General features: G+C 44.5%; 1 protein-coding gene across 1 annotated transcript; it reads right to left on the bottom strand.

Annotated features, from left to right (window-relative positions):
• Positions 1-19,087: 19,087 nt before the first annotated feature.
• Positions 19,088-68,991, bottom strand: KCNJ12 (potassium inwardly rectifying channel subfamily J member 12). Its single transcript, XM_033962757.1, has 2 exons — positions 68,860-68,991; positions 19,088-20,766 (listed from the first exon to the last, which is right to left on the bottom strand). The coding sequence occupies exon 2, from the start codon at positions 20,635-20,637 to the stop codon at positions 19,342-19,344; it is 1,296 nt and encodes a 431-aa protein (XP_033818648.1). The 5' UTR covers positions 20,638-20,766; positions 68,860-68,991; the 3' UTR covers positions 19,088-19,341.
• Between the last annotated feature and the right edge of the window lie 3,098 nt (positions 68,992-72,089).

Genomic DNA, 72,089 nt, shown 5'->3' with positions numbered 1-72,089 from the left:
GATGTTAATTGAAGTTACGATACCTTAATGTGGTTTAATAAACTGAGCTGCGGCTAATTTTTACCATCATAAAGACTGTAGTGTGTTTGAAGATTGTTTTTATGTTTATTTTATGTTATTATTTAACTATGCATTTGTTTTTATTATGTGTTCATTTTAAATACTGTGGGGCTCATAATCGAAAGAGAAAAACGTCCAAAAACCGGCCTAAGTCAGTACTTGGACGATCGTAAACGACAGACGTCCAAGTGCCGAGATTAAAAACGGGTTTTGGACGTATTTCTAAACGACCTAGGCCTTCATAGTGCTGCTGAACGACCATCGCTAAACGGGGCGTTTCGGGAGGAGTGTCGAGGGCGGGAGTTGGGCGGGACATGGGCCGGCTTAGACTTAATCGTACTGCGTGTATAACCGAAAGTTATACAGCATAGGTTATGAAATAATGATACTTGGACATGTGACTTAGACCATTTAAAACATGGTCTAAGTCACAAAAATCCACCTAAAGTCACCAAATAAGCACTGCAAACACATAATACAGACCCCCACCCACTACCCTAGTGATCACCGACCCTTCCCCACCACCCTATAAAGATATTAATCACAACTTGAAAATTGTGCCTCCAGACCATCATCACCTGGCAGCCTGGCATAGGAAAGCCTAGTCGTCCAGCACAGAGGCGGCTTAAGCCATCTTGGGGGTGGGTTAGGGACCCATGGAGAGGAGGACCCATGCCCATAAGCCCCTGTAATCACTGTAATGATACTTAAACATGTGCACTCCCCTATATACCTCCAAAACCCTTTTTTACTGGCATATAAGTGGCTCCTGCAGCCATAATAATAACTTATAATAATAACTTTATTTTGTATACCGCCATACCCAGAGAGTTCTAGGCGGTTCACAGCAGTTAATAAGATTACACACGAAAATAGGGCTTTTAGGGTGGTAGATAAGTGGGTTTAGGGGTTTATTGAGGTGGTTTGGGGGGCTCACCATGACCTATAAGGGAGCTGTAGTGAGATGAAGACATGGCACCCTTTTTGTGAAGTTCACAGCAGTGCCCTGTAAAGTACCCCACTATTTAGGTGCCATGTCTGGGTGTTCAGTCCATGACTTTGCGAACTCCTCCCACGTCCAACAGGGCTTGTTCTAGGCGTTTTTGACTTGGACGAAAATTTGGACAAAAATGTGGTATAAAGATGGACGATTTAGCGGCTTGGACGATCAGATCAGCTGGACGTATAGTTAGACGATTTTCGAAACAAAAAAATTTTGGACGTATTTTTCAAAAATGTGTCCTAGGCTGTTTTTTTTACTTTGGACGACTTGTGGCTTAGACGAAAACGGACTTAGATGTTCCTTTCGATTATGCCCCTCCACATATGTAAATTTTGTAAACCGTGTAGTTTTAAACGGTATATAAATTTTTAAAATAAATAAATATTTGGGGTTCCGGAATCTCGCTTACTCTGAGATTCTGGAATGTTGCTACTCCTTGGGTTTTGGCCAGGTACTAGGGACCTGGATTGGCCACCGTGAGAACGGACTACTGATCTTGATGGGCCATCGGTCTGACCCAGTAAGGCTATTCTTATGTCCTTAACTTGCTGCTCGTGCCAGCGTTGGCTCTCCCTCTGACATCGCTTCTGGGTCCAGTGCAGCGAATCGGTGGTGCTGTTTGCGCTGGGGAAGTTAAAAGAGGTACAGGGTAAGGAAGGGGTGGTGTGCACGCCGTGGGGGAGGTGAGGAAGGAGCGGAGGCAGAGAAGAGGGCGGGGAGGGGGCGCCCTGCGCCGAGCGCCTCCACTGCTACCCACGGTTGCATTCACACACTCTCTCACATTCAAATCTACATAAGTGCACGTGCTCTTCCATGGACGTTACACTTTAATAACTTTAAGCAATAATTTATTTAAAGATTTTATTTTACAGTTATATACTCTGATAGGTTAAGAAATAAGGGTACACTCCAGCAGCAACTGTGTATGATGCAGTAAAACCCTGAAAACATCTAAAGCATTTTAATATTTTAAAATAAACATTAAAAAAAAAAAATATATATATATAAATGTATGTCTTTACTTTTCCCCATGTGCGTGCATTCAAGTTTTCCTTGACTCAACAAAAGAGGGCCCTGAAGAGAATTTGATTCCCGTTGATCCGTGCGCAGCTTATGTGAAATGCAATTACTCTTCCGCTTCCAAAACAATGACAAAGTTGACTATCTTAATATCCATCTCACGAGTATCTTCAAACTGTTCTAGTACTTATACTCTGTTAAGGGCTACCAAGTGACTCCCAGGGGTGTTGGAATAAGTGATCCAGGCCACATTTTGTCTCTTGGTATTCATACACTGGTAACCCTGATGTACGGTCACCAAATTTAACGCCTGGAAAATCCGGACCCCCCTAGACCCGCCCCCAGGTACACCCCATCCCAGCCCCGTCACGCTCTGGTTCCACCCTGTCACGCCCCCAAGCCCGCCCCAGCCCTGCCCCCCCACCACTGCCTTCTCTCGTCGGGCAGGACATCCATGCATGCGACACAATGATGTGTATGCGTGTGACATCATCGTGTCATATACGCGGATGCCCTCCTTCACGAAGGAAAGCTTTTCAAAACCCGGACAAAGTGCTGGGTTTTGAAAAGTCGTCCGGACATGTTCGGGGAAATCCGGACAGCTGGTAACCCTACCCTGATGCCCCTGAGGACTGCAAGATGGGTGGAGCCAAGATGGGATCAACCTGAGCAGCTGATCTTCAGCCAATTGGGTAACCCCACACCAGGGTTTCACGTTGTAACCTCCCACCTATTCTCAAATCACCAAAGGGACAAATCTATTCAGGGGTGTCTAAATGTAGGTACGGCAAAGAAGAATTCCTAGACGAGGAAGTCAAAATATTGGGCAGCGTCGCTTGTAGATCAGGATTGCAGCCTGGAAGGGTCCTGAGGGAGAAGTTATCAACATGGGCGACCATTAAGATGGGCTATTTTACCACTAATTCATGTTTTCTTTTGTTTTTTACCTTTGTTCATTTCATAGACGGTACAGGTTCTAGTTTATGCATTGACTACCACCTATGCCCAAGATTTGCACCTAGCCAGGTGCGTCTATTCACACCTGCTAAAACCTGGTGCAAAACCTCAGCCTTAAGGTTAAATATGGCTCCCACCCCCCTTATTCTATAATTATATATGTAACTCACAGAACACCCCTGATCTACTCATGACCCTCCCATTTCTGCACCCCCTTTTCTGAGTCACATGTAAAATTTAGGCACTGATCCCATGCCTAAATTTACATGCATCTCAAGAACATAAGAATAGCCTTACTGGGTCAGACCAATGGGCCATCAAGCCCAGTAGCCAATCCAAGTCCCTAGTACCTGGCCAAAACCCAAGGAGTAGCAACATCCCATTATCTCAGAGTAAGCAAGATTCCGGAACCCCAAATAGGAGCAACATTCCGTGCAGAATTCCCAAAGAGTAGCAACATTCCAGCATCTCAAAGAATAGCAAGATTCCAGAACCCCAAATAGGAGCAACATTCCATGTGCAGAATCCCCAAAGAGTAGCAAGATTCTAGAATTCCAGAGAGTAGCAACATTCCATTATCTCAGAGTAAGCAAGATTCCGGAACCCCAAATAGGAGCAACATTCCATGCGGAATCCCCAAAGAGTAGCAAGATTCTAGAATCCCAGAGAGTAGCAAGATTCCAGAACCCCAAATAGGAGCAACATTCCATGCGGAATCCCCAAAGAGTAGCAAGATTCTAGAATTCCAGAGAGTAGCAACATTCCATTATCTCAGAGTAAGCAAGATTCCGGAACCCCAAATAGGAGCAACATTCCGTGCAGAATTCCCAAAGAGTAGCAACATTCCAGCATCTCAAAGAATAGCAAGATTCCAGAACCCCAAATAGGAGCAACATTCCGTGCAGAATTCCCAAAGAGTAGCAACATTCCAGCATCTCAAAGAATAGCAAGATTCCAGAACCCCAAATAGGAGCAACATTCCATGTGCAGAATCCCCAAAGAGTAGCAAGATTCCGGAAGCCCCAGAGTAGCAACATTTTTTTACTGTTAACAGTAAAATAAACCTGTCTTAAGAGTAGTCCAGGTTGATAACGTCCCTCCTAAAAGTGCAGCCAACAAAGGGGGACGGGCAGTCCACAGATTTTTGTTTTGTGTCACTTCCTGGGTCATTTGCAGCATTGTTCGTTTTGTTTCGCTTTGGTTGGTCTCCATTTTCATTTTGTTAACCAGGTGTATTCTTTAAAAAAGGAGTCCCCCCCCCCTTTCCGACAGTGTGCACTCTTTGCAAATACCCCCAAATTCTATAAAAAGCACTAAAAATTGCATGTTCCCAACCTGCACGCGCAATTTTGTTGAATAACATGCCAATTAGAACAAATAATTGGACTCTTAATGAGCAATTACCAGTACTAATTAGTTTTCATTAAGCTCTGGAACGCGTTGCCAGAGGTTTTGTTAAAAGCAGATAATGTAGCTGATTTTAAGACAGCTTTGGACAAATTCCAGGAGGAAAAGCCCATAGTCTGTTTTTAAGACATGGGGAAGCCTCTGCTTGCCCTGGATCAGTAGCATGGAATGTTGCTACTCTGGGGATTCTGGAATCTTGCTACTCTTTGGGGATTTTGCACGGAATGTTGCTCCTATTTGGGGTTCCGGAATCTTGCTTACTCTGAGATAATGGGATGTTGCTACTCCTTGGGTTTTGGCCAGGTACTAGGGACTTGGATTGGCTACTGGGCTTGATGGCCCATTGGTCTGACCCAGTAAGGCTATTCTTATGTTCTTGAGATGCATGTAAATTTAGGCATGGGATCAGTGCCTAAATTTAACATGTGACTCAGAAAAGGGGGTGCAGAAATGGGAGGGTCATGAGTAGATCAGGGGTGTTCTGTGAGTTACATATATAATTATAGAATAAGGGAGGTGGGAGCCATATTTAACTGAGGTTTTGCACCAGGTTTTAGCAGGTGTGAATGGAAGCGCCTGGCTAGGTGCAAATCCTGGGCATAGGTGCTAATCTATAAACTGCACCCAGCAGCATAGTGAGGGAAGGAGGTGCCTGGGGTGGTGGCACCCAGCATCATTGAACCGTGCACCCCCTGTGCACCTCCCCCCTGCATTCTTCTCCACCATCTCTTCAAATCTTCACCAGCATCTCCTACTTTCAGCTCGCACCAGCTTCAGCTCTTCCTCTGACATCACTTCCTGGTCCTGTGACCAGGAAGTGACATTAGAAGGCGAGCTGAGGCCAGAGTGGGCAGCAGGTAGGAGACGCTGCTGGTGACAATTTGAAGAGGCAGGTGGTCAGAGAGGCAGAGAGGTGCCGGCGCCCCTGCCAGGATGGCACCTGGGGCAGTCCGACCCCGCCCCCTCGCTACGCCACTGACCACGCCTAACTTTAAGAACAATTTATAGAAGAGAGCTCAGCATTTCTTTTTCTTTTTTCAGTGTCAGTCCATAATGTGCACTCTTACCTGAATAATTTATACTTGTGCAACGGTTTATGCATGTGTGCCAGTTCACACATGCATGCATTCTTTGCAAAGAGTGCATACTAATATCATCAGACACACGCACACCCCCCCCCCCCATAAAATTCTGGCTTTGGTTGTTAATGATGTGGATACATTTCCCATGTTGTTGCAAATGGCAGCCCATCCCTATTCCCTACTTCCAAGTCCACCCTGACTGGGAAACATTTCCAGCAAGCAGTCACGGCCTCTCCACCTTCCTGCTACTTTCTTGCATTCAGGATTGGTTTCCCACCACTTTTTAATGCAATGCGCAAACACCAAAGAAAGTCTTAAGGCAAACGTAGATCTCATTGGGTGAAGAAAAAATAAAGAGGCCTGTATGTGATTGCATACCTATCTGTACATATATGGACCAGCAGAAAAAATATACCTAGGAGGAGAGTGCAATAACTGCCATAGTTATGCGTTGCCTGAGACTGAATTATTCAATGTGGTATTCCCTTGATAATGATCTATTTCCTTTCAGGGAGCCAAGATAGATTTACGATCAACCAGAATTAAGGAATGGGTTTTACTTTGGTATGTGAAATAACTGGGACAGAGTTAGACTTATCATATGGTCAAATCAACTATGAATTAGAGAGTTGTGCAGGGACATAAATCCCACCCATCCCTGCCCGTCCCCACCAGGATCCTCTCTGTCCCCACCCATCACCGCAAGGAATTACCTCCATCCCCGCCCGTCCCCATAAAAAGCAGCAATTACTTCTGACAGGATCATCAATTCTACATTTTCTTTTGCTGTTTTCCTTGTGGAATCTCTTTGGTGGAACCCTTTTTTTGTTTTCTGTTCAGGTAATTAACTTATAAACCCCCTCTTTTACTAAGGCTGACGTGTCCATTATAATATATGGACGAACCCTGCTTCCAAAGCCTTCCATCCCCGTGGGAGTCCCGTTGGCTAGAGGGGGGTCCCCGTGGGAGTCCCGTGGGCCAGAGGGGGGTCCCCATGGGAGTCCCGTGGGTTAGGGGGGATTCCCGCGGGACCCCCGTGGGACCCGTGGGATTTCCGCGATCCCCGTTCCCGTGCAGACCTCTACTATGAACTATTGCTTTGGAGAATAACATTTCTTTTTATGCTGGACTATGTGAATCCGTCCAGACCCACCAGCAGACATTATTCTGCAGGAAGTAACATCCAAGAAATCAAATTTTCATAGGCTTTGATTGAGGAGGACCAGTGGTTGGGTAGAAACCTTAATAAAACCATCAATGGTTCATTTTATCCTGCTGTTAGAAGGAGAGTATGGTGGACTGGTGCACAAGTTTCAAATAAAACGAGACCCACCTCCACCCGAATGCATTCTGTAAATTGGTAGCTATCAAAATGATATTTTTCAAACGTGTAATACCGTTACTGCAATAGAACGTCTCCAATTCACGTCCTGAGAAGGTGATTCAGAACGGATCTGAAACAAGAGCTAAACAAATCACTTCTTTTTTTATTTTTTTTTTTTTCCCCAGTGCAAAAATCTACAGATACATATTTTAGGAGTGTGAAAGAATATTTTGATTGTTAAAAATAAAAAAATCTATTTCTTAGCAAGGGTCTGTGTTTTGGAACAGGAATGTCTGGCTCGAGGGAATCTTGAAAGTAGGAATAGACATTCGCTGGCAAATTCAGTTTATTAGGGACGTAATTATCAATGGGGGCTTCCATTAGGACATGCCATTACACCACTAAAGGGCTATTTTAATACAGGCCCCATCTTCGCGGTGAAAATTCCATAAACAAATTTAAAACTAACCTCAAAACATTTCTATTCAAAGATGCATAACAAAACTTCCGTTAAGAAGCGACCCCCCCCTTTTCCTCCTGTTTTATCCTCCCCCTCTTCCCTTCCTTTTATTTTTATTTTTTAATGTAATTAAGATTGCCCTCCCAACCTGTCTAAATTTTGTCCTTGTCTTGGCTCAAACCTGCCCTATTTTATTAATATTGTAAACCGGCCACATACCTGTGATGATCGGTATACCAAACGTGAAATAAACTTGAACAAATACTGTAATTGAGGTTAGCAATAAAATAACCCATCTTGACGGTAAGATAGAATGATAATTCCCCCTTAAAGCATACAAAATTGATATTTTATGGGCTGCTATTATTTCACTGTTAACTCCAAGTATTAGTAACTAGATTTCACTTCTTACAATGGACTCGTGCTAAAATTACAGGTAGCCAGAGCTGGTATTGTGACATCATAATGCCTCATTCCACCAATAAGAGCCAGCCTCATCAGTGATGTCACAATGGCTTGATTGTCCTAGGCTTGGCTCACTTTTATTACGTACCAGGGGGGGTGCGGAAAATTTCTCAGCCCAACCAACCGATTAACTTCCTAAGTTCTGAGCATTCTTTTGCCACTGGAGCTGGAAAGAGTGTTATCTTGTTTCGTTAAGTGGTAATTTGCAGAAACGGAATTCTCTGTTTTGACATTGTTTCAGAACATTCATTGAACCATATCTACCTCATTCTCTTCTTGGTTGGGCTGGTAGTGTAAAGAGCTGATACTGTGATGTCATAATGCCTCCTTCCACCAATAAGAGCCAACCTCGTCAGTGATGTCACAATAGCTTGATTGTCCTATACTTGACTCTCTTATATTACCCATAGCAGTGATTTTGGTTTCTAGAGACATTTCTTAGTTCTTTAAGGAGGGGGATGTTATAAACATGAGCTTCCATTAGGACATGTTATTTTACTGTGGAAGAGTGGTGAAGAATGGAGTGTTTTTAATATTCACAATGAAGGCGATGACCAAAACAACAGAAATCAAAACTCTTCTATTCAAAAAACACCTCCCATCATTCTAACCTCCATCCTACTCGCACATGCATACTCCATCATAAATACCACCCCTTTAGTATTTCCTAGCCAACTCTTCAAACCTTACCCCCAAAATCATGATCAGAAACATAACCAATCTACCTCCAAATGTAACCAGACTATTTCTCCCTTCAACGCTATGTAAACAACCTCCATCTGTAACCAGAATGCTTCTTCCCTCAACATTATGTAATAATCTTCCTAACCTGAATGTATTGCTATTCTTACCAAATATGGTAAACTTGATATGTAAACTTGTTATGTACCTGATATGTCAACTTCCTGGAAATGTCCAGTTTTCTTCTAATTTGTAATCCGCTAAGAACCGCAAGGCACAGGCGGAATAGAAATCTAGATAGCACAAGGACATTGCGGGAACTGGTATGCTCAAGATAAGGAAATTGCCCACATGAGGACTTTATGGATACATTGTATTGGTGGTGGTGATTTAATAAGAGAAAAACGATGTAGCTTTCATGTAGCTCTTTTACGCAGGTGTAAGGGATAATGAGCACATCACATCATTTTCAGTCATATGTGTGATGTAATATAGCAAGGGACCTGTGGCTAATTGGAAGACATTTTCTCATTTTAGGGCTCCTTTTACTAAGCTGCGATAGCGGTTTTAGCACGCGCTTAGCCCGCGTTGCATTGCCGTGCGCGCTAGACGCTAACGCCACCACTGAGCTGGCGTTAGTTCTTGGCGCATAGCGTGGGGGGGCAGCACACGCTGCTAAAAACGCTACCGCAGCTTAGTAAAAGAGGGGGTTAGTGTTGATTGGTTAAAAATTTATAACACGTATTTAAAAATTGTTATGCAAATGAGTGTGTGAGGCTGGAGAGTTAAGATGGACTAAAACGCAATTGTTTGCCAATGCCTTCCTATGCGAATGTTTATTCCATCTGATAATATCCGCTTTAGAGGAGACATGATAGAAACCTTCAAGATCCTGAAGGGCATAGAAAAAGCAGATAGGGACAGATTTTTCAAATTATGGGGAACCACAAGTACAAGGGGGCACTCGGAGAAATTGAAAGGGGACAGGTTTAGAACAAACGCCAGGAAGTTCTTTTTCACCCAGAGGGTGGTGGATACATGGAACGCGCTTCCGGAGGCTGTGGTAGGCAGGAGCTTCAAAGAAGGTTTGGATAGGTTCCTAGAGGACAAAGGGATTGAGGGGTACAGATAGGAGTAGAGGTAGGTTATAGGGATAGGAGTAGAGGTAGGTTATAGGGATAGGAGTAGAGGTAGGTTATAGGGATAGGAGTAGAGGTAGGTTATAGGGATAGGAGTAGAGGTAGGTTATTTCAAGGAGTAGAGGTAGGTTATAGGGATAGGAGTAGAGGTAGGTTATAGGGATAGGAGTAGAGGTAGGTTATAGGGATAGGAGTAGAGGTAGGTTATAGGGATAGGAGTAGAGGTAGGTTATAGGGATAGGAGTAGAGGTAGGTTATTTCAAGGAGTAGAGGTAGGTTATAGGGATAGGAGTAGAGGTAGGTTATAGGGATAGGAGTAGAGGTAGGTTATAGGGATAGGAGTAGAGGTAGGTTATTTCATAATGGAAAAAAATACGACCATGTAACTCCTTTTCTTATAGATTCGCACTGGCTTCCCATTAATTAACGCATAACATACAAAATATTGCTTCTAGTATTTAAAACATTATCCACCAACGAACCTCAATTTATCGACCGACTACTAATTCCATACAACACGACTCGTTCTCTTCGTTCCACAACTCAAGGGTTGCTTATGGTTCCTTCTTTAAAAGTTATTGGAACCAGACGTCATGATATATTCTCAGTTATGGCCCCTCTTACCTGGAATTCCCTACCTTTATATGTAAGAGAAACAAAAGACCTTAAAATATTCAAAACCCATTGAAAAACTTTTCTTTTTAAAGCTTCTTTTAATCTCTAAACAAAATTTTTCCTAATAATTTTACCCCAAACCTCATGTTTTTCCCTTACTTGGTTTTTCCTTTCTTCTCGTCTGAAGAACAGCAATTTTGTAACTTTTTCCCTCCTTTTTTCCTTTCCACGTGTGTCTGAGTATGTTTGTTTTGTCAGTTTGTTTTTTTCCCCTTTTTTAAAAACTGTACAATTTATATTTTATTGTTAATCGCTTAGTATGTAATAAGCGATTCATCAAGCTTGATTAAACTTGAAACTTGTTATAGAAATAGTCAGGGACCACTGCTCAGGCAATAGGGCTGATGGGCCGCCACGGGAGCGGACCGCTGGGCGAGATGGACCTCTGGTCTGCCTCAGCGGAGGCAACTTCTTATGTTCTTTAGATTTCCCTGCCAGTAATGTATGATTTAAAGCCTGTTCGTGTTTCTGAATTGTTGGAATCTGACTCGCTTTGCATGCAAATGTGAATTGGTTTGGCTATCTCCTTTGGAATTGATCATTTGATCGCCTACCCTTCACTAAAGCTGTGTCATCTCAAAAGATTTCTAGACAAAACCTTCGCCTTCCAAGCAGCCAAGCTGAACCCATGGCTAGCCCAAATGATACTCGAGGCCCCCACTTACCTCGGCTTCAGAAAACTACTCAAAACTCACCTATTCAGCAAACAAGACCCTTAACCGTCCCCTTCCGGCAATCGCCTGGCCTTCTCTCGGCTCATCTCCCCCTTCACGATCGCTTCTTTCTCCCCACTCTTCTACCCTCTTCCTTCTTCATCTGCCAAGCTCGGCTAATTTTGTTGTTAATCTAATAAATTGTTGTAAATCTGCATGTCAATGCGGATCCTAATCTAATTGATGTGAACCGCCTAGAACTCATTGGGTATGGCGGTATATAAGAATAAAATTATTATTATTATTATTTGAGCTGACGTCTCTTGTTTTTTTTAATTGGTGAATTTTGTTTCGACTCGATATACTGAGGCTTTATATTGGGGGATGTTTATGATGTCGTCCAGACATGTCTACGTTATATGTGGAAATTGCAGGGAAAACAAGATTTTATGTGTGTGGTATGGAAACCGCATAGTCGTATGCGGAATATAAATTTTAAAATAAATAAATAAGAACATAAGAATTTCCGCTGCTGGGTCAGACCAGTGGTCCATCGTGCCTGGCAGTCCGCTCACGCGGCAGCCCTTAGGTCAAGGACCAGGGCCCTAATTGAGTCCAGCCTTACCTGCGTACATTCTGGTTCAGCAGAAACTTGTCTAACTTTGTCTTGAATCCCTCTTAATTGCTGGTTTCCTTTTTAAACTTCATTTCCTATTATTCTTTTTACGGGATGTGCTGGCCCTCCTTTTACAAAGCCGTGCCAGAGTGTTTAGCACCGGCCATGGCTTTAAGACCTCCGACGCTCATAGGAATTTTATGAGCGTTGGAGTTCTTACCGCCACGGCCGGCGCTAAACAAAACTAGCGCAGCTTTGTAAAGGAGGGAGGAAGAAAGCTACGCAGAATTCCTCGGAGGACAGCCTGTTGGACAGCTTTGTGAGGCCAGGTGTTGGCGTGACTCTGCGAAGCTCACTTAGGGCTGCAGGAACGGAGGGACACCCCTTGCTGACATTAGAGCCCGATGTCGCCATGAGCCCAGAGGCCTGGGAATTCCAGCATTGTCCAGACGGAGGAGATGTGGAGACACGTCAAGCGGGGTGCCGGTAACTTATACTGAAGTTCTTGAGCTTGATTCCACCCTTTATACTGAAGTTCTTGAGCTTGATTCCACCCTGAAGAGAAGCAAAGTGTTCTGGGTGTTTCTCCCACAATGAGGTTCGTTTCCCGCATGGGCAGAGCGACAGTCTGAAGTCAGCTTCTGCTCTACGTTTGGTGGAAGATTCGAGGTGTGGGAAGAATTTGGAGGATTCTTTTCTGGAATTGAAATCAGGTTTTCTAAGACCCAGTTGCGTACCAAGGGGCGGGGGGCAGACCGCCCCAGGTGCCAGCTATTTAACATAGAAACATAGAAATAGACGGCAGATAAGGGCCCACGGCCCATCCAGTCTGCCCACCTTAATGTCCCTCCCCTACCTTTGCCCTGTGAATAGATCCCATGTGCCGATCCCATTTGGCCTTAAAATCAGGCACGCTGCTGGCCTCAATCACCGGTAGTGGAAGACTATTCCAGCGATCAACCACTCTTTCAGTGAAAAAGAATTTCCTGGTGTCACCTCGTAGTTTCCCGCCCCTGATTTTCAACGGATGCCCTCTTGTTGTCGTGGGACCCTTGAAAAAGAAGATATCTTCCTCCGCCTCGATGCGGCCCGTAAGATACTTGAACGTCTCGATCATGTCCCCCCTCTCTCTGCGCTCCTCGAGCGAGTATAGCTGTAATTTGTCAAGCCGTTTTTCGTATGGTAGATCCTTGAGTCCCGAGACCATCCGGGTGGCCATTCTTTGCACCGACTCCAGTCTCAGCACATCCTTGCGATAATGCGGCCTCCAGAATTGCACACAGTATTCCAGGTGGGGCCTCACCATGGATCTATACAATGGCATAATGACTTCCGCCTTACGACTGACGAAACCCCTTCGTATGCAGCCCATGATTTGTCTTGCCTTGGACGAAGCCTGCTCCACTTGATTGGCAGACTTCATGTCCTCACTGACGATTACCCTCAAGTCTCGTTCTGCTACCGTTTTTGCTAGGATCTCGCCATTAAGGGTATAAGACTTGCATGGATTCTGGCTGCCCAGGTGCATAACTTTGCATTTTTTGGCATTGAAGTTGAGTTGCCATGTCCTAGACCATCGCTCCAGTAGGAGTAGGTCGTGCATCATGTTGTCGGGCACTGAATCTTCGTCTGTTGTGCATTTGCCCACTACATTACTCAGTTTGGCGTCATCGGCGAATAATGTTATTTTACCTCGAAGCCCTTCTGCCAAGTCTCTTATAAAGATGTTGAATAGGATTGGGCCCAAGACTGAGCCCTGTGGTACTCCACTAATCACCTCCGTCATTTCGGAGGGGGTGCCGTTCACCACCACCCTTTGGAGCCTACCTCCAAGCCAGATCCCAACCCATTTCGTCAATGTGTTACCTAATCTTATAGAACTCATCTTGCTCAGTAACCTGCGGTGTGGTACGCTATCGAATGCTTTGCTAAAGTCCAGGTACACGATGTCCAGGGACTCCCCAATATCCAGCTTCCCCATTACCCAGTCAAAGAAGCTGATCAGGTTGGATTGGCAGGATCTCCCCTTAGTAAATCCATGTTGTCGGGGATCCCGTAGATTCTCTTCATCCAGGATCTTATCTAATTGGTGTTTGATTAGAGTTTCCATTAGTTTGCTTACTATCGATGTTAGACTCACTGGTCTGTAGTTTGCTGTCTCCATCTTTGAGCCTTTCTTGTGGAGTGGAATGACGTTAGCCGTCCTCCAGTCCAACAGGACGCTACCTGTACTAAGGGAGAGGTTGAAGAGCGCGGACAGTGGCTCCGCCAAGACATCACTCAGCTCCCTAAGCACCCTGGGGTGCAGGTTGTCCGGCCCCATTGCTTTGTTACCCTTGAGCTTTGACAGCTCACCGTAGACACTGCTGGGCGTAAACTCAAAGTTACTAAACGGGTCAACTGAGCCAACCCTTGTCTGTAGCTGAGGGCCGTCCAGGGGCGGAGACAGCATGTAATGGTTAAATGCCAATATGAATTACATAAGTTGACCACGTAGGGAATGGGACTTGGACTCCACCTTTTTCTGGCTACACATTCAAAGCTGTTTACATATATACAGGTCCTTATTTTGCACCTGGGGCAACGGAGGTGTACGTGACTTGCCCGGGGCGACAAGGAGTAGCACTAAGATTTGATCCCACAACCTCTGCTGCAAAAATAGCATTTCTAGCTTTGGCTAATTTAACATCCAGTTAAGGCTGAATGCTGGCACTTAACCGGGTAAATAACAGCCGGCTGCACATATCCGGATATTCAGCGCTGGTGACTGGACATAACCCAGCATTGAATACTTAAGCATATAGGCAGCAGTGGCAAAAAAAAAAATTAAAAAAAATACAGACCTCCACCAGATCCGTATTTACACCATTGACCCTGATATTAAGCCTGCGGGCTGCAGCAATCCCGGAAATTTAATGCCGGGTCTGCGTTCTGCCACCGGCACTGAAATTCCAGTTTAAAGTTCACCAGCGTGGACCTACCTGGCCAAAGATAGATCTGATTTTTAGATCTGGTTGCGTGACTTAGCCGGCCAGCTACTGAATATCGGTGAGGATCAGCTCTGTGGCACAGCATAGCTGGCCACCGAGCTAACTGGCAATCTGGATTTTCAGCAGGTGAGAGCCAGCGGATGATGATGGTTGGGAGCCGTTCCCGGCCATTTAAGTACTGCTGCATATTGGGGGGGGGGGGGGGGGAGGGGATAGTCATTATGAAAAAATATAGAAACAAAGAAATAGATGGCAGATAAGGGCCAAGGCCCATCTAGTCTGCCCACCCCAATGACCCTCCCCTACCTTTCTCTGTGAATAGATCCCACGTGTCGATCCCATTTGGCCTTAAAATCAGGCACGCTGCTGGCCCCAATAACCTGAGGTGGAAGACTATTCCAGCGATCAACCACCCTTTCAGTGAAAAAGAATTTCCTGGTGTCCCCGTGCAGTTTTCCGCCCCTGATTTTCCACGGATGACGGCAGATAAAGACCTGAACGGTCCATCCAGTCTGCCCATTAGTTATACCCATTACAAATACATGATTAAATTAACTTGTCTCTTCTTTGCTATTTCTGGGTCATAGGCTGTAAAGTCCACCTGGTATCGTCTTAGGTTCCAACTGCTGAAGTTGCCATCTAATCAAGCCATTGTGACATCACTGATGAGGTTGACTCTTAGGCATTGCTGGAATGAGGCATTATGACATCACAATCTCAGCTCTGGAATGTTGCTACTCTTTGGGTTTCTTCCAGGTAACATAGTAAATAGAAATATAGAAATAGACGGCAGATAAGGGCCACGGCCCATCCAGTCTGCCCACCCCAATGACCCTCCCCTACCTTTCTCTGTGAATAGATCCCACGTGTCTATCCCATTTGGCCTTAAAATCAGGCACGCTGCTGGCCTCAATCACCTGAAGTGGAAGACTATTCCAGCGATCAACCACCCTTTCAGTGAAAAAGAATTTCCTGGTGTCCCCGTGCAGTTTCCCGCCCCTGATTTTCCACGGATGCCCACTTGTTGCCGCGGGACCCTTGATGCAACCTATGTATTTATTTATTCAATTTCTGTTGTCCCATGGGAGCTCAGAACGGTTTACATGACTTTATTCAGGCACTCAAGCATTTTTTCCTGTCTGTCCTGGGGGGGCTCACAATCTATCTAATGTCCCTGGGGACAGGAGGGATTGGGGTCACAGGGAACAGTGTGGGTTTGAATCCACGACCTCAGGGTGCTGAGACTGTAGCTTTAACCACTGCGCCACTCTAGAAACCGAAATGTAGTAAAAGTGAGCCATTGTGATATCACTGAGGAGGTTGGCTCTTATTGGTGGAATGAGGCATTATGACGTCACAATACCAGCTCTGGTTATCAGAGGCTGAAACTTTTCACACTGTTTATTTATTCAATTTTCTACACTGTTCTCCCAGGAAAGCTCAGAATGGATTTGCATGAATTTATTCAGGTACTGAAGCATTTTTTCTGTCTGTCCTGGTGGGCTCACAATCTATCTAATGTACCTGGGGCAATGGAGGGGGGGATCAAATGATTTGCCCAGGGTCACAAGGAGCAGCACGGGTTTGAACCCACAGCCTCAGGGTGCTGAAGCTGTAGCTTTAACCACTGCACCACTCTAGAAACCAAAATGTAGTAAAAGTGAGTCTAGTACAGGACAATCAAGCCATTGTGACATCACTGATGAGGTTGGCTCTTATTGGTGGAATGAGGCATTATGATGTCACAATACCAGCTCTGGTTATCAGAGGCTGAAACTTTTCACACTGTTCATTTATTCAGTTTCCTATACCGTTCTCCCAGGGGAGCTCAGAACTGTTTACATAACTTTATTCAGGTACTCAAGCATTTTTCCCTGTCTGTCCTGGCAGGCTCACAATCTATCAAGTGTGCCTGGGCAATGGACAATGGTGGGATCAAGTGCCCAGGAGCAGCATGGGTTTGAACCCAGAACGTCAGGGTGCTGAGGCTGTAGCTTTAACTGCTGCACCACACTGTGCGCCATTCCTGCCTAGCTTTCCTATTATAAGATTACCCTCCGCAAATATTTGGGCATTCTGGGTTAGGAATGATTAGTGCCCGTCTGCACGAAAGACCTACAAAATATTAAAAGAAAGGAAAGAGATTTGTTCAGCCCTTGCTTTGAGTTTTTTCTGTAGCTTTGACTGTTTTGTTTTTCCTATAATATCACTTATGACAGGGATCTCAAAGTCCCTCCTTGAGGGCCGCAATCCAGTCGGGTTTTCAGGATTTCCCCAATGAATGTGCATTGAAAGCAGTGCATGCACATAGATTTCATGCATATTCATTGGGGAAATCCTGAAAACCCGACTGGATTCAGCCCTCAAGGAGGGACTATGAGACCCCTGGTCTAGATCAGGGGTGGGCAACTCCGGTCCTCGAGGGTCAGAATCCAGTCGGGTTTTCAGGATTTCCCCAATGAATATGCATTGAAAGCAGTGCATGCACATAGATCTCATGCAGATTCATTGGGGAAATCCTGAAAACCCGACTGGATTGCGGCCCTCAAGGAGGGACTTTGAGACCCCTGGTCTAGATCAGGGGTGGGCAACTCCGGTCCTCGAGGGTCAGAATCCAGTCAGGTTTTCAGGATTTCCCCAATGAATGTGCATTGAAAGCAGTGCATGCACATAGATCTCATGCATATTCATTGGGGAAATCCTGAAAACCCGACTGGATTGCGGCCCTCAAGGAGGAACTTTGAGACCCCTGACTTATGACATCATAATCTATATGGAGATCAATCAGATCCAATGTATGTGGGCAAATTGTTGACATTGTTTCAAGCATGGAACTGAATAAAAGGAGCTTACAGAGCTTCAGAAATGCATTTTTAGTATATGCCCCGGGCTTTATTCAGATACTGAGTGGGGAACAAGTCCTCTTTGGGTGACTAGTAACACACGCACATCAGAAATCTGTACGGTGCCTGACAAATATGGTTTCTTTCAAAAGCAATACAAATGTATTCTTTCATTCAGACAAAATGGTACAAAATCTGTAAACTATGTTCTTAAGCCAGAAATTTTATACTAACGCAAAAGCCCATTCGGGAAAAGACTAGCATTAAGGCCTGGAGGGTGGAAAAAGCTGCAGCGCTCAGGAGCGTTTTGCGTCTCCGAAGCGACCCCACTTCCATTTGGACAGTAAAGGCATTCCAGAACGCTAGCTGACTCTTTACCTCCTACTTTTTGGAAACTGGCCTCTAAAGTGCATTTGTTTGTGACATAAAACAGGTTGAACAACAACAACAAAAAATCTACATGGAATCCATTTTCCCGCCGTTGCTCGTTTCAAGTAATCTGTAACCTTTTTCCTGAAGAAATGGGATACTAATGGAGTGAAGTTCCACCGGTGTCTCTTCAAACGCTGTTCAATAGAGGCCCATGTTCAAAGCATCCTAAACAAAGCCTGATTATCGGAAACAAGGGGTCTGAACTTGAGAAAACCTGTCTAAAGAGGGAGCCTCCTTGATTCATGAATGGTTCCGCTGAACACGTAAAAGGCATTTCTATAACTGAGTGCCTTCGGTTGTGTGCACTTTGCACCCGTAAGTGCACAGAAAAGTATGATTTACACGTGTAAACGCTCTATGCTATTCTATAAGGAAGCATACCTAGAGGCAGAGCATGGGGGAACATGGGTGGGACTGTCATTATACATGCAACTTACAGACTACCGTGTTACATTGGTGTACGCTACGCCTAGACGCACCTTGGCGTAAAGGGGTGCCCCATTGCAGGTCTGCACCCAGATGCGTTACAGAAAAGGTGCTCCCCGTTCTGCACTGGGGTGTCTAGAATGGCGCACCTCTTTGATAATTGCCACCATAGCTTTGTAAAGTGCAAAAGCTAAATGAGCCGTGATCTTAATGTGGAACTGTGTCCCCCAGCACGCCTTCCCCCCATTTTTTTTTTTTTTTTAATAACTTTGGGTTTGTCTATAGCAGGGTCCTCTGGTGAGCCTCAAGGATTATTCTACACTGACCGTTAATTACTGCAGGCGAACACCTCCTATCTCAGTTGTGAGGTTTAAATGGAGCAGCTGTTCTAGGTCTTGCTGGTTTTCTAATGCTACATGGAAGGTGCTGAATGCGAGAAGTCACCACGGAAAGCGTTTCTGGCTATAGCCATTAATATCCGTAATTGTGTTTGTTCAGTTAAAATACTTTTTGTAAACGATCCTAAATGCCTAAGCGACATTGATAAATGGTTCTCTCTCTCTCTTAAGTTTACAGGAGTCCTTGGAGATCATGGTACTTTAGCATCACAAGCTCCAGGGCTTGTGTAACTACTAGAAGTCTACCATAAGTTAGCACGTTTAATTTTTGTTCTGCGAGGAATCTAAATGATGCGGCCATTTTAATTCAAAAATCCATGACTCAGCCCCTCGGTCCTAGTCTTGGGTTCTTTTTTCTTTTTCACCTTCCTTTCCAATTCTCCCCCCAGCTCGCTACAGATACTTCAAGTTTCAAAGAACTGAAACAGCTCTGCATGCAAATTATACCACAACATGTCAGGTCCTGTGATTTAATGAATCAGCTTTCGGTAATTTGGAACCTTCTGTCAACACCAAGAATTCACTTAGTGGTCCACAGATGCCACTAAGGATCATTCTGTGCTTATTGCATTGAACAAAACTAAAAATAACATTCATTCAGAGACATTTCTATGGCACTTGTATTGTTCTGCATAATTTGTAGAGGATGCAGGAAAAATAAAACAAGAACAAAAAAAAAAAAATAATCACACAAAATAGGTAGCCAAAGGTCAAATCTCTGACTCCCTTCTGTATGACCTCTGGTCCAGTGCTATTGTTGCCTGCAGTCTGTCATATTCATGTCTGCTGTCTGGGCTCAGTTCATCTAAAACTCTGTCGTCGTCGTCGTCCTCATCCTCATCTCGGCTCAAGAAGGCCAGCTCATTCTCATAACAGAAGGAGTTGGCGTTGGGAGGCAAGAATTTGTTTTCCACCAGGTCCTTGGCGCTGCACCGTGGGGTCGATGGAACTTCATAGGTTTTGTGGAAGTGTGAATAGTCAATTTTGTATTGGTTTTTCTCCTCGAACAAGACGGGCTCGAAACGGTGACCCCACAGGACTTCGCTGGCCAAGTACGAGCTCCGAGCTTGCGCCGTCATGGCTGTGGCTTCAACCATGCCCTCAAGGATGACCACAATTTCAAAGTCTGATGATTCCAAGTCCTGCATGCTAATTCCAAATAACGGGCTTTCCTCGTCAATTTCGTGAAGAATAGTAATAGGAGAAACCAAAAATATACGGTCCAAGCCTTTATCAAATCCAACATTGATGTCTATTTGATCGAGTGGTATATATTCCCCCTCTTCTGTGATTCTAGGCTTAATGAGCTGAGCTCTCACATGGGCTTCTACTATGTGACTTTTTCGAAGGTTCCCCACTCTCCACATTAGACAGAGTTTTCCATCTCTCATGGCTATCACAGCATGATGGCTAAAAAGTAGGGTTTGGGCCCTTTTCTTGGGCCTGGCCATTTTTGCCATTATTGCACCAATCATAAAAGAGTCTATAATACAGCCCACGATTGACTGAAAAACCACCATAAAAATGGCTATTGGACATTCCTCTGTCACACAACGAAATCCATAGCCTATGGTGGTTTGAGTTTCAATGGAGAACAAGAAAGCAGCTATAAAACCATTAACATTAAGAACGCATGGTTTGAAGTTCTCATTTCCAGAAGGCTTTTCTAGGTCTCCATGTACAAGTGCAATTAGCCAAAAAATCAGCCCAAAAAATAACCAGGATAACATGAAAACCAGGGAGAAAATCAAGAACATGTACCTCCAGCGAATGTCAACACAAGTTGTGAACATGTCTGCTATGTATCTTTGGGACTTTTCATCCATGTTGGTAAACTGAACGTTGCATTGACCATTCTTCTTCACAAACCTGTTTCGACATTTCCTTCTGGTATGAATTTTACCATTGCCAAAGCCGTTGGCACCTGGCATGGTGGCCAACCTAAGCCCGTCTTCGTCAGAGGATACTATGCTGTAGGGGTTGACCCGACCTGTGTTCATACCCATGCGATGCTTGGGATGAGTCCTTATGTTCCCTCGCTTCTGGTTTTCTGTATGCCCAACCTGCAGGCAACGCTGTTTTAGAAGGAAAGGCCAATGCCTTAATGGCTAAACCAACAAACCCACGAAACAAACCTGTAACAAAAATAAAGAATATTTAGTTTTGAGTTATAGAGTTAAAATATTAGAAAATTCACCAATTTTACATATGGGAGGCATAGTGACCCAAAAATTGAAACAGACAAAGTTTTGCGACTGATTAGTTTAATAGGACAGTGATGAAACTGTTTTCTGTTGTACATCTACACTGGTTGATGTGATCATCAACTGAATCTGTAATTATTCATTTTTATTATGCATTGTTTTGGGAGACTTCTGCTTTTCACGAATGAAATGTGCCAGAGTCGATATGAAGATCTCGGACACACAAATATTTAAACAACTTGATCAAAAACTTGACCATCAGCCAACGTGTGTAAAGTGACATAACCCAAACTGAATAGAGGTATTCCTGGGAAGATTTCATATTTATGTGTATACGTGAGAAAGTTCATTTATTCATTCACATGTTTATCAGCTACCCTCCAAAGATGAAGTTATGCCCAAAACAATTTACATAAAGCATATAATCCCCTCATTCTTTAATTTAGGTTTTTATAACCTGCTTTTTTGCCTCAAAGGGTTCAGAGCGGGATGACATTCCGAGAGTCAATTCCTTATTCAATCAGGATAATTCAGCAAAACAAATTAAAAACAAGAAACTATTATCGGACAATAAAATTTTTCTAAAAATTTATGATTCTATATAGGGTGTGCACAGTTAGACAAGCAATTAGATGCCTGATCATAGAATAACACCAGTTCCACGTGTAGTTTAATTAGTTAATTGGCAATCAATTGGCGGGGTCAATAGTTGCTTTCAGTTATATGTGTAACTGACTTACAAGTCTATTCTATAAACATAACGCCTAACTTCTAAAGCACCCAACTGCTACATTGGGTTTTAATGTGAGAGGTCATAGGTGGGTCACACCAGGGGTGTAGCTATGAGGCAGGCCTAGATGGGCTTGGCCCGCCCAGTTTGGGCTCAGGCTGTCCACCCAACAGTCGCAGGCCACCAGCAGCATTTCCTATATGCTGCCAGCAGCTGATTTGGAGCCTTCTCTCTGACGCATTTGCGTGTTGCATTAAAGAAAAGGCTTCCAATCAGCGCCAGCAGTATGTAAAAACTGCTGTCCGTGACCTGAAGATGCTGCATGGGCTGGGGGGCTGGGGGGGGGAAGAGAGTCTGCCCGGGCTGCTGGGGGGAAAGGAGGAAAATAGAGAGGCTGCACAGGCTGCTGGGGGTAAGGAGGAAAAGAGAGAGGCTGCACAGGCTGCTGGGGGGAAGGGAGGAAAAGAGAGAGGCTGCACGGGCTGCTGGGGGGAAGGGATGGAAAGATATGCTGCATGGACTGGGAGGGGTGGGAAGGGAGGAAAAGAGAATGGCTGCATGGGCTGCTGGGGGGAAGGGAGGAAAAGAGAGAGGCTGCACGGGCTGCTGGGGGGAAGGGATGGAAAGATATGCTGCATGGACTGGGAGGGGTGGGAAGGGAGGAAAAGAGAATGGCTGCATGGGCTGCTGGGGGGGAGGGAGGAAAAGAGAGAGGCTGCACGGGCTGCTGGGGGGAAGGGATGGAAAGATATGCTGCATGGATTGGGAGGGGTGGGAAGGGAGGAAAAGAGAGAGGCTGCACGGGCTGTGGGGGGGAGTGGGAGGGGTGGGAAAGAGAGAGAGAGATGTCCATTTTAGGCTCAGGCCTGACCAAAATTGGCTGTCTGGCTACGCCACTGGGTCACACACTTACACATATAATTACAGAATACAGAATTTCAAAAAACCGTGAATGGGGGTTTTCACCTGTCAAAAGGCAGGAGAGGGCAGCTGGAGCGCCGGTGAGTGAAGAAACTCACTCGCGGTCTGCTCCGACCGCCTCTTCCCGTTACTAAAGTAAGGCTACACCAATCGGGAGCTGCTTTGACACGCAGCTCCTGATTGGTGTAGCCCGACTTTAGTACAGGAAGAGGCGGTCGGAGAATACCGCGAATTAGTGAGTCCACGAACCGCAAATTCGCGGGGGGAACACTGTACTTTAAGTTGTGTGCCTAATTGCTAATATTTCGGTGCGCCCAATTATACCAGCTACAGACAGAGTCGGTGGGTTCATAGACAACCCCGTGAAAGACAAAGGCGCGCGCCGACAACTGAGCGCAAGACGGAGGCGTGCGCCAAAGAAAATTACAGTTTTTAGGGGCTCCGACGGGGGTTTTTGTTGGGGAGCCCCCCCCAGTTTACTTAATAGAGATCGCACCGGCGTTGGGGGGGTTTGGGGGGTTGTAACCCTCCACATTTTAGTGTAAACTTAACTTTTTCCCTAAAAACAGGAAAAAAAGTTGTTTTCAGTAAAATGTGGGGGGTTACAACCCCCCAAGCCCCCCACAACGCGGCGCGATCTCTATTAAGTAAAGTGGGGTGGTTCCCCCCCCACGCCCCCCGTCGGAGCCCTAAAAACAGTAATTTTCTGCGGCGCGCACCTCCACGCTGCGCTCAATTGTCTGCGCGCACCTTTGTCCCGGCGCGCTTTTGACCTGACACCGAGACGGTGTTAAGTGGTTGCACCATAATGGCGGCACATTGCGGCCAACTTGCGCTAGAATTCTGTTACTGAATCTGGACACCCAGATGGCGTTATAGAATACTAGTTCAGCGCTCATCAATCTAGCAGCTACATTTTAGCACCTTGTCTAAAAATAAGACACGATTGCGATGCAACTATTGCAGGATTAATAGACAGGGTCAGAGATGATATTTGTGCTGTGTTTTGTATTTGCTCCTGTAATTTTATAATGAATGTTTTAATTGTTCAACGTCTAGAAAGCAAGATAGTGCAGAATGAATAAATACCACCAGTGGTGCCCCTCCCCACCCTCTACTCCACCTCCCGATCCTTTCCGACCCCCCTCGCCATGCGCACACCCCCCTTCCCTTCCCCCCGTACCTCTTTCACTTTCCCAGCGCGAGCAGCATTACGAACTTGCTGCCCGCATCGTGTCGGTTCTCCCTCCGACGTCACGGGACCCGGAAGTGATGTCGGAGAGAGCCGACATGGGCAGCAAGCTCGTGATATTGCTCACACTGGGAAAATTAAAGAGGTAGGAGGGAAGGGAGGGGTGTGTGGCGGGGGAGTGGCAGAGAGGAGGATGGGTGCTGGCATCCCTACCAAGACGGTGCCCGGGGAGGACCACCCCCCACTCCACCCATTACTATGCCATTGAATACCACACCTTCTCCAAAAGAAATCATACACCGTGATACCCATCGCTAGGCTGAAGAGTAGTCCCCACACTCAGGAACGCGCTCTTGTAGCCTGGCTTTCCAAGCCTCTTTAATGTGATGCTTTTTCCCTGGAAAGACAACTCCTCCCTTACTGCTCCCATTTCTATAAAAAATGTTCCCCTACAATTAGTTAGTAGCACAAAAATTTTAGGGGTGATCTTCGATCCCAAACTGAATTTTCATGATCATATTAGTAACATTATTAAAACAACCTTTTACAGATTAAGACAAATCCGATCAATCTCAAAATTTTTATGTTCTAAATCACTTAATATTCTAATTCATTCGTTGGTGATCTCCAGGATTGACTATTGTAACGCCCTCTTTAAAGGAATCTCTTTAAGTGAAATAAAACAATTACAGATCATTTAAAACGCTTCCATTAAACTTATAACCAAAACTAAGAAATTTGATCACGTAACACCCCTTTTAAAAGACGCGCACTGGCTCCCAGTCTCCCACCGGATAACATATAAGCTATGCATACTCACTTTCAAAACCCCTCTTAATAAAACCCCAGCGTTTATTTACAAATTATTGATACCATATTCTCCAATCAGAACCCTGAGATCTAATGAACAGAATCTACTAACTATTCCATCCCTTAAGGTCATCAATACAAGACGACAATTTATTTTTTCTGTTACGGCACCTCAGTTATGGAACGCCCTTCCAATCTATTTAAGGGAAGAGCAGAATCTTGATAAATTCAAAAGTAACTTAAAAACATTTCTCTTTAAAGACGCCTTTGATAATTAACGAAACTTACTGCAGCTCAGAATATTTTATTGTACTTTATTACACTGTTTTTCTGTTATTCATTTTGTATTTTTCCTTTTTTGTTCTACTTTCCTATAATGATTTGTATTTTGTTCTACTTTCCTATAATGATTTGTATTTCATCTCCCCCCTTTCCTTGTGTTTTTAAGTTTGTAATCGTAATTTTTTAAATATTGTTAGTTAATATGTATTGTTCTGTTTTGTATTACCTCCCAGAAATTGTAATTTTAATTTGTTCATCGCTTTGAAATATGATTAAGCGATTAATCAAAACAATTATTAAACTTGAAACTTGAAGAAGCATCTAACTCGTTAGTCACGCACCCAAAGATTAATAACTTGAGAGTCCTCCAGAACATGGCTGTCCGCCTCATTTTCGGTCTAAAAAAATGGGAGCGTATCTCCCCCTTCTATCAAAAGCTTCATTGGCTGCCATTCGAATCCAGAGCATTATTTAAGTTCTCTTGTATCTGCTTTAAAGCAGTGTCTGGTATGCTTCCAGGTTATCTAACCCCTCATTGTACCTTGAGTCACTCCAATAAGAGCTCCCGAAGAGTCCACCTGTTCGCATACCCTTCACTAAAACTCTGTCACTATAAAAGGTTCCTTGAGAGAACCTTTTCTTTTCAGTCGGCCAAAATGAATGCATGGCGTGCTAAAATTGTTTTAGAAGCTTCCCCCTATCTTGACTTTAGAAAACAGATAAAAACACATCTATTCAACAGAATCTTTATGTTGTTTATTTTTTAATCTAACTTTTATCCTTTTAAATTGTTTGCATTTCTTAATATAGTTATCATTTTAATAATAATAATAAGTTTATATACCGCAATACCGTTAAGTTCTATGCGGTTTACAATAGATTAAGCGAGGTACAAATTGATTGAATTTAAGAGGGGGGAAGAGGAGAATTAATAGGACCGGAAATGCTTTGTTGAGGAGAAAGAGATTAATAGGACAGAGGAATCATTATGGAGGAGAAAGAAGAAGAGTGGGTGGGTCAGTTGTCTAGATACTTTAGGAACAGGTGAGTTTTTAGACGTTTTCTGAATTCGAAAGCAGTTGATTTAGGTCTTTACCCCACAATGCTGCTTGATGTGAAAGAAGGTATTCATGGTGTTTTTTCAGTTTACAACCTCTATAACTGGGGGGGGGGGGGGAAACGAAGTAGGAATGAGAGCTTCTCTTGTGTCTGTTGGCAGAGAAGGAGAAAAGGTCAATTATGTATTTAGGGGCAAGTCCGTTTAGCGCTTTAAAGCAGAAGCAGGCGAATTTAAACTTTATGCGTGCTTCCATCGGTAGCCAACGTAACTTCTGATGTATGCATTTGTATTGTATATATTGCATCGTATGTACTGTCACTGATTGTCGTAAACTGCCTACAACTCTCAGGTATGGCTGTATATAAACATAAATTATTATTAACATGAGATGCAGCAGGACTCTCTTACCAGACACATAAACTTCCACGCCTTGTGGTCGAGGCTAGTAGCGTGCTCGACTTCAAAAGTCGATGGGAAAAACAGGTGGGGGTGCTACAGAGTTATGCATGAAGGATGGGTACACCAGGGAGGGAGGGTTCTCGAGTGGGTACACCAGGGAGGGAGGGTTCTCGAGTGGGTACACCAGGGAGGGAGGGTTCTCGAATGGGCAGACTTGTTGGGCCACCGGCCCTCTTCTGCCATCTCATTCTATGTTTCTATGTTTTATAACCAAAACCAGAGAAGACAAGGGGTTCAACTTCATCTGAAGTAAGAAACCAACCAGAGCAAACAAACCAAAACTGCAGGCTTGTACACGATGCAGGCAAATTTTATTGTGACAAATAAATCATATCTAAAAACCTTTTACCAAGCGAGGGACCCAACATGGTCCGTGTTTCGGACAACCTTCATCAGGGGTCCATGGTAAAAAAGGAGGAAAGAAAAAATTGTCACAAAAAAAAAAAGCTGGAAAGATAATGTCACGCCAAAAGTCGCGAATTACTGTAAATGATCGCCATATTCAAGTTTTTCCTTGTTGCACATAATGCAACTGATCTCATTTATTTATTTAGTCATTCAGTTTTCTATACTGTTCTTCCAGGGGAGCTCAGAACAGTTTTTTAAAAAATAAATATATATTTATTGAAATTTAATGCAATTAAAAACATCCGATTTATATATTCGTACATAAAACGATACATTAGTTCATTGTATAACTTATTTCAAGTTTCAAGTTTATAAAAAATGTGTTGTACACACAATGTCAAATATTTCAATGCGTATGACAGTTTAAAATTGGGAAACAAACAATAAAATGACTTTATACAATTAAACATACAGTGTATACATACAAATAATTACCAGTACAAAAGGAAAGGAGGGAAAATAGAGATACATTTAGGGAAAAAAACAACTGGGGGGTAATAGAAATTAATCTTGAAAGCATAGCTAAACATGGAAAACGTGGAAAAGAGGTAAAGGAGGAGATTGCGACCTGTATGTACAGTCTGATTAAAATTAAGTATTAGAGCCTATGCTTTAATGATAGAAGAATTATGCTTTCTGTGTCTCAAATGCGTCTCTATACAAGTAACTTTTTAAAGAGCTTTTACGTTTTTCTAGTGAGGATTCACCACGTAAGTAGATTGATAAGTTGTTCCAGATCTGGGGTGCTATAAATGCTAAATACTAAAAATATCAAAGTACCTATAATAACTACTGTATCCAAACCCCCCCATCCCACCCTCCTCCTCCCTCCCTCCCCAGTGGGAGGATGTGTGCAGAAGATTTATAAGGTGTGAAAAAAAAAAAAAAAAAGAAGGAAAAATACTATCAAAGATCAATGGGACTATCCTTTTGGGAATTAATCCAAATTTCATACGCCCCCCCCCCAAATGGTGTATAATAATTACATTATATTAGTGATTTCTATTCCGCCATTACCTTGCGGTTCAAGGCGGATTACAAAAGAATTATCCAAGATGTATTACAACAAGAACTTACAAAAAAAAATAAAAATTGGTCATTTTCAAAAAGAGTGAGAAATGGGTAAGGTTATTTGTTTGGGGTAGTTGGCTTTAGTGAGAGGTGGAGTTTGAGACTTGCGCTATTAGTTCTTTTTTCAGAGTTTTCTTGAAGAGTATGGTCTTTATTTCTTTTCTAAAAGTCTTGTAGTCGAGGGATGTCGTCAGTAGATTGGCGATTTGGTTGTCTAGTTTGGCTGCTTGAGTGGCCAGGAGGCCATCATATAGTTTTTTCCGTTTGACCTCCTTAATTGGGGGGTATGAGAATGGGGTGTGAGTTTTCCTATGTCTGGTTGCGGTGTTGTGGATGAGGCGGTTATTCAGGTAGTTTGGACTATATCCGTATAAAGTCTTAAATAGTAGGCAGTAGAATTTAAATTGTATTCTTGCTGGGATCGGAAGCCAGTGTGATTGGAGATGTGCTTCTGTAATGTGATCATGTTTCTTTAATGAGTAGATGAGTCTTAGTGCTGTGTTTTGGAGAGTTTGTAGTTGTTTTGTTATGGTTGTAGGGCATGGAAGGTAGAGGATATTACAGTAGTCAAGTAGGCCTAGTATTAAGGACTGAACTATGAGCTGGAATTGAGTTTTCTTGAAGAATTTCCGAACTTGTCTTAAGTTTCTCATGACTAAGAATGACATAAGAACATAAGCAATGCCTCTGCTGGGTCAGACCTGAGGTCCATCGCGCCCAGCAGTCCGCTCACGCGGCGGCCCAACAGGTCCAGGACCTGTGTAGTAAACCTCTATCTATACCCTTCTATCCCCTTTTCCAGCAGGAAATTGTCCAATCCTTTCTTAAACCCCGATACTGTTCCCTGCCCTATAACGTCCTCTGGAAGCGCGTTCCAGGTGTCGACCACACGTTGGGTAAAGAAGAACTTCCTAGCATTCGTTTTGAATCTGTCCCCTTTCAACTTTTCCGAATGCCCCCTTGTTTTTTTATTTTCTGAAAGTTTGAAGAATCTGTCCCTCTCCACTCTCTCTATGCCCTTCATGATCTTGTAAGTCTCTATCATATCCCCTCTAAGTCTCCTCTCCTCCAGGGAAAAGAGACCCAGGTTCTCCAATCTCTCAGCGTATGAAAGATTTTCCATCCCCTTAATCAGTCGTGTCGCTCTCCTCTGAACTCTCTCGAGTAACGCCATATCCTTCTTAAGGTACGGCGACCAATACTGGACACAGTACTCAAGTTGCGGACGCACCATTGCCCGGTACAGCGGCAGGATAACTTCTTTCGTTCTGGTTGTAATACCCTTCTTGATTATACCAAGCATTCTATTCGCTCTCTTAGCAGCCGCTGCACACTGTGCTGTCGGCTTCATTGTCATGTCCACCATTACCCCCAAGTCCCTTTCCTGGGTACTCTCAGTCAATAATATCCCTCCCTTCGTATATTTGTGCCTCGGGTTTCTGTTTCCCACATGCAATACTTTGCACTTCTCAACATTGAACTTCATCTGCCATCTCTCAGCCCAATCCCCTAGTTTGTCCATGTCCCTTTGCAATTCTTCGCATTCCTCCTTCGTCCGAGCTGCATTAAATAGTTTGGTGTCGTCCGCAAATTTTATTATCTCGCACTTCGTTCCTGTTTCTAGATCATTTATGAATATATTAAAAAGCAGCGGCCCGAGCACCGAGCCCTGCGGAACACCACTCGTGACCTTCCTCCAGTCCGAGTAATGGCCCTTCACTCCTACCCTCTGTTTCCTTCCCTCTAACCAGTTTCTGATCCATCTATGCACGTCTCCGTCCACCCCATGGTTCTTCAGTTTCCGGAGTAGACGTTCATGAGGCACCTTGTCAAAGGCTTTTTGGAAATCTAGGTATATGATGTCTATGGGGTCTCCTCTGTCCATCTGTTTGTTAATTCCCTCGAAGAAGTGCAATAAGTTAGTCAGGCACGATCTTCCCCTGCAGAAACCATGTTGGCTGGATATCAGAAGTTCGTTTTTTTCAAAATGTTCATCGATGTTTTCTTTTATCAGTGCCTCCGCCATTTTCCCCGGAACCGAGGTCAGACTCACCGGTCTATAGTTCCCCGGGTCACCTCTTGATCCCTTTTTAAAGATGGGCGTAACGTAGGCTATCTTCCAATCCTCCGGGATCACACCTGTTTTTGTATTGTTTTATTGATTTGCGGTTGCATGGTGCAGCATCTGTCGATCGTTATTCCTAGCAGTTTTAGGGTGGTTTGTATGGGGTAGTTGATTATTATAACTGTCTATTGCCTCTGTCTGGGTTATATTTGCTACACATTTCCTTGGGTATATTTATTGAAAAAGACAGTAAATAAGTCCCAGCAATAAATTCTTCCAGATCTATAAACCGAGAAGAGAGCTTAGAGATGTAAATGGGATGAAATTAAGTTTGGAAGGTAAAATGTTGACTACACATGCTAGGATCGGAGCATCAATGATATATCTGTGGCTGGCGTAGAACTATGGAATGCCTTTGCTGGTATCTTGCGGTTCTGTATGGGGAGGATGAATTTTAAGAAAAGGCTGAAAACTCAATTATTTACCAATGCCTTCCTATGCTAAGGCTTATTCCAGCTGATAATCTCCTTTTTAGATTTTTTTTTGACAGTAAAGTATGATTTAAAGCTTGTTTCAAGTTTCAAGTTTATTATATTATTTGATTAAACGCTTTTCAGAATACAAAGCGTTTTACAAAGAAATAAAATTAAATTTCTAAAATCACAAATACATTGTAATTGAAATTAACTACTTTAAATTAAAAATAAAAACAAACTGGGGTAAACAATCCACATGAAACAATAGGAAAGGGGGAAGAAAGAGAAAAAATACAATTTATAAAAAAAAAAAAAAAAAAAAAATAAGCAGGTTGGGTTAGTACATAGGGAAGGTATGAAGAGAAAAAAAAAAATATTTGAGAACTAGAAAATCTAAAGAGAAGGGGAATATAATCTGAATTTAATGAAGGAAGAAGAAATTCGGAATTAATCGGAAAATTAAACTTTTAGTTAAAGGCTTCTTTAAAAAGAAGACATTTTAAACTATTCTTAAATTTTTTCAAGTCTTGTTCAAGCCGTAAATATAGAGGGAGTGAGTTCCAAATAGATGGGGCAGTAACTGAAAAGATCAGGTCACGGCGAGTACCAATGATTTTTAATGAGGGAACATATAGGGTAGCTTGTGAGGAAGATCTAAGAACTCTTGATGAACTATAAGGAATCAGGAGCCTATCTATAAATGTATTTCTGAATTGATTGGATTTGTGCTCTATCGCTATTATAACCGGGACGATTAACGATCTTGTTTAGACATGTCTATGTTATTTGTGATAATCGGAGGGAAAGAAGATTTTACATATGTGGTATGGAAACCGCATAGTTGTATGCGGTATATACATTTTTTTAAATTAATAAATAAATAAACAGAATAAAGATTAAACCTGAATATCAGAACAGAACCGATAACATAACACGAAGCGCATGCTTACGCACATACATTAACCCAGAAACCTGACGCGTGTCATTTTCCGGTCTGGAAGTGTAATGTAATGTAATTTATTTCTTATATACCGCTACATCCGTTAGGTTCTAAGCGGTTTGAAGAAAATATATACATTAAGATTATAAATGAGAAGTAAGAAGGTACTTAAAAAATTCTCTTACTGTCCCGAAGGCTCACAATCTAACTAAAGTACCTGGAAATTAATAAAGAAGAGAAAATAAAGATGGTTGAAAAAAGAAAAATTCTATGTGAACTTATAGGATGGAAATTAAACTGACAGTGAAGAACTGTATGAAAAATACATATAAATGCAGTTAGAGAGGGTAGGTTACAATCTATTGATGGTATTTGTTTAATTGGAAGGTGTTAAGGTGGGTAATTTGGGGGAAGGTTATCTGAAGGTCAAAGAGGAGGGGTTAAGATATTTGGATGAATTTTTTGAAAAGCAGGGTTTTGATTTCTTTTCTGAAGTGGTGCGTTTATCATTTGTTTTGAAAATTCATCCGCATTTGCGCAGGAGAAAGTGCGCACAGGCTTATTCGTGTATATTGCTCAGTTATAAAATCACCCCCTTTGTGTGCATCTGGCTCTTGTGTGCACAATGTCCAAATTCAGCTACCATCTGTCAAGCGAGGGCTTATTATACAATACAGCTCTTAAATACAGATTGCACAGTTGGCAGGGTGACACCGTAACAGCACATTTTCATTGTGTTGAATGGAGAGGAGGTCGAATGTCTGGTAGATAGGAGAGAGGGTGCCAAAAAAGTGCCGAGTCATGAACTCGGAGCACAGCAATCTGGAGGAGGCAGTGAAGAGCCGATATGTAACGATCGGGAGAGAGACCTGGAGGTGACAGTGTCTTATTTCTGTGTTGTAATGGGGTTTTATTTTTATTTTTGGGAACTGATTTTAGATTGTAATGCTGCCCAGACGGTTTTTACCCTTGAAGCAGGATAGCTAATCTTCGCAAAAAGTAAATTTGACCATGTCTCCCCGCTTCTGTCCAAACTTCACTGGCTTCCTGCAATCTCCAGGGTTCACTTTAAATGCGCCTGCCTAACTTTTTAAGATCCTGCACGGCATCCTTCCTCCCCTAATTCCACTATCTTGGAACTCCTCGAATCCTGATACCACCAGATCCACCCCAAAATTCAAACTATCCTTCCCCTCGTTAAAAGGCGTATCCCATGCAGTAAAACTAGGGACATCTCTCACCTTCAGAATCACAGAGCTCTAGAACAGTGATTCCCAACCCTGTCCTGGAGGAACACCAGGCCAATCGGGTTTTCAGGCTAGCCCTAATGAATATGCATGAGAGAGATTTGCATATGATGGATGATAGGCATGCAAATTTGCTTCATGCATATTCATTAGGGCTAGCCTGAAAACCCAATTGGCCTGGTGTTCCTCCAGGACAGGATTGGGAACCACTGCTCTAGAATAACCTTACTACGCCACTTCGGAATCTGGGCTCCCTCCAACTATTCCAAAAACATCTGAAAACTTGGCTATTCTCAAAAATGTAATACTTCCTCCCTCTATGGCAGTGGTCTCAAACTCAAACCCTTTGCAGGGCCACATTTTGGATTTGTAGGTACTTGGAGGGCCGCAAAGAAAATAGTTAATGTCTTGTTAAAGAAATGACAATTTTGCATGAGGTAAAAATCTTTATAGTAACATAGTAACATAGTAGATGACGGCAGATAAAGACCCGAATGGTCCATCCAGTCTGCCCAACCTGATTCAATTTAGATTTTTTTTTTTTTTTTTTTTCTTCTTAGCTATTTCTGGGCGAGAATCCAAAGCTTTACCCGGTACTGTGCTTGAGTTCCAACTGCCAAAATCTCTGTTAAGACTTACTCCAGCCCATCTACACCCTCCCAGCCATTGAATTTATAATTTATAAATCTTTCATTTTGGCTAAGTCTTTTTTTTTTTTTTTTTTTAATCTTTATTCCTTTTTATTTCTTTCAACAAGTGTACAATATTATTACAATTAATTCACATAACTCACTTGACATTCTTAAACAATATTATTATACATGTTTTAATACCCCCCATCCACCTCCCATCCCTTCCCATATCAACAAAATATTTCGTCCAAACTTATACATACTTATACATCTCTCTTTCATAATTTCATAATTCATAATCTTATACCTGCTTTAATCCAATCTTTCCAGACAACCTTAAACCCGCCTATTTGTATCTTGGAGTTTACCCAAATAGTCTGTTGTTTCGATTTTAAAATAGAATCAGTAGTTAATTTGTCTATAAACCTTAATGTCTTAATAATAATATTGTAATTTATAGCTAAAGAGACATAAGATCAAGAAACTGTTTTATTTTACTTTTGTGATTATGATAAACATACCGAGGGCCTCAAAAAAATACCTGGCGGGCCTCATGTGGCCCCTGGGCTGCGAGTTTGAGACCACTGCTCTATGGTATTTCATCTTTATACTAAGTTCCTGTAACCCTTACTCTGGAGTTCCTTCTTATGCCAGTTCCTGTAAACCGTGCCGAGCTCTACGATTGTGGAGATGATGCGGTATACAAACTTAAGGTTTAGTTTCGTTTATAGTAAGACATGAATAAACTTGGAAACTTGTCTGATGAAAGCACAAAAGATAAAGGGATTCAAAGAGCTTTGTGCGGCAGAATCGCCCTCACTGTCTCGACACAAGGGAACATTCTGGAGTCCCTGATCCTAAACTCATGGAGCAGGAGCCAGGAGTCTTGGGCAGGGGATGTCTCTTTCTGCGATTTGAAAGGAAGCTCCGGAATGAGAGGGCATAGGATGAAGTTAAGAGGTGACAGGCTCCGGAGTAATCTAAGGAAATACTTTTTTACAGAAAGGGTGGTAGATGCGTGGAACAGAGACTGTGTCTGAATTCAAAAGGGCCTGAGATAGGCACGTGGGATCTCTTGGAGAGAGGAAGAGATAATGGTTACTGCAGATGGGCAGCTCTATGACCTCACAATGCAGGTGCACAGAGCCTTAGCCTATAGGAAGAGGAGATGCAAATGTTAAGAGCCTTAGCCAATAGGAAGAGGAAATGCAAATGTTAAGAGCCTTAGCCAAAAGGAAGCTCCGGAATGAGAGGGCATAGGATGAAGTTAAGAGGTGACAGGCTCCGGAGTAATCTAAGGAAATACTTTTTTACAGAAAGGGTGGTAGATGCGTGGAACAGAGACTGTGTCTGAATTCAAAAGGGCCTGAGATAGGCACGTGGGATCTCTTGGAGAGAGGAAGAGATAATGGTTACTGCAGATGGGCAGCTCTATGACCTCACAATGCAGGTGCACAGAGCCTTAGCCTATAGGAAGAGGAGATGCAAATGTTAAGAGCCTTAGCCAATAGGAAGAGGAAATGCAAATGTTAAGAGCCTTAGCCAAAAGGAAGCTCCGGAATGAGAGGGCATAGGATGAAGTTAAGAGGTGACAGGCTCCGGAGTAATCTAAGGAAATACTTTTTTACAGAAAGGGTGGTAGATGCGTGGAACAGAGACTGTGTCTGAATTCAAAAGGGCCTGAGATAGGCACGTGGGATCTCTTGGAGAGAGGAAGAGATAATGGTTACTGCAGATGGGCAGCTCTATGACCTCACAATGCAGGTGCACAGAGCCTTAGCCTATAGGAAGAGGAGATGCAAATGTTAAGAGCCTTAGCCAATAGGAAGAGGAAATGCAAATGTTAAGAGCCTTAGCCAAAAGGAAACTCTGCAATGAGAGGACATAGGTTGAAGTTAAGAGGTGACAGGCTCCGGAGTAATCTAAGGAAATACTTTTTTACAGAAAGGGTGGTAGATGCGTGGAACAGAGACTGTGTCTGAATTCAAAAGGGCCTGAGATAGGCACGTGGGATCTCTTGGAGAGAGGAAGAGATAATGGTTACTGCAGATGGGCAGCTCTATGACCTCACAATGCAGGTGCACAGAGCCTTAGCCTATAGGAAGAGGAGATGCAAATGTTAAGAGCCTTAGCCAATAGGAAGAGGAAATGCAAATGTTAAGAGCCTTAGCCAAAAGGAAACTCTGCAATGAGAGGACATAGGTTGAAGTTAAGAGGTGACAGGCTCCGGAGTAATCTAAGGAAATACTTTTTTGCAGAAAGGGTGGTAGATGCGTGGAACAGAGACTGTGTCTGAATTCAAAAGGGCCTGAGATAGGCACGTGGGATCTCTTGGAGAGAGGAAGAGATAATGGTTACTGCAGATGGGCAGCTCTATGACCTCACAATGCAGGTGCACAGAGCCTTAGCCTATAGGAAGAGGAGATGCAAATGTTAAGAGCCTTAGCCAATAGGAAGAGGAAATGCAAATGTTAAGAGCCTTAGCCAAAAGGAAGCTCCGGAATGAGAGGGCATAGGATGAAGTTAAGAGGTGACAGGCTCCGGAGTAATCTAAGGAAATACTTTTTTACAGAAAGGGTGGTAGATGCGTGGAACAGAGACTGTGTCTGAATTCAAAAGGGCCTGAGATAGGCACGTGGGATCTCTTGGAGAGAGGAAGAGATAATGGTTACTGCAGATGGGCAGCTCTATGACCTCACAATGCAGGTGCACAGAGCCTTAGCCTATAGGAAGAGGAGATGCAAATGTTAAGAGCCTTAGCCAATAGGAAGAGGAAATGCAAATGTTAAGAGCCTTAGCCAAAAGGAAACTCTGCAATGAGAGGACATAGGTTGAAGTTAAGAGGTGACAGGCTCCGGAGTAATCTAAGGAAATACTTTTTTACAGAAAGGGTGGTAGATGCGTGGAACAGAGACTGTGTCTGAATTCAAAAGGGCCTGAGATAGGCACGTGGGATCTCTTGGAGAGAGGAAGAGATAATGGTTACTGCAGATGGGCAGCTCTATGACCTCACAATGCAGGTGCACAGAGCCTTAGCCTATAGGAAGAGGAGATGCAAATGTTAAGAGCCTTAGCCAATAGGAAGAGGAAATGCAAATGTTAAGAGCCTTAGCCAAAAGGAAACTCTGCAATGAGAGGACATAGGTTGAAGTTAAGAGGTGACAGGCTCCGGAGTAATCTAAGGAAATACTTTTTTGCAGAAAGGGTGGTAGATGCGTGGAACAGAGACTGTGTCTGAATTCAAAAGGGCCTGAGATAGGCACGTGGGATCTCTTGGAGAGAGGAAGAGATAATGGTTACTGCAGATGGGCAGCTCTATGACCTCACAATGCAGGTGCACAGAGCCTTAGCCTATAGGAAGAGGAGATGCAAATGTTAAGAGCCTTAGCCAATAGGAAGAGGAAATGCAAATGTTAAGAGCCTTAGCCAAAAGGAAGCTCCGGAATGAGAGGGCATAGGATGAAGTTAAGAGGTGACAGGCTCCGGAGTAATCTAAGGAAATACTTTTTTACAGAAAAGCTGGTAGATCACTATTTGTTCTGTAACTAATTGTACTGCTGACTTATCATCATGCGCTCTCTCCACCCTTGCTTTGAAAATAGTTCCTGTGAACCAAAGCTAATTGATATCATGATTTCGGTTGGAATTCAGCAAATTTTGCAAAATTGGAAATCCGCTTCCTTACGAAACTGTACGTTTTGGTGGAATTCACTATGGTCTCCTTTGACTAAGCTGCGTTAGGGCTTTAACGTGCGGAATAGCGCGCGCTAGAATGCCGCACGCACTAGACGCTAACGCCAGCATCTGAGCTGGCGTCAGTTCTAGCCATGTAGCGCGGGGTTAGCGTGCGCTAATCTGCTGCGGAAGCTAAAAATGCTAACGCACCTTAGTAAAAGGAGCCCTATGTCTTTAGAAACGATATGAATAATACGCCGCTGAAAAACTTTATTTACATTCAACTGTTACTACTTGTAAATTGTGGAAACCCATTGGCGTTTATTTGTCTTCTGCTTACAATTTTTGCTTTATTCAAACTTTTCATCAATCCATATGGATGCAACTTTCCTGATACATGTTGACATCAACGTTTTTGTAGATTTTCCTGAACTGTATAGGTTTTTTGATGTTTTTGCATGTTATTGAAAAAATCGAATAAACAAATTGAAAAAGAAAGGGTGGTAGATGCGTGGAACAGTCTCCCAGAACAGGTGGTGGAGACAGAGATTCAAGAAAGCCTGGGATAGGCATGTGGGATCTCTTAGGGAGAGGAGGAGATTGTGGATGCTGCGGATGGGCCGTTTGGCCTTTATGTGCCATCATGTTTCTATAACCATCAAGCTCTATGACCTCACAATGCAGGTGTAAAGAGCCTTAGCCTATAGGAAGAGGAGATGCAAATGTTAAGAGCCTTAGCCAATAGGGAGAGGAGGAGATGGTGGATGCTGCGGATGAGCCATTTGGCCTTTATCTGCCATCATGTTTCTATGACCTCACAATGCAGGTGTGAAGAGCCTTAGCCTATAGGAAGAGGAGATGCAAGTGTTAAGAGCCTTAGCCAATAGGGAGAGGAGGAGATAGTGGATGCTGCGGATGGGCCATTTGGCCTTTATCTGCCATCATGTTTCTATAACCATAAAGCCCTATGACCTCACAATGCAGATGTAAAGAGCTTTAGCCAATAGGAAGAGGAGATGCAAATGTTAAGAGCCTTAGCCAACAGGGAGAGGAGGAGATAGTGGATGCTGCGGATGGGCAGACTGGATGGGCCTTAGGGTTAGGGATATCAGACGACTGGATTTGCCTGGACATGTTCTCTTTTTAGAGGACATGTCCGGGCGTCCGGACGGCTTTTCCAAACCTGGCACTTTGTCCGGGTTTTGAAACACTTCCAGCTCATGACTGCGTCGGGAGGGCATCTGCGCATGGGCAGATGCAACGCAGTGACATCACGTACATGGGTATGACATTACCGCATCACACCTGCGCATGCACAGATGACCTCCTGACGCGGCTCTGAGCATGAGAACAGGTTGAGGGGGGCAAGGCTAGGGCGGAACAGGCCATGACTTGGGCAGAATGGAGCAGGGCTGGACGGGCCTAGGGGCAGGGCCATGGCTCCGGATTTTACAATAGTAAAATCTGTTAACCCTACTTTTGACCTTTATCTGTCATCATGTTTCTGTGTTTCTAAATAAGTCTTTAAGTAGGGACTGGACATATTCTTTCTTCCAAAGGAGTCCAGGGAAGTAGGGGAGCATGTAGGAACCCAACATGTCTAGGCGCAGCCTAGGATGCTGCCTCATTGTTGGCTGTGTTTCTATCTCCTAAGCTGGTTAGGCTCCAGCAAACACTACAGCCTTCGCTATAGAAACAGGAAAAATGAGAGCAGATAAAAATCATGACGGCCTGTCCAGTTGATCCATCCCTCCCGTCTCCCTTGGAGATGCTCTATGCTTGCCCCCATGCTTTCTTGAACTTAGCCCCCACATCCATTTTCTTGAATTCAGATACAATTTACACATCCGCTACCATTTCCGTAAAGAAGTATTTCCTTAGATTGCTTCTGTCTTCTTTCATCTTCATCCAATTTCCCATCATTCCAGAGCTTGCTTTCAACTAAAAGAGTCTTGTGCATTTATGCCAAAAAGAGAGAGTTTAAATGTCTTTCATATCCCCCCTCAATCACCTTTCTTCCAAAGTATTCTTATACTAAAGCAGTGTCTCTCAAACTTTCTTAGCTCTAGCCCACTAAACGGAGAAAATAATTTTTGTGGCACATTAACTGGAGCAAGTGTTTTCTATGGCACATTATAATTGAAATTATAAAACAGCAAAACCAACAAAAAATTAAATCTGAGAGTTATTTATATAAAGTTCTTTAAGCTAGGTCTTCGTAACTGTACAGCGGTGCATGTCGGTAACAAAAATCTCATGCACGAATACAGGATGTCCGAGGCGGTCCCTGGAGAGACCTTCCAGGAAAGAGACTTGGGAGTTATGAGCGACAAGTCGATGAAGCCATCCACGCAATGTGCAGCGATGGTGAAAAGGGCGAACAGAATGCTAGGAATGATAAAGAAGAGGATCACAAACAGATCGGAGAAAGTAATCATGCCACTGTACCAGGCCATGGTAGGCCCTCACCTGGAATACTGCGTTCAGCACTGGTTGCTGTACATGAAGAAGGACACGATACTACTCGAAAGGGTCCAGAGAAGAGCGACTAAGATGGTTAAGGGGCTGGAGGAGTTGCCGTACAGTGAGAGATTAGAGAAACTGGGCCTTTTCTCCCTCGAACAGAGGAGATTGAGAGGGGACATGATCGAAACATTCAAGATAATGAAGGGGATAGACTTAGTAGATAAGGACAGGTTGTTCACCCTCTCCAAGGTAGGGAGGACGAGAGGGCACTCTCTAAAGTTAAAAGGGGATAGATTCCGTACAAACATAAGGAGGTTCTTCTTCACCCAGAGAGTGGTGGAGAGCTGGAACGCTCTTCCGGAGGCTGTTATAGGGGAAAACAGCCTCCAGGGACTCAAGACAAAGTTGGACAAGTTCCTGCTGAACCAGAACGTACGCAGGTGGGGCTAGTCTCAGTTAGGACACTGGTGAACTTGAGAAACATAAGATCTCATAACCATTCACAATAGACTCTCTCCATAATTGAGGAAATGCCTAATTGAAGGGCCTTTTCTATTATGACCTCCCTAATTCCCACTCCCAATTCCTCAGTCCACTTATCTGCAATCCGTTTATAGCTCATATGTGGATATACAAAATCAAGGTTCTTCTTAAAGTATGAAATTGAGGGTAGAGCTTCCAGATGTTCAAACAAAGTTCCCAGTCTATATCCCACTCCCAATGTCAAGCCTTCCTTTTTCAGTGTGGCAATTTAATGAACTAATTGCGTATTGCGTAATTTTGGAATGCTGTTTGTGTTTTTCTTGGATCAATTATTTCTAGAATTGTGGTTCCTTCCCCCCCAGATGGTATTAGTTCTTCAATGGGACAGGATTTTTAAGGGGTTCGGGAATTATTTCGTAAATCCTTTATTATAGGTCAAAAATGTATTTTACCACATTGGTTGGAAGAAAGTCCACCCTCATTTTGGCATTGGAGGGCAGCGTTTCATGCTCTTATGATTATGGAAGCTAGGGCGACCCCCCAGAGTAAATTTGGGATGACCTGGGAACCTTATATACAGCAATTATCAGTCAGAGCAGGCAGTTTTGTAGTGAATCATTACATTTGTAATCAGAAAGTGAAGCACTATTTATTAGTAATATTTGGAAATGGGATGGATGGAAGGGGGGAAGGGAGGATGGGAAGGGGGGAGGAAGTGTTGGGAGGTGCTTTATCGTGTTTGTATTGTGATGATAATTGATTATTGAATTTATACATCTACAATGTATTAACTGAGTTGAGATGATATTCTTTGTAAGATTTTTGTTATGTATATTTTATTTTTAAAACTCAATAACAATTATTGAACATTAAAAAAAAAAACAACACTAGGCCACTGCTTAGGCGCATTCATTTAGGCAAAGAAAACCCTGGCCTCAGTGCCAGTGCACCTAAGACTTCTTAGGCATCGCTAAGCGTGATTCTAGCGGTTGATTGACCATCGCACACAACACCGCGGCGCCATGTATAGATTCAGGCCTAGGTGCTATTCTAGAAATGATGCTCCAACTTGGATGCCGTTTATAGAAATAGCACTTAATGCCAGGACGTGAGAATTTACAACAATTCAACCCAGAGCTAGATCTACGCTATCTATAACACTGTAGAAACATAGAAACATAGAAAGATGACGGCAGAAAAGGGCTATAGCCCATCAAGTCTGCCCACTCTACTGACCCACCCCATTAAGTCTGAGTACTAATGACCTAGTTCCTTAACTTGACCCTCGTAAGGATCCTACTAGGGCATCCCATTTATTCTTAAAGTCAATAACGCTGGTGGCCTTGATCACCTGCTCTGGAAGTTTGTTCCAGTGATCTACCACCCTTTCTGTGAAGAAATACTTCCTTATGTCACTATCGAATTTCCCTCCTCTGAGTTTGAATGGATGCCCCCTTGTGACCGAGGGTCCCCTGAGAAAGAAGATGTCTTCTTCCACCTCGACACGTCCCGTGATGTATTTAAATGTCTCAATCATGTCCCCCCTCTCCCTGCGCTCCTCTAGAGTGTAGAGCTGCAATTTGTTCAGTCTTTCTTCGTACGAGAGACCCTTGAGCCCCGAGATCATCCTGGTGGCCATCCGCTGAACCGACTCAACTCTAAGCACGTCTTTACGGTAATGTGGCCTCCAGAATTGCACACAGTACTCCAGATGAGGTCTCACCATGGTTCTGTACAGTGGCATTATGACTTCAGATTTGCGGCTAACGAAGCTTCTATTGATACATCCCATAAGTTGCCTTGCTTTGGATGAGGCCTTCTCCACTTGTTTGGCGGCCTTCATGTCTGCACTGATGATTATTCCCAAGTCTCTTTCTTCTGAAGTCCTAGCTAGTGTTTCTCCATTTAAGGTGTAAGGTTTGCATGGATTTCTGCTACCGAGATGCATAACCTTACATTTCTTAGCGTTGAAGCCCAGCTGCCATGTCGAGGACCAGTTTTCCAACGTAAGCAGATCCTGCGTCATACTATCCTGCAGATTGCTTTCACTTACTATATTACATAGTTTGGCATCATCAGCGAACAGAGTTACTTTACCCTGAAGCCCTTGGGTCAAGTCTCTTATGAATATGTTAAAAAGGAGTGGACCCAGGACCGAGCCCTGTGGCACTCCGCTGGTCACCTCCGATGTCTCAGAGAGGGTGCCGTTGACCACCACCCTCTGATGTCTTCCACTCAGCCAATCCTTGACCCATGCAATTAGTATCTCACCTAACCCCATTGATTTCATCTTGTTTAATAGTCTACGGTGTGGGACGCTGTCGAAAGCTTTACTGAAGTCCAAGTACACTATGTCCAGAGACTCTCCCGAGTCCAGCTTTCCTGTTACCCAATCAAAGAAGCTGATAAGATTGGATTGGCATGACCTACCCCTAGTGAATCCATGTTGACTAGGATCCCTTAGATTCCCCTCATCCAAAATCGTGTCTAATTTACATTTAAGTAGTGTTTCCATGAGTTTACACACTATTGATGTGAGACTTACTGGTCTGTAATTTGCAGCCTCTGCTCTGCAACCCTTTTTGTGCAGTGGAACGACGTTAGCTGTTTTCCAGTCCAGGGGGACTCTCCCTGTACTTAGGGAGAGATTGAAGAGCATGGTTAATGGTTCCGCCAGGACATCGCACAGCTCCCTGAGTACTCGTGGGTGCAATTTGTCTGGTCCCATGGCTTTGTTTACCTTGAGTCTTGACAGTTCGCTGTAAACATCAGCTGGTGAGAATCCAAAATTCTGAAATGGATCTTCCTTGCTTGGCTTTGCTTCCAGCTGTGGCCCGTGTCCAGGTGCCTCGCAGGTAAAGACTGAGCAGAAGTAATCGTTCAGTAGTTTGGCTTTTTCGGAATCTGTTTCCACATAAATCCCATCTGCTGTTCTAAGACGTACTATCCCGTTTGTGTTCTTCTGCCTGTCACTAATATACCTGAAGAAGGATTTGTCCCCTTTCTTAATGTTCTTTGCTAGAGTTTCTTCCACTCGAAGTTTGGCCTCCCTGACTGCTGTTTTGACCACTGCAGACCATGTCTTGTATTCAATTTTAGCTTCTTTCTCCCCGGTGCGTTTGTATGAAAGAAATGCTCTTTTCTTGTCCTTGACTAGGTGTGAGCAAATTTTAAGGACACCCCTGACCCACCTAAACCCCTCCCTTAGCCATGCTCCCTTTTCAGATCAGCTTGCATCGTTGCAGAATACTGACTAGGAAGACGCACACATAAATTCCAATCGGTGCCAATTACCACCAACAATTGATGTTTACTGCCCAGATATTAGGGCTAATTGGCTCATTATTCAATTAAATATGGCAGACATTCAACTAGAAGATCCTATTCCTGAAAGTAATTCATTCAAAATATCAGTGAAGAGAGCATTCAATACAGTCACAAGAGAACTAAGACCTCTGCTGAATAGACTATCTGAAACAAAATGCCAACTGGATCTCTGCCAATCCCATCTACTCTATACCGAGATATGCCAGAAGAAGTTAATCATCTTGACTAAATTGAGTAACTCATCTTCACTAAGTTAATCATCTTGATTAAGTTAATCGTCTTCACTACCGTAAATTGAGTAACTCATCTCGACTAAGTTAATCATCTTGACTAAATTGCCCTAGTGTAGAGTTAATCATCTTGACTGTTAGTCAAGATGATTAACTCTACACTAGAACAAGGATAGTTCTAAGAGGAATTTGGGGGAATTCTACTTACACCAATCCCTAAAGAAGCAAAGCTAGACCTATCCCAAGCTGTAATCTACAGACCTGTAGCAGGCATACCATTCATGATGAAGTTGATAGAGTTTGTAGTTGCCACCCAACTAAAAGATTATATTTCCAATTGGAATCTACTATTGCCCTCCCAACATGAGTTCAAATGAACACAGTACAGGAACGTGCTTGACTGATCTGACATCAGGAGTTAGACCAGTATTACGCGCAGGTAAACAAATGTTCAGTGCCTCATCAGCATTTGACAGGAGTGGCCTAGTGGTTAGATCTATCATCTCGGCAGCCTGAGGTTGTGGGTTCAAACCTCACACTGTTCCTTGTGACCCTGGACAGGTCACTCAATCCTCCATTGCCCAGGTATGTTAGATAGATTGTGAGCCCACCAGGATAGATAGTACCTGATTGTAAACCACCTGGATAACTTTGATAGGCAGTATATAAATACCTAATAAAATGAAGAAAAAAAAAATAGACTAGTTCAGTGGTTCTTAAACCTGTCCTGGGGGACCCCCAGCCAGTCAGGTTTTCAATATATCCCTAATGAATATGCATGAGGCAGATTTGCATTTAATAGAGGTGGCAGGCATGCAAATCTGCCTCATGAATGTTCATTAGGGATATTGTGAAAACCCAACTGGCTGGGGGGGTCCCCGGGTCAGGTTTAAGAACCACTGGCTCTGAAATAGGAATTTCAGGAATAGTATTACAATGGTATTACAGGGCTTCCTGATGAACACATGCTACAGAGTGTTAAAAGATGGAGCCTTCTCTGACTACTTGTCTCCACCTTGCGGAGTACCACAAGGATCTCTTCAGATAACCCTCAGACCAGGGGAATGGCTCTTCTCATATGCAGATGAGGCCTTTCTACCAATCTCTGCAAGTTTGAACCAAACAAACAGAATTACCATATTGTCCAGAACGATAACTAAAGGGCAAGAATGGACAGGGAGATACTACCTCAAACTAAACACTGAAAATCCAAACTTTGTGACACCCATCCCTAATTCCATCTACCGCTACTCTGACAACTGGAACCAGCTTTAACGCTGAGAAAGCCTCCGAAGTACTGGGAGTCACTTTAGATCAGGGGTCTCAAAGTCCCTCCTTGAGGGCCGCAATCCAGTCGGGTTTTCAGGATTTCCCCAATGACTAGGCATGAGATCTATGTGCACGCACTGCTTTCAGTGCATAGTCATTGGGGAAATCCTGAAAACCCGACTGGATTGCGGCCCTCAAGGAGGCACTTTGAGATCCCTGCTTTAGATAGTTCATTAAGCTTTTTTTTTTTTTTTTTTTTTTAGATTTTTAAAAAATAGCAAAAGAAATGAGCCAATGGAGACGCTTAGGGCTCCTTTAACGAAGCCGCGTGCGCTAATTTGCCGGACATGCTAGCTGCTGCCACCTCCTCTTGAGCAGGCGGTAGTTTTCATTATCTAAGTGTTTTACAGACTAAATTTGAAAGGTGCGCTCACACATAAAAACTTTCCGTTCAAGTACACACCACTAAGGGCTCCTTTATCGCATGCGTGCGATAAAGGAGCCCTTAGTGGTGTGTACTTGAACGGAAAGTTTTTATGTGTGAGCGCACCTTTCAAATTTAGTCTGTAAAACAAATGAATCGTACATATGTTACATCAAAGAAAGATGAGAATCTAAAAGGACTGCACATCACAAGTCGTGTCCCAGAGAGTTTATAATCAAGGCGGCTGCCTAAGGCGATGAGAAACCAAGTGACTTTTCCAAGATCACAAGGCATCGCTGGCGGGAGAAGCAGGATATGAGCCCTGGTCTCCTGGTTCTCAGCTCGGGCCACTCCCAGTGCCATTAACCCAGAACTGAGTTCGGAATAAGTAACCTGGGACAGAAGGGTTTTTACAACCACATCCAACAGCCGTTTCAGGAAAGCCAGAGCATATTTTGCAACAGCTGGAAAAAGTGATCTGTTGTTTTCCGTAGAGAATGACACAGAGACAAATTTGTCCCCGTTCCCGCAGGAACTCAATTTCCCCATCCAGTCCCCACGAGTTTTGTCACTGTCCCTGCCCTATTCCTGTAAGCTTTTCAAGTATCTGAGGCTTGTGCAGATGAGGACGGAGCTGAGGCATTGGTGGAATGAGGCATTATGACATCACAATCTGAACTCTAGAATCTTGTTACGTATGATTTTAAAGTGTTTGAGGCTTGTGCAGATGAGGACGGAGCTTAGGCATTGGTGGAATGAGGCATTATGACATCACAATCTGAGCTCTAGAATGTTGCTACCTAGGATTTTAAAGTGTCTGAGGCTTGTTCAGATGAGGACGGAGCTTAGGCATTGGTGGAATGAGGCATTATGACATCACAATCTGAGCTCTAGAATGTTGCTACTTAGGATTTTAAAGTGTTTGAGGCTTGTGCAGATGAGGACGGAGCTTAGGCATTGGTGGAATGAGGCATTATGACATCACAATCTGAGCTCTAGAATGTTGCTACTTAGGATTTTAAAGTGTCTGAGGCTTGCGCAGATGAGGACGGAGCTTAGGCATTGGTCGAATGAGGCATTATGACATCACAATCTGAGCTCTAGAATGTTGCTACTTATGATTTTAAAGTGTTTGAGGCTTGTTCAGATGAGGACGGAGCTTAGGCATTGGTGGAATGAGGCTCTACACTCTCGAGGAACGTAGGGAGAGGGGAGACATGATCGAAACACTTAAGTACCTCACGGGACATGTCGAAGTGGAAGATGATATTTTCTTTCTCAAGGGACCCTCGGCCACAAGAAGGCACCTGCTCAAACTCAGGGGCGGAAAATTTCATGGCGACACCAGAAAGTATTTCTTCACAGAGAGAGTGGTTGATCATTGGAACAAGCTTCCAGTGCAGGTGATCGAGGCAGACAGCGTGCCAGACTTTAAGAATAAATGGGATACCCATGTGGGATCCCTACGAGGGTCAAGATAAGAAAATTGGGTCATTAGGGCATAGACAGGGGGTGGGTAAGCAGAGTGGGCAGACTTGATGGGCTGTAGCCCTTTTCTGCCGTCATCTTCTATGTTTCTATGTTTCACAATCTGAGCTCTAGAATCTTGCTACATATGATTTTAAAGTGTTTGAGGCTTGTGCAGATGAGGACGGAGCTGAGGCATTGGTGGAATGAGGCATTATGACATCACAATCTGAGCTCTAGAATGTTGCCACTTAGGATTTTAAAGGGTTCGCAGCTTGTGCAGATGAGGACGGAGCTTGCAGGGATGGGGTCAGGAAAAGATCTCTCCGGGATGGAAAAATGAGTTCCTGCGGGGACGGGGAAAAATTTGTCCCCATGTCATTCTCTAGTTTTCTTTTCGTGGGGATGGGTGGGGATGGAGAGGATCCTGGCAGGGACGGATGGGGACGGAGAGGATCTTGGTGGGGATGGATGAGGACGGAGAGGATCCTGGCGGGGACGGGTGGGGACGAAGAGGATCCTGGTGGGGATGGGTGAGGACGGAGAGGATCCTGACAGAGACGGGTGGGGAAGGAGAGGATCCTGGTGGGGACGGGTGGGGATGGAGAGGATCCTGGTGGGGACAGGTGGGGATAGAGAGGATCCTGGCGGGGACGGGTGGGGACGGAGAGGATCCTGACGGGGACGGGTGTGGACGGAGAGGATCCTGACGGGGACGGTTGGGGACGGAGAGGATCTTGGTGGGGATGGGTGGGGACGGAGAGGATCCTGGTAGGGACGGATGGGGACGGAGAGGATCCTGGCGGGGACGGGTGGGGACGAAGAGGATCCTGGTGGGGATGGGTGGGGACGGAGAGGATCCTGACAGAGACGGGTGGGGAAGGAGAGGATCCTGGTGGGGACGGGTGGGGATGGAGAGGATCCTGGTGGGGACAGGTGGGGATAGAGAGGATCCTGGCGGGGACGGGTGGGGACGGAGAGGATCCTGACGGGGACGGTTGGGGACGGAAAGGATCTTGGTGCGGATGGGTGGGGACGGAGAGGATCCTGGCAGGGACGGATGGGGACGGAGAGGATCTTGGTGGGGTTGGATGAGGACGGAGAGGATCCTGGCGGGGACGGGTGGGGACGGAGAGGATCCTGGTGGGGACGGGTGGGGACGGAGAGGATCCTGACAGAGACGGGTGGGGAAGGAGAGGATCCTGGTGGGGACGGGTGGGGACGGAGAGGATCCTGGCGGGGACGGAGAGGATCTTGGCGGGGACGGGTGGGGATTGGTGGGATTTCTGTCCCCGCGCAACTCTCTAGTCTCGATTATTGTTTTCAGAGAAATAGTTTATGAGTCACTGTTTTCAGTCGAGTGGATGGGTACAATTTAAATGAACAAATTTTTAAAATAAGAATAATTTATTTAAAAAAAATAATAGAATATTTGGAAAAACAAGAAACTAAAAAACTAAAAATTGAACTATATTAAGGATTTATGAGAATTAAATTGATATTGCTTTACAAAACAGGTTTTTGGCCAAGGACTGGAGCAAGGAGCATTTAAAACTACTTTGAACAATCTAGTCTATGAAATCATGACTACGCTTAGGCTCCATTTCCGAGGCCTTTTCCTGTGCATTATAACTGTAATTAAATATCTTTTGAGATATATCTGTACCTTTCCCAGATGAGTGGTATTTAGATATTGAGTTGTGATTTTGAATATATATACACCGCTTGGGTTGATATTTTGAGGTTCCAGAAAAGGAAGGACACATTTTATTTCCACTGAAAGCAATGGAAGTAAGGAGGATAGAGACCCTACCCTAGTCCATAAAATACAGCTTATTCAAAGCACAGATGTAAGACTAATATTCAACCTGAAAAAATACAGCTCGGTCTCCGATTACCTCAAAGAAACTGCACTGGCTACCCATCCCTTCTCGAATAAAATTCAAAACATCATGCATCATACATCATATACTCTACAGAAATTCAACGCTTCTCAATTGCATGGGGCCACCTCCCACAGAACCCTTAACATGATGCAACTAAATCTCCCCACTAGAAAAAATCTCAAATACAGTTGTATATTCCACTCCATGCTTACCTTCCTGGGATGACCACACAGAATCAATCAAAACCAGAACCTAGCTACACCTTATTCCGGAAGAAACTGAAGACCCTTCTCTTTGATACCTGATCTCTACATGAATAACCCAGTATTCCCTTTCTAGCAAGACAATTCCTCTCCCATAGTTTTATCTCAATTTCTTCCTCCAATCTCCTCGATCCTGCCCTTATATCTTCCTCTAATTCTCTGTAAGTCACCTTGAGCCTGCACAGATAATGTGCAACACACAAATAGCAGATTAGATGTCTCAATCCATCCTTCTTTTTCTGGAGCCATATGGTATCCCTACTCAGCACCCAAGAACATAAGAATAGCCTTATTGGGTCAGACCAATAGTCCAGTAGCCCGTTCTCACAGTGGCCAATCCAGGTCCCTAGTACCTGGCCAAACCCAAGGAGTAGCAACATTCCAGCATCTCAAATAATAGCAAGATTCCGGAACCCCAAAGAGAGCAACATTCCAGAGCTGAGATTGTGATGTCATAATGCCTCTTTCCACCAATGCCTAAGAGCCAACTTCATCAGTGATGTCACAATGGCTTAATTGTTCTATACTTGGCTCACGTAAGAACATAATAGCAACCATACTGGGTCAGACCAATAGTCCATCAAGCCCAGTAGCCCGTTCTCATGGTGGCCAATCCAGGTCCCTAGAACCTGGCCAAATCCCAAAGAGCAGCAACATTCCATCATCTCAAAGAATAGCAAGATTCCGGAACCCCAAAGAGAGCAACATTCCAGAGCTGAGATTGTGATGTCATAATGCCTCTTTCCACCAATGCCTAAGAGCCAACTTCATCAGTGATGTCACAATGGCTTAATTGTTCTATACTTGGCTCACGTAAGAACATAATAGCAACCATACTGGGTCAGACCAATAGTCCATCAAGCCCAGTAGCCCGTTCTCATGGTGGCCAATCCAGGTCCCTAGAACCTGGCCAAATCCCAAAGAGCAGCAACATTCCAGCATCTCAAAGAATAGCAAGATTCCGGAACCCCATTGAGAGCAACATTCCAGAGCTGAGATTGTGATGTCATAATGCTTCTTTCCACCAATGCCTAAGAGCCAACTTCATCAGTGATGTCACAATGGCTTAATTGTTCTATACTTAGCTCATGTAAGAACATAATAGCAACCATACTGGGTCAGACCAATAGTCCATCAAGCACAGTAGCCCGTTCTCATGGTGGCCAATCCAGGTCCCTAGTACCTGGCCAAATCCCAAAGAGCAGCAACATTCCAGCATCTCAAAGAATAGCAAGATTCCGGAACCACAATGAGAGCAACATTCCAGATCTGAGATTGTGATGTCATAATGCCTCATTCCACAGAGCCTCAGAGCCAACCTCATCGGTGATGTTGCAATGATCGACACACTGCTTGGTTGTGGTCTCAAGTCTTCAACCCTGAAGCCCTGTAGCCTTCGGACACCTGCCCGTTCTGCCTCATCTGATATTCAAGACATAATGCAAAGCCTCAGACCACATGGATTGATGGGGGTTTTATTTTTGTTCCTTCTTATTTGGAACAGCAGCGCGTTGGACCGGTTAATTCACTGAGCACTTAGAACAAAATTATTCATCTTTCCATTTCTTATTCCTCAGACAGATTTTTGAAAATTCTTCCTACTCAGTGACCTCACCAGCTCTTTTTGGCAGACCGAGGTGCTTCTAAACATGTTTTTAGCTTCTAGCACAGATTGGTGTTTTCACTCAGTGCTTCCTCACAAGCCTACCTGAAGCCAAAGTAGTTTTTAAATGGATTTTTAAGGCAACAGGAAGCAATTCGTATCATGCAGGGACTGGAGGGAGAGTGGTGAATAAAACATCGTTGGATAAAAGAATTTGAGGCCTAGCAAACAGATCGATAAAGAGAAGAATGGCAGAAAGAAATCCTGTAATTCCACTGTCTAAAGGAGGGAGGAGTCTTGCATGCTATGGGAGTTATATACAGCTGAAGGTGTATGTAAACAAGACTAGGTGATTGCCTAGGGGAGGAGCAAAAAAGAAGCTGAAGTCAAAGCAAAGCAATGGTCCCAACAGCCTCGCAAACTCAAAAGAACCATCTACGCATATAACCTGAAAAAAAAAGGTTAATATTTAAAAGTATGGTGCTTAATTATGAATTTTTAGATAGCTTGGTAGTTCAGGCCTTGTAGTACTCTGTCTTGGGTACTTGTTGTCCACCCACGTGGATCTTGAGAAAGGCTGTGAGTTTCTGGAGGGACTTGGGGTGAGTCCTCTTTTGTGGGTTTTTTTTTTTGTTTTGTTTTGTTTTTGGTAAATATTTATTTATTTTTGTGGGTGGTGACTCGGGGCTTGGCTGGAGGCTGGTGTGTAGCTTGTTCCTCCGTTGCTTGGGTGCATGGCATGCCATTGAACCGCACCATGTTGTTGTGCGTGGCTCCCTCTAAAGGGGGACATAGTGGGGAATGTAGCCCGCTGAGAGAGGAGTGGGTCAGCAGGAGGATTAACTGTGGCTGCTGGTCCCACCCCTGGTGGTTCGCAGGTTCATGTGCTGCTCCACTTGACTGGTTGGGTGGCTCCATGTACCCCACCGCCCTTCTCTGTCCTTCTTGAGAGGGGGGGAGAGCCTGCAGAGAAGGGGCAGGATGCACCCCTTCAACTGTGCCAGTGCTCCTGGCTGCGTTTCCCACTGTGCCTGGAGGCAGAGAAAGAGGAGTGATAATGCCTCTTGAGTGGGCTTCTCCTGCTGTACTGCCTATTGTATATTAAACTGTACAGCGCTGCATATGCCTTTCAGTGCTATAGAAATCATGAATAGTACAGAGTCCCTCATGCTAGCTGGAAAAACACTCTGCCTAGGTTTTATGAAGAGCAAACAGCTTTTTAGACTGAGGAGTTTCAAACCCCCACCTTTGGAGAGGCATGGTCTGACATGCATCTCTGAAGATATCAGCACCCTGCTGAGAAAGGTAGACTCCTCGTTCCCAACATGAGAGGGGGAGGGGGGCAGGGTGGGAAAGGTGTGAATTGTAGACTCTGCAGGACCCGAGTTGGGGTTTTTTTGTTTTTTTTTCAGCATGTCCTTTATAAGCTGAACTCTGGGGCAGCATGTCTCCTACTGGGGGGAGAGGTCTGCAGGTCCCCTCCAAGGGAAAGAAGCATGGGAGATTATTTCTCCTTAAATTCAGATTGGGAGGAGGGTGGGGCAGAGCCCTTGGGGCTGCAACAGATTATCAGAGGTTTTCCCAAAAACAAGCAGATAGGACTTACCTTTGAACCCCAATCGGCTCCCTGCAGAGGCTGGCTGTAAGAGGCAGCATGCCGTCTGGAGGGTGAAAGCCCCGATCTGTTGCTTGCAGAGGCTGTGGATTTACGCAGCAGCATGCAAGACTCCTATCGGCTGCCCTGCAGAGGATGGCTGTAGGTGGCAACATGCAGGGATTCCTGGAGAGATCTCTCGGTCTGGCGAGACTCCTATCGGCTGCCCTGCAGAGGCTGGTTCTAAGCGGCAACATGCAGGGACTCCGGGAGATATTTCTCTACTGGGCCAAGTGCAGGCGGGGGGATTAGCTGAGCCAGGGCATCCTGGAGGCTCCTTGCCACTGTAGCTTGTGGATCCCCCGCTGCTGCATTCTGATGAGGATGGCTGCTGGAGGAAGATTCTCGGGCCTCACTTCTCTTCATGCCTGGCTATAAGCAGCAACATGCAGGAACTTCTGGAGAGATCTCTCGGTCTGGTGAGACTCCTTTCGGCTTCCTGCAGGGGCTGGCGGCTAGCAACAGCATGCAGGACCTCCGGGAGAGATTTCTCGACCGGGCAAGTTGCAGTCGGGGGGAGTTGACTGAGCCAGGATGTCCTGGAGGCTCCTCACCGGATTCGTCTGTGGATCCCCCGCTGCTACGCTCCGATGAGGATGGCTGCTGGAGGAAGATTCTCGGGCCTCACTTCTCTTCATGAAGTCTTCAGTGCCCTCTTCCTTAGCTTGCGTGCACGTGGTGACATGTGCGCACAATGCAAGCCACACGGAAACCTCGAGCGCCGGATCCAAACAGTGGGCGCACAATTCATGAGGATCCAGTGTGTTCATCCTCCTCCTGCATCCCAGTTGTTTCTTTAGATGATTCAGGCATCTTCAAGTTGATGAGTAGAAAAGTTGTAATGGAGAGCTGTAGAAAAATCCGACCGATGGGAACGGGCGGAAACTAAAGACTGGGGATTAGGGGGAAGCAGGGGGAAATGGGTAGGGCTCGGGCATGTCCAGTGGGGCCCGGGCACTGCACGTGCTCAGAGAAAAAAAAAAAATCTCTTTGAGCTATTGGAGAGCTTATCTGCAAATTGGGAGGTGTTGGGACAACACCCATGTGTGGCTGACTCATCCTGCTTGTCCTAGGAGAAAATGCTTTTCTGACATAATGATTACACTGTAGGGAAAAAAGAACTTGCTGCAGAGAGCTTCCTGCATTTAAAATAGGACAGAGATAACAGCAGGCTGAGGCAGCTGTAGGCTGCGGGAGGATGGGTGAAGAATTGCAGCATTCATACTGGCAATATAGCAGCCTTTGCAGATGGGCAGAGTGTCTGTCTCTCATTGGAAAAACCTGTTAAGCTCTATACCATAATACAGAGCGAAAGAAGATCGACCAAGATGGTAAAGGGGCTGGAACTCCTCTCGTATGAGGAAAGACTAAAACGGTTAGGGCTCTTCAGCTTGGAAAAGAGACGGCTGAGGGGAGATAGGATTGAAGTCTACAAAATCCTGGGAGCAGTAGAACAGGTACAAGTGGATCGAATTTTCACTCCGCCAAAAATGACAAAGACTAGGGGACACTTGATGAAGTTACAGGGAAATACTTTTAAAACCAATTGGAGGAAATTTTTTTTCCACTCGGAGAATAGTTAAGCTCTGGACCGCGTTGCCAGAGGTTGTGGTAAGAGCGGATAGCGTAGCTGTTTTAAGAAAGGTTTGGTCAAGTTCCTGGAGGAAAAGTCCATAGTCTGTTATTGAGAAAGACATGGGGGAAGCCACTGCTTGCCCTGTATTGGTAGCATGGAATATTGCTACTCCTTGGGTTTTGGCCAGATACTAGTGACCTGGATTGAGAACGGGCTGCTGGGCTTGATGGACCATGGGTCTGACACAGTAAGGCTATTCTTATGTTCTTAGACAGGGGTGCCCAATATGTCGATCGCGATCGACCGGTAGCTCAGGAAGGCAACGTGAGTCTATCGCGGAGTCCATCCCTGGCTCCGTGATAGACTTGTGTTGCCGTCCTGATCTACCAGGCCGATCAGCCTTCCTCTCCAGTGTTCTCCCTAGGGCCTTTTAGCTGGGCGGTCCGCCCTGTTGTCATCTGCTGCTGCCGCCGCTGCCGAACATAAAAAAACCCAAAAAAACCCGGCTTGGAGATTTCAGCAGCAAACTTATGCTCCGGGGCTCTAAAGTGTGCGTGCTGGCTTCCCTTCTCTTCCCTCCGAAACCGGAAGTTATGTCCGGGGGGGGGAGGGGGGAGAAGGGAAGCCGGCACGCACATGTTGAGAGCCCTGAAGCAAGCGTTCGCTACGGGCTAAGGCGGGAGACAGGTTAGTGAAGCATTTGCTCTTCTTGCTGCCGGGTCCTGCCTACTTTCTGTTTCCGCGAAGGCAGGAGCCGGCAGCATTTCCCCCAGTAGGTCGATCGCGATCTTGGGCTGATCAGCCTTCCTCTCCCTGACAGCAGAATTGATGTCGGGGAGAGGAATGCTGGTCGGCCGAAGCAGGGAGAGCTTGGGGCGGCATCAGCTTTCGGGCCTGTTATTGGTGGCGGTTTGGGTCCTGGTCCCCGATGGCAGTGGCAGTGGCTTGGGGGAGGGCAGGGAGAAAGAAAGAAAAAGGGCAGGCAGGGAGACAGAAGGAAAGAAGAGAAACAGAAAAAAAAGAAAGGGAGGCAGAGAGAAAGAAAGGGCAGGGAGAGAGGAAGGAAAAGTTGGGGGAGGGAATGAGGTCTGGAGGAGAGGAAGCATACAGGCTAAAAGAAGGGAAGAAAGATTGGATGCACAGTCAGAAGAAGAAAGTGCAACCAGAGACTCATGAAATCACCAGACAAGGTAGGAAAAATTATTTTATTTTAAATGTAGTGATCAAAATGTGTCTGAATTTATATCTGCTGTCTATATTTTACACTAAGGTCCCCTTTTACTAAACCGCAATAGAGGTTTTGAGCGCAGGGAGCCTATGAGCGTCGAGAGCAGCGCTAGGCATTCAGCGCAGCTCCCTGCGTTAAAAACTGCTATCGTGGTTTAGTAAAAAGGGAGGGGGATATATTTGTTTATTTTTGTATGGTTGTTACTGAGGTGATAGTGCATAGAGTCATCTGCTTTGACCTCTTTGAAAAACCCTGGAATAGGAATGATAATTAACATTTTTTATGCGTACAGTGTGCTTTGTGTTTTTTTTTAAAATTTTATTGTTGATAGATCATTTTGACTTGGTCATTTTAAAAGTTGCTCGCAAGCCCAAAAAGTGTGGGCACCCCTGTTCTTAGATAATGTGAGAGGGTTTTTTTTTATAACCTTACATCATGCAAAAATGTTATCGCACTAAATGGTCTATGAGTTATGTTTTGCTGGATGCCTTGAAGTACATCAGCACTGTTAAACTGTAGATCTTTGCTGGTTTTAAGAAAGGTTTGGACAAATTCCTGGAGGAAAAGTCCATAGTCTGTTATTAAGACATGGAGGTAGCCTCTGCTTGCCCTGGATCGGTAGCATGGAATGTTGCTACTCTGAGGATTCCGGAATCTTGCTACTCTTTGAGGATTCTGCATGGAATGTTGCTCCTATCTGGGGTTCCAGAATCTTGCAATCTTTGAGATTCTGGAATATTGCTACTCTTTGGATTTCGGCCAGGTGCTAGGGACCTGGATTGGCCACCGTGAGAACGGGCTGCTGGGCTTGATGGACCATGGGTCTGACCCAGTAAGCCTATTCTTATGTTCTTATCTTTGGATTCCGGAGTTTTCTTTGGGGTCAGAGCCAGTTGTTGGCTAATCAGTGGCCTGCGCAAACAACTGAAACCTTCTCAATCCCTTTGGGCAATGGCAGCTCCAATACAGCATTCCCTCTTTCAATATTGACAACTTCACCAGCACAGCATCCCCCTCCCCCTGTCCAGCGTCTCTTTTCACTTTCTCCCCACCCCTTGACTCTCTCTCTCTCTCTCTCTCTTTTTCATAGGTCACTTGATGCCAATATAATATTGTCCCCTTTTGCATGTTGCTCTGTGTTTTACCACATTCTCTGGCAATGAATTCCAGAGTATAACTATATCTTGAGTGAAGCCATATTTTCTCCAGTTTGTTAGAAATGTTTGTTCTACTTAGTAAGTTCGCTGCATGTCCCCCTGGTCCTTGTTACTTGTGGAAAGAGTAACAAGCAATTCCATCCTCTTTAGAAGTCCAGGAGTTTGGTAATTCAATTGTATACAATTGTGCAGGTCGGCTTGTGGAGGACAGAGGAAGGGAGAGAACAGCTGGTAGGATAGAATTCAACACTTTCGCCTGCAGTACCTTGGACACCGCTCTCTACGTAGACGGCACACTGTCCGCATTCCCAGTAATAGCCTTAAATCCATATCTAGGGTCAGTAGCACCATATCCAATGGCGAAATGTTAATCTTTTTTTTTAATAAAAGGTGAACTTAAAAATAGGGCTGAAGAGCAAGAAGCAGCAGTGCTGTCAGCAGTCTCTGGGACGATTATCTGCCCTCATGTCTACAAGAATAGCTGGGTCCAGTCCTGGTTTTAACCCCACTGTCTCCGTGGTGATGGAGCTGGATCTTCTTCAAGGAATACCACCAGGACTCCATTTGTGCAAAGAGATAAAACATACCACTGGCTCCATTTTGCCCCATCTGATAAGTAGCGTTTCAGCTCCTACTATGCCTTTAAAAACACAGCAATGGGTTTAAGCCTTTTGAAAAACGGTGATTGTAAAAATAAGGAATTTATCTCTTATTTGTCTTAGATCATCCTTCAATTAATAAGCGCAGGAAAATTACATAAGGCCAGAAAGCGGTTTGAATGATTTTGATATAGTTCCAATTTTTTAATACATTTTCCCCCCTCCCCCCCAGAGGGCAACTTTTGACCCAAACACGTGCAGCTTCTCACCCCGGTCTTCAGGGACGACAGAGCTAGTCCGATTCTCAGGTTGTCTGCAATGAATATACTAGACATGGACCCTACTGGTTTGCACTGCCTTCACCGGGCTCAGATGAATCTAACATAGTAACATAGTAGATGACGGCAAATAAAGACCCGGATGGTCCATCCAGTCTGCCCAACCTGATTCAATTTTAATTTTTTTTTTTTTTTTTAATTTTTTCTTCTTAGCTATTTCTGGGCAAGAATCCAAAGCTTTTCCTGGTACTGTGCTTGGGTTCCAACTGCCGAAATCTCTGTTAAGACTTACTCCAGCCCATCTACACCCTCCCAGCCATTGAAGCCCTCCCCTGCCCATCCTTCACCAAACGGCCATACACCGATACAGACCGTGCAAGTCTGCCCAGTAAGTTCAATATTTAATCTTATTTTCTGATTCTAAATCTTCTGTGTTCATCCCACGCTTCTTTGAACTCAGTCACAGTTTTACTCTCCACCACCTCTCTCGGGAGCGCATTCCAGGCATCCACCACCCTCTCCGTAAAGTAGAATTTCCTAACATTGCCCCTGAATCTACCACCCCTCAACCTCAAATTATGTCCTCTGGTTTTACCATTTTCCTTTCTCTGGAAAAGATTTTGTTCTACGTTAATACCCTTTAAGTATTTGAACGTCTGAATCATATCTCCCCTGTCTCTCCTTTCCTCTAGGGTAGACATATTCAGGGCTTCCATATCTCATGCCTATTCGCTGTGGACAGCCTGAAAGCCTGATCTCTCCGAAGCAGGTCCTGCAAATGACCTTCCTAAGGTCCCCGTCCTCTGTCTCTTCACGCTCATTTCTGTTCGCGCAAACCCAAGCTCCAGCTCTTTCCTCAGCGCTGCTTCACATCTGGGATGACTCTGCTATTTGCTGTTTCTGACACCAGTCTATATAATTAACGACAGAAAAAGCAACAGATCATTACACAGCAGCCTCGCCTGCGACTTCCGTGAGGAGAGGGTGGCGAGACCACAGCAAGTGCGTGAAGCACATATCTCTCTCTTCATCAAGATTTACACACTTGTAGTGAGATGCTGCTTTTGGTTAAGCTCCTTGGCTTTTGCTGTCCGAGATTTCCCTACAATTCTTCCCTTTCTAGCTCCTCAAACCTAACACTTGCTAATTATGTCTTGTACTAAGTGAATATGTAATTGCATGTCAGATAACACTCAGCATACCTCATGCCACACTCACAGTCAAATATTACAACAAAAACTTCAGGTTGTGGGCAACAATTCCTGGGAGAATCTGAGCTAGAGTTACCACATGGCTCCAAAAAAAGGACGGATTGTCTTGTCCCTAAGTTTTCTATTTTTTCTTTCATTTGCATCTTTGCTTTCCTGACTACTTTACCAGCTTCTCTTCTCCAGGATGTCCAGTGCAGTACTTGGAGAGACCCCCCAGGATAGAGATTTGGGGGTACTGGTTGACAAGTCACTGAAGCTGTCCGCGTAACGTGCGGTGGCGGTGAAAAGGGCGAATAGAATGCTAGGAATGATTAAGAAGGGGATCACGAACAGATCGGAGAAGGTCATCATGCCGCTGGACTGGGCCATGGTACGCCCTCACCTGGAATACTGCATCCAACACTGGTCACCGTACATGAAGAAGGACACGGTACTACTCGAAAGGGTCCAGAGAAAAGCGACTAAGATGGTTAAGGGGCTGGAGGAGTTGCTGTACAGTGAGAGGTTAGAGAAACTGGGCCTCTTCTCCCTTGGAAAGAGGAGACTGAGAGGGGACATGGTCGAAACATTCAAGATCATGAAGGGAATAGACGTAGTAGATAAAGACAGATTGTTCACCCTCTCCAAGGTAGGGAGAACGAGAGGGCACTCTCTAAAGTTAAAAGGGGATCGATTCCGTACTTCTTCACCCACAGAGTGGTGGAGAGCTGGAACGCTCTTCCGAAGTCTGTTGTAGGGGAAAACACCCTCCAGGGATTCAAATAGGGGAAAACACCCTCCAGGGATTCAAGACAAAGTTGGATAAGTTCCTGCTGAACCAGAATGTACGCAGGTGAGGCCGGACTCATTTAGAGCACTGGTCTTTGACCTGGGGGACACCGTGTGACTGCTGGACACGATGGACCACAGGTCTGACCCAGCAGCGGCAATTCTTATGTTCTCTTAGCTTTTCCAGATACAGACTGTTGCACCAAACGTATTCATATCTCTTTTTCTCACCAATTGTATATGTGCTTCTGCCCAATATAGAAGATGTTTCCGCTGGATGGGCCACTCTGACTTTTCTCTACCATCATTTACTTTGGGGGTAATATTCCGTCTGCAGCAATAAGTGGCTTCAATGCAGGGGCACTCACTGTTCCCAGCATTAAATATCCAGGTATGTGCGCTGACCCGGAGGTTAACCGGGCACTGGCCAAAATTCAGACCAGTGCTCAGTTAACCCGATGCATAACTTAGGGCAGCCATTCACAAGCACCATCAGGATCTAATCTAATGCTTGGCTTTATATCCCGAGACATCAGTCCAAGAAAGCTCGACTCGGTTTACACTAATTAACTTAACAAATAAAAACCATAAAGAATAAGACTAAGTTTGGGAAGATTAGTTTTCAAGGTGTTTAGCAAATAAAATGGTTTTTTAAAGATTTATGAAAACGTTGAAATGAACCGGAACTCCTTAAAAGAAGTGGAAGATCATTCCAAAGTTGAGGAAGCTTAAAAATCTTGACTCCTTTTACCCGGTATGTTCGGCCATGAAAATGGCTTGGAGGTGGTTCTGCTCATTACTGAAGACCTGTCGCAATATCTCACCCCTGCTCCCCATTTGTGGTAACCCTGATTTTGAACCAGGGCATCTCAAAGTTGTGAGTTCAAACCCCACGCTGCTCCCTGTGACCCTGGGCAAGTCACTTAATCCTCCACTGCTCCCGGTACATTAGACAGATTGTAAACCCACCAGGACAGACAGGGAAAATGCTTGAAGTTGTGTGGCTGTAAAACTCCAAAAAGGCAGTCTACAAGGCCCAATCTCTTTCCATGATGTCATAATGCCTGGCAGAAACCCAAAGAGTAGCAACATTCCAGAGCTCATATTGTGATGTCATAATGCCTCACTCTACCAATAAGAGCCAACCTCATCAGTGATGTCACAATGGCTTCATTATTCTATACTTAGCTCACTTCTGTTATTGTATTGGAAGAGAGTGTGGTGTAGTGGTTAGAGCTACAGCCTCAGCATCCTGAGGTTGTGGGTTCAAACCCTGCACTTCTCCCTGTGATCCTGGATAAGTCACTTAATCCCCCCATTACCTCAGGTACATGAGATAAATTGTGAGTCCACCAGGACAGATAGGAAACAAATGCTTGAATACCTGATTGTAAACCACTTAGATAGGCAATATGTAAATACCTAGAGTAAAATACTGAGTGGAATGGAAAGGGCAGATGTGAATTACTTGTTTACTGTTTCCAAAAATACTAGGACTAGGAGGAATGCAATGAAGCTACTAAGTAGTAGATTTAAAACCAGAGAAAATATCTCTTTACTCAACGTTTAATTACACTCTGGAATTTGTTGCTGGAGAATATGGTGAAATCAGTTAGCATAGCAGGGTTTAAAAAAGGTTTGGATTATTTCCTAAAAGAGAAGTCTAGACCATTATTGAGATGGCTTGCGTAAATCCACTGTTTAGTCCTAGGATAAGCAGCATAAAATCTGTTTTAGTCTTTCAGGATCTTGCCAGATACCTGTGACCTGGGTTAGTCACTGTTGGAAACAGGATACTGGACTTGATGGACCTTTGGTCTGTCCCAGTATGGTAATTCTTATGTCCTTATCATCTTTGAAAGCTAAGTGCATTCATTAACACACATTTGTTTCATTGGCATGCCTTAAACACTTTGCATGCAAAATTGAATTTGTACATTCATAAATCAAATAGAATTTCAAAATATTATTAAAACCAATGTGTCAAATTTTCAAAAATTGTGTTAAAAGGCCAAAGGAACTGACACTGTGTAGCCTGTGCACACACCTAGAATCCTTCCAGACTAGATTGCAGTGCCTCTTCTGACCCACAGAGGGAGTAGTCTGCACAGAGTTAAATAGGGGAGGGTCATTTGGGGTGGGCAGACTAGATGGGCCGCGGCCCTTATCTGCCGTCTTTTTCTATGTTTCTATGCTAGTCTCAATGTTGTCTCTATGGTGGGCCCAAACTTTGTTCCTATGCCATTCATTTCCCACTCACCCAACTCCTGTTTCATTGTCTTGCTAAATTATTTAAGATAGATCCAATAAAGAGTATTGAAATGTTCTCGTAAGAACCAATAAAATAATGGAAGCCTTGTGGGGGTTTTTTTTTTTGTCTTTTTAACACAGATGAGGGTTAGAAAAGGAGCATCTGTCTCCTCTGGTGAGAGCTTTTCAAAAATTTCTCCTTTTGGGGGATGCTGCAACATAATGAGGTTGGGTTGGGAGGGAGGAGGATTCAGGACAGGGATTTTTAGGGATATGAGAAGCCACAAAAATTGCTTTGTTAAAATGTGATTGCCTTAATGTCTCAAGTACATAAGAACATAAGAATTGCTGGGTCAGACCAGTGGTCCATCGTGCCCAGCAGTCCGCCCACACGGCAACCCTCTGGTCAAAGACCAGCGCCCTAACTGAGACTAGTCCTACCTGCGTACGTTCTGGTTCAGCAGGAACTTGTCTCACTTTGTCTTGAATCCCTAGACCTAGAGGGTGTTTTCCCCTATAACAGCCTCCGGAAGAGCGTTCCAGCTTTCTACCACTCTCTGGGTGAAGAAAAACTTCCTTACATTTGTACTAGAGGTCTGCACGGGAACAGGAATCCCCCCTAACCCACGAGACTCCCACGGGGACCCCCCTCTGGCCCACGGGACTCCCATCGGGGATGGAAAGCTTTGGAAGCAGGGTTCGTCCATATAATATAATGCACATGTCAGCCTTAGTAAAAGAGGAGGTTAATAAGTTAATTATCTAAACAGAAATAAAAAAAGGGTTCCACCAAAGAGATTCCACAAGGAAAACAGCAGCGCAAACACAAAAGAAACTGTGGAATTGATGATCTGGTCAGAAGTAATTGCTGCTTTTTATGGGGATGGAGGTAATTCCTTGCGGGGATGGGTGGGGACAGAGAGGATCCTGGCGGAGACGGAGAGGATCCTGGCGGAGACGGATGGGGATGGGTGGGATTTCTGTCCCCGCGCAACTGTCTAGTTTGTACGGAATCTATCCCCTTTCAACTTTAGAGAGTGCCCTCTCGTTCTCCCTACCTTGGAGAGGGTGAACAACCTGTCTTTATCTACTAAGTCTATTCCCTTCAGTACCTTGAATGTTTCGATCATGTCACCTCTCAAGTACATTGTTTAAGCTTCCAATAAAAATGATTTAACAGCTAGATGAGAATGTTCATCATTATCACAGCAGCAGATTCATATCCCCTCTTTTACAAAACTGCAGAAGTGGTTTTTAGCGCAGGCCGGCGTGCTGAATGCTCTACGCTGCTCCAGCTGAACTCTATGAGTGTCTGGAGCAGCGCAGCGCATTCAGCATGCTGGCCTGCGCAAAAAACTGCTTCCGCAATTTTGTAAGAGACTGAACAGGGACTACGGCTCTGGAAAGCTAGCCACAGATTTCTCCAGAATTCTACTGTTCAACGGCTCCCCCTTCTGCATCTATTCCTTTCTCTCCTCTCTTCTACCTTCCAAAGTAATTAGATCAATGCTGTCTTGTTAAAATGTTTATTTTATTTTTATTTTTCCTCTAACTCTACTTTTCACTTCTCTATTACCCTCCAGGTACTTTAGTTAGATTGTGAGCCTTCGGGACAGTAAGGGAATTTTTCAAGTACCTTTCTTATTTCTAATCTTAATGTATATTTTCTGTAAACCGCTTAGAACCTAACGGATGTAGCGGTATATAAGAAATAAATTACATTACATTACATTACATTACAGATACGTTAGGTTTAGCCATCCTACAACTTGCTTGTTTGGGCCTTTATTTCTAGGTGTTAAGTGGGGAGAGGCAGTGTTGATTTGGGCATTTCTGGCGGTAGATGACCAGAGTCTCCAATTTCTGGCCAAACTGGATGGACCAGTTGGTCTTTAGTCCCCATAAGATGATGACAGATAAAGTGGTAATAACTTTCCCTGTATTAAAAGTAGCTTATTGTTACATGTACGAGGTAAACGTAGAAACATAGAAATAGACGGCAGATAAGGGCCACGGCCCATCCAGTCTGCCCACCCCAATGACCCTCCCCTACCTTTCTCTGTGAATAGATCCCACGTGTCGATCCCATTTGGCCTTAAAATCAGGCACGCTGCTGGCCTCAATAACTTGAAGTGGAAGACTATTCCAGCGATCAACCACCCTTTCAGTGAAAAAGAATTTCCTGGTGTCCCCGTGCAGTTTTCCGCCCCTGATTTTCCACGGATGACGGCAGATAAAGACCTGAACGGTCCATCCAGTCTGCCCATTAGTTATACCCATTACAAATACATGATTAAATTAACTTGTCTCTTCTTTGCTATTTCTGGGTCATAGGCTGTAAAGTCCACCTGGTATCGTTTTAGGTTCCAACTGCTGAAGTTGCCATCTAATCAAGCCATTGTGACATCACTGCTGAGGTTGGCTCTTAGGCATTGCTGGAATGAGGCATTATGACATCACAATCTCAGCTCTGGAATGTTGCTACTCTTTGGGTTTCTTCCAGGTAACATAGTAAATAGAAACATAGAAATAGACGGCAGATAAGGGCCAGGGCCCATCTAGTCTGCCCACCCCAATGACCCTCCCCTACCTTTCTCTGTGAATAGATCCCACGTGTCGATCCCATTTGGCCTTAAAATCAGGCACGCTGCTGGCCCCAATAACCTGAGGTGGAAGACTATTCCAGCGATCAACCACCCTTTCAGTGAAAAAGAATTTCCTGGTGTCCCCGTGCAGTTTCCCGCCCCTGATTTTCCACGGATGCCCCCAACCAACCAACTTCCTAAATCCTGAGTGTTATTTTGCCATTGGAGCTGAAAAAAAGTGTTTTCTTATTTCGTTAAGTGCCAATTTGCAGAAACAAAATTCTCTGTTTTGACCTTGTTTCAGGTCATTGATTGAACCGTATCCAGGTCATTCTCTTCTTGGTTGGACTAAGACATTTTCATCACCCCCTGGTAGTGTAAAGAGTTTCAGTCTCTGGTAACCAGAACTGAGATTGTGATGTCATAATGCCTTGTTCCACCAATAAGAGTCAACCTCATCAGTGATGTCATAATGGCTTGATTGTCCTGTACTTGGCTCAGTTTTATGACATACAAGGGGATGCCGAAAAGCTCTCAGCCCAACCAACCATCTTCCTAAATCCTGAGTGTTATTTTGCCATTGGAGCTGAAAAGAGTGTTATCTTATTTCATTAAGTGCCAACGTGCAGAAACGAGGTTCTGTGTTTTGACCTTTTTTCAGATCACTGATTGAACCCCGTTCATTCTCTTCTTGGTTGGGCTGAGAACTTTTCAGCAGCCCTGCATCCATGCATGCAGCGCTCCCAAGAACGACTATCCTGCACCCGATTGTAACACGTCTTGAGATCCCATATGGAAACGTGAGTAAAACCAAACCTCCCCCTTGTCAGCCACTGCTGTACTTCTGTTCAGCTTCAGAAGCTGAATATTATATTTTCGGAAGGATCGTTTGACATATGGCAAAGCGTCTGCTGTATAAGAAAGCTTCTTAGGTCAACCAGTCCAAAGAAATGCTTCGGAAGAAGACCAAGAAGTACATGAGTGAAAAAGGCCAATGAAACAAACTTACTAAGAAGTTGAAGACAATTGTACTAGCCATGCGAAATTTCTCTACAGTCTCTCCTTTGACTAAACTTCCAAAGAAAGAATCGGTGAAAATATAGTTTTGTTTGCTGCCTTGAAGAAGTAACTACAAATATTTAACCCTTTCAGGACCAAGGGACCTATTTGTCCCATAACTTTAAAATCCTATACATTTTGATTGGGATAGTCTACAGTTCTAAATTTGATATGTACGGATTCCATATGATACTGCCTTTATGTAAACAAACTGGTTCCGACATTCATTCATTAGCGTCGTTGCCAGATTGACGAGAAGATTCACTTGCCACACTGTCCATAAGCCAGAAGTGTGATTTTTTAAAATAAAAATAATGATATTTCACAAAAAAAATCAATTTTTTGGCATCTGCAAGCCCTTTTTACCATAAAAATGTCGTCAAAACCACAAAAATTGGCCTACGATCCTTATGGTCCTGAAAGGATGACCATGCTTGTCCCACCTGTTTCTTCACCTAGGGTTATAGTTTTGGGTACGCTGTATTTTTTTCTTTTACAAGACATTTAAATAGATCCTGTGTTGTATCTCCATTATTTTATATCGGACTGCATCCATTACCTTGCAAGCGGAGGGAGGGAAAGCCTAAACTATATCTATGTGTCTGATACATTATCCCTTCTCTGGTGTGGACCCTGAGGGAAAAACCCCTCCGCTACCATCACTTTCCATTATCATCATATTTAGGAACATAAGAATAGCCATTCTGGGTCAGTAAGGGAATTTTTCAAGTACCTTTCTTATTTCTAATCTTAATGTATATTTTCTGTAAACCGCTTAGAACCTAACGGATGTAGCGGTATATAAGAAATAAATTACATTACATTACCAATGGTACATCAAGCCCAGTAGCCCGTTCTCATGGTGGCCAATCCAGGTCTCTAGTACCTGGCCAAAACCCAAGGAGTAGCAACAATCCAGAGGTCTCAAAGTCCCTCCTTGAGGGCCGCAATCCAGTCGGGTTTTCAGGATTTCCCCAATGAATATGCATGAGATCTATGTGCATGCACTGCTTTCAATGCATATTCATTGGGGAAATCCTGAAAACCCGACTGGATTGCGGCCCTCACGGAGGGACTTTGAGATCCCTGTCCATTCAGAATCCTAAAGAACAGCAAGATTCTGGAATCCCAAAGAGTAACAAAAGATTCCGGAGCCCCAAATAGGAGCAACATTCCATGCAGAGTCCCCAAAGAGTAGCAAGATTCCGGAATCCTCAGAGTAGCAACATTCCATGCTACCGATCCAGGGCAAGCAGTGGCTTCCCCTGTGTCTTTCTCAATAACAGACTATGGACTTTTCCTCCAGGAACTTGTCTAAAGCTTTCTAAACCTTTCACTTTATAACTTCCCAAAAGTCACACTAAATTTCAATATATGGCAAAGCCTAGACCTCAGAGCACAGGTCTACAATGTGAGGCCCCATAATACTCACACAGGTATATGAGGGGCAGTGGCGAAGCAAGAGTGAGTGGCACCCACACCCTGCCACGCATGTCCCTTTCCCTTTCCCCATACCTTTTTAACTTCTCTGGCGTGAACAGCATACCCAGGTCAGTGTCGGCTCGCCCTTTGACGCCTTTTCCTAAGCACGGGTCCCAGAAGTGACATCAGAGAGAGCGCCAATGCCAACGTGGGCAGCCGGGGAAGGCAAGGGGTGTGCAAGCGCGGCAAGGAGAGGGGTGGAGGGGGGACAGAGAGGAGAAGGGGTGCCATGCCCTTAGGAAGACTGCGCCCTAGGCAGACCCCTCCCCCTCCCCCACACTCCTCTTACTTCGCCACTGTGAGGAGGTATTGCAAAGTTCTCAGCCCGACCCACCAACTTCCTATATTATTTTGCCACTGGAACTGAAAAGAGCGTTCTCTTATCTCACTTAAGTGCCAATTTGCAGAAACGTAATTCTCTCTTTTGACATTGTTTCAGATCATTGATTGAACCATATCTACCTCATTCTCTTCTTGGTTGGGCTGGTAGTGTAAAGAGCTGATACTGTGATGTCATAATGTCTCATTCCACCAATAAGAGCCAACCTCGTCAGTGATTTAATTGTCCTGCACTTGGCTCACTTTTATTAAATATAACAGTGATTTCTTTTTTTTCTTTAGTTAAAGGGGGAAAGTTATTAACTTGGGCTACTGTTAAGACACATTATTGAACGGGACCTGTGATGAAATAGCGCAGCCAATGGTAAAATGCCCATTTTAATGACATCAACATGGGCTAACTTCCTCCACCCAATCAAGAAGAGAATGACTAAGGTTCAAAAACATAGAATTTCGTTTCTGCAAATTGACACTGAAGCAAAATAAGAAAACACTCTTTTCGGTCACGGTGACACAATAACGCTCAGAATATAGGAAGTTGGTGGGTCGGACTGATAACTTTTCAGCGGTGACGGGATAATCGCGTGCCAGACGCCAGCGCGCCGACAATTCGGCGGAAGACAGAAGCGCGTGGGGGAAAAAATAATTTTTAAAGAGCTCCGACTGGGGGTTTGGGGTGGCAACCCTCCCACTTTATTGGTTAGTGTTCATGCTGCCGTTGCGGTGGGGTGTTGGGGGTGAACCCCCCCCCCCATTATAGAGAAAACAGAACTTTTCCCGAAAAAAATCAGAAAAAGTTCCGTTTTCGCTATAATGGAGGTTTCCAACGCCCCGAACCCCCCTCCAACAGCAGCGCGAACACTAACCAATAAAGTGTGTGGGGGGGGGGTTGCCATCCCAAACCCCCCATCGGAGCTTTTTAAAAATTACTTTTCCCCCCGCGCGTTTCTGTCTTGCGCTCCACTGTCTATGAACCCTTTTCAGCACCCCCTATATCTCAGCACCTCATCTGGAGTTCTCAAAAGTAGACAGGTGTTACGGGCTCTTTCAGCCAATTTTGAACATCTGTCCTATAGGGGGGGCTGATGTGAGCCAGATAGGACACAACCCTGAAATATGGGACAGATTGGGAAGTCGGACTTTTATAGAGCGCAGTGAGGGCTCCTTTTACGAAGCTGCGTTAGCGGCTTTATCACACGTGGCTTTTTATCAAGAGGAGGCGGCAGCGGCTAGCGCAGCCGGCAGTTTAGCTTCGTAAAAGGAGCCCTAAATTGCAGGAGGTCCCAAGGTATCAGCCAATTCCACAGGACAAATATTCCAACATAAATTTCCCGACTAAACTTTTTGTTTGTTTTATTCAACAGGAAAAAAAAAAGGGGGGGGAGGGAGGGGGAGTTTTTTTTTTTTTTTTTCTTTTTACAGAAATATTTGTTCGCTTAAAGCAGAGCTGCTAATTGGAAGTATATAATTGGATCTGAGCATGAATAAAGATCCCCAGCGAGAAATATTTTTCTGCTCCAGAATTAATTAGTAAGGAGCCTCATGCGATCTGCGGAAAGAGGCTTTTAATTGCGCCATGCAATGGGACGGAAAAACGCGAGGCAACCCCAAAACCGGGCCGGCTCTTTCGAGAGGCACCTGTGGGATGAGATAACATTTCTGTTCATTTTAAATTCGCCAGAATTCTATTGTTTAATGGTTTCCCCTTATGCATTTACTCTTTGATCCTCTCTTCTATCTCCCAAAAAAAAAAAATTAATTCAATGCTGTCTTGTTAAAATGTTTATTTCTATTCCCTATCTTTATTTTAATTAATTTATTAATCCACAGGTACTTTAGTTAGATTGTGAGCCTTCGGGACAGAAAGGGAATTTTTTTAAGTGCCTTTATTATTTTCATATCTTTAATTTTAATGTATATTTTCTGTAAACCGCTTAGAACTTAACGGATGTAGCGGTATATAAGAAATAAATTACATTACATTACAAATTACATTACATTACATTACATAAGGACACGTTTCAGAGATTTCAGAGTCTCGGGGCTCCTTTTATCAAGCCGCGCTAGCGAGGTTATCGTGCCTGACTTTTCATCACGCGTTAACCCCTGCGCTGGCCAAAAACTACCGTCTGCTCAAGAGGAGGCCGTAGCGGCTAGCGCGCGCTATTTACGTACGTTAAACCACTCGCGTGGCTCGATAAAAGAAGCCCTCAGTCTTGATGCACAGACTGAAGAAGAAAGCCCCAGAATCTCCTATCCCTCCCGCTCCTTTTACCGCAGGTAACCTTTGCAGGTTCCGGGGTGGGGAAGGGGGGGGGCTAAAGATTTCACCCCAAGGAATGAAATACCCTCAGTCCATCTGATCTGAGCCACCCACGCCCTAAAGTGGCAGCCCGAGCCTTGGCTCCCTTTTCAGGGAAGTGGGTTAACGCTCGCAGTTAGCGCGCCTTACCTCTCACTGCGCGCAGTTCCGTTCTTCCTCTCGGTCAATCCCCGAGCGGTTCATTGGTGGGAAACCGCTGATCTTCCATCCTGTCCCACCAAGCACAAACTCCATTCCAGCGGCAAAGCGTCGATCCTTCCAGCCCCCCACCCCCACCCCACCCACCCCAAAAACCCCACTCCCTCCCCCCACCCACCCCCCGATTCTCCAATCTATCGCCACTTAATTCTTTCGAACAAGAACGGAAAGTCCTCTAACGCGAGTGAAGCCTCCAGCCTCTTTCATCTCCAGCCGGGGGGGGTCGCAGGGACCCCCTCCCCAGGGCAGGGTCATCCGATCGCCTCGAGCTCTAGGGCTGCTCTCGCCTCTCGGCGCTCCCTTCACTTTCTGAGCTGATCCCGTCTCTGCCGTGCCAATGCTTTTTTTGCCGGCTGTGACAGGGAATGCGAGAGACGCCCGCGGGAGGGGTTGGGGGGGGGGGTAAGAGAGAGCCTGAGAGTGGCTCTGACAACCCTCCACTCCCTCCTACCGCTGCAGCCCAGGAACAGCAGCTCAAAGCCGGCACTTCGGGGTTTGTTGCATCTTTTGGAGCTCATTTGGAACTCTGATCTTCTTTACGTTCCCTCTAAGGGTCTGATCTTCGGGGGGGGGGTTCCCCCCTTTTCTCTGTGCCTTCTAACGTTATTTGTTTCTGCTTGTCTGTCTCGTTTTCTCCTTCACCGATTTCGTTTCCTGATAGGGCGAATTTTCCCTCAACTTTCTTCCGTCCTGCTGTACAAATCTCCTGCCTCCGACTCCATCGTGGGATTGACAGGCTTTGGTCAGCTCTTCCTTTTGTACCCTCGTCCTGGTTTTTATACTGGATAAAACAGTGCGGTAGCCGCGTTAGTCCACCTTTGAAGACAACCGAGAGAAACGAAACGAAACAGAGGAAGATAAGATGGTACCTTTTTTTATTGCACTGACTTCATACGTTTTTGGACTAGTTTTCAAAGGCGGTACCTTCTTGGGCTCAGAAACGAGCAATGACAAATTATTCGAATCTATGCTAAAAACCCGTTTTTTTATTATTTTTTTTTTCTAAGCTGCTCTAAAGCCCTAACTCAACGCGCTTGTAAGGCACCCATGTCTGTTTGTCATTCCCTCTGTAATTCCCACCTGAACAGGGTGTTTAGATTCACTCCTTTTGTCCTGTTTGCCTGTGATAATTAGATTGGAAGCTCTTTGGAGCAGGGACTGTCTCTGATAGCACCATGTAAATGATGGTAATAGTATTAATATCAGAAGCAGTAGGCACTGGTTTTTAATGTTCAATCATTTTTATTAAGTTTTAAAAATAAAATATACATAACAAAAATCTTACAAAGTTCAAGAAGGGATTGGACAACTTTCTGAAGGAAAAGGGGATAGAAGGGTATAGATAGAGGGTTACGTAACAGGTCTGGCGCTGATGGGCCGCCGCGTGAGCGGACTGCTGGGCGTGATGGACCTCTGGTCTGACCCAGCAGAGGCACGGCTTATGTGCTTATCTCAGCTCAGTTAATACATTGTAGATCTATAAATTCAAAGAAATCAGTAATCAATTATCATCACAATACAAACATGATAAAGTACCTCCCAACGCGCCCTCCTCCCTTCCCCCATCCCATTTCCAAATATTACTAATAAATGGTGTCAGGTCAAAAGCGCGCCGGGACAAAGGCGTGCGCAGACAATTGAGCGCAGCGCGGAGGTGCGCGCCGCAGAAAATTAGTTTTTAGGGCTCCGACGGGGGGGCGTGGGGGGAACCCCCCCACTACTTAATAGAGATCGCGCCGCGTTGTCGGTTTTAAATACGCCCAAAACCCGGTTTTATTATCGGCGCTTGGACGTTTTTGAGAAATGTTCGTCCAATTGCTGACTTAGGCCGGTTTTTGGACGTTTTTCTCTTTGGATTATGAGCCCCATAGTGTATTTAGCTGCAATAGTAAACCTAGCATTATATGTGTATAACACCTCACAGTAGCTCTTTGTAACCCTATATAGAGCTCATGTATTGTAATTAATTAATTAAAAGTATTTATAGAAATATTGTAACATGATAGCAGATAAAGGCCAAATGGCCCATCCGCAGCATCCACTATCTCCTCCTCTCCCTATTGGCTAAGGCTCTTAACATTTGCATCTCCTCTTCCTATAGGCTAAAGCTCTTTACACCTGCATTATGAGGTCATAGAGCTTTATGGTTATAGAAACATGATGGCAGATAAAGGCCAAATGGCCCATCCACAGCATCCACTATCTTCTCCTCTCCCTATTGGCTAAGGCTCTTAACATCTGCATCTCCTCTTCCTATAGGCTAAGGCTCTTTACACCTGCATTGTGATGTCATAGAACTTGATGGTTATAGAAACATGATGGCAGATAAAGGTCAAATGGCCCATCTAGTCTGCCCATCTCTTCCTCTCTCCAAGAGATCACAAGTGCCCTTTTGAATTCAAACACGACCTCCTCACCTTTTCCTTATTTCTGTTCATTACATTCGCACTGGTCACTCATGTCCTAGCCTCTCAGCTATACAATATTGCCAGCCTGGTTCTCAAAGTTTTCTGCTCTAGGAAAAGTAAGGGAGGGGGCGAGGGGGGTGGTCCACCCCGGGCACCATGTCGGTCGGGGCCAGCATCCCTCTTCCTCTCCACTCCCCACCTCTTCCCATTTCTCCCTTCCACGTGCACGCCCCCCCCCTTCTCTTCCCATCCCCCGTACCTCTAGTTGAAGCTGTTGTTCGCGGCGGTCAATAAACATGTTCTTCGCAACCCCATCTGCTCTCCCGCTGATGTCACTTCCGGGTGCCATGCATACAAAGTGACATTAGAGGGAGAGCCGATGGGTTTGCGAAGAGCATGTTGGCCGCCGCAAGCCACGGCTTCCACTAGAGGTATGGGGGAAGGGAAGGGGCGCATGCAGCAGGTGGGATCAGGCAAGGATCGAGGGTAGGGATGAGGGCGGGGAAGGGGCGCCTCTCATCCTCGCTACACCACTGATTCTATGACCCTTTTTTTTAATTGATGCTCAGGATGGAGAGAAGTGGCCAACCCTTCAGTTGCTTCTTATTCATTCTCGTAGACAATATGATGAAACCTTCTGCTCAATGTGTGGCAGCATCTAAAAAAAGCAAACAGGATGCTAGGAATTATGAAAAAAAGGGATGGTTAACAAGACTAAGAATGTCAAATTGCCCCTGTGTCGCTCCATAGTGC

The sequence above is a fragment of the Geotrypetes seraphini genome, chromosome 11 (genome assembly GCF_902459505.1).
Source record: "Geotrypetes seraphini chromosome 11, aGeoSer1.1, whole genome shotgun sequence".
Lineage (NCBI taxonomy): Eukaryota > Metazoa > Chordata > Amphibia > Gymnophiona > Dermophiidae > Geotrypetes > Geotrypetes seraphini.
The sequence above is the reverse complement of the archived record's forward strand: the minus strand, read 5'-3'. Positions and strand labels throughout refer to the sequence as shown.

Excerpts from the sequence above, each read along its gene's own strand:
- KCNJ12 (XM_033962757.1), bottom strand. The coding sequence starts at position 20,637 with ATGGGTATGAACACAGGTCGGGTCAACCCCTACAGCATAGTATCCTCT.